Raw genomic sequence first — 72,089 nt, forward strand, 5'->3', positions numbered from 1 at the left:
GTGCATCATGACAGTGAAAAGACTAGCCTTTGGCCCTCCCAAGGGGTGAGAACATGGCAGCGCGACATGGCATGTCCACGGTGGTGAGGTACACATCGAGCAGAGGAAGCAGTGGCTCACCGTGGGCAGTGGGGTGGCAAGCTAGCGGTGTGGTGATGAGGTAGGGCTTTGGTGAGGTGGTGTAGTGCCATGCCGAGCAGCTACGCTGATGTAGTTGATCGGGGTGACGTCTCTGGCTCCGGTAGCGTCTCCGCGGTGGCAATCAGCTCCGACAGGCGATGCTCCCTTCCCACCTTGTCCTCCTCCCTTCCTCTCCTTCCCTTCTAGGCTTGGTATGGTTAGTGGGTTGCCACTGAGTGGTAGCGGGGTGGATGAGAGAGGGGCTAAGGCATTGGAGGGGGTTTTATAGTCTGACCTCACCCATGGCGGGTGGCGGAACGGTGGGGAAGCAGTGCGGGGACACGTGTAGGGTGATCGAGTGGCCTAGGTTAGGGTTCTAGGGTTCGGTGGGAGTGCAGGGGTGCCTTGGTGCTCCCATTTTTGTTCGGATGGCCGATCAAGGGAGCTGTACGGCAGTTGCAGGTGTGGCTGTGAGAGGCATGGGCCATGGCACTTGCGTCAGTCATCTTGTTGCAGGCATGAGCTAGGGCAAGCCAGGGTGGCATGGATTAGTGATGTGGTGGGCATCCATCGGAGTATGAGTAAGGGGCAGGGGCATGGACTGGCGAGCACAATGAGTGGCGGTGCGTGTGCTCTGCTTTGCCTAAAGCAGAGAGGGGAGCAAGGGTAGGGTCAGCGGTGGGGCGAAAGTGATGGGCGGTGTTGGCGCGACGCAGGCAGGGACTCGAGGGGATTTGGGTAGTTTCTATAAATGCAAGCGTGGTGCTTGGGTATTGAGAGATAGGTGAATGCATTGTCCTTCTCTTCGGTTGAGGGATAGGTAGCAGGTGGTGACAGCCATGTCCATCCTTCGTAATCCCCCATGTTCATTTAGGGTGTAGGAGTCTAAATTGTCACATGAGGTTGTTGGCAGACCCGTACTCGGTGGCCTCCCGACCTGCTTCACACTTAGCCCTAAAACTAATTATGTAATTTGTATGATTATCAAGTAATCTTTGTATGACCACACTAGACCAATGCCTGCTCAACTTAGGATTACTCTTTTATCCTTTCTTTTCAATTTTATCCTTTGAGGAATGCCAAGTGTGTTTCCACTATCTTGGAATTACTATTCTTACCCCTATTATAAGCATTGGTGTACTTGCAAGCATTATTATTCAAGTTCATATCCATACTAGACTCTTAATCAAATGCGTTCCTTTGGGAAAATATAAATAATGATACCCTGAATACTTCCAGATGAAATGCTACAATGATAGCTTCCGTGCGCTTGCGGATAAATATCTAAAATTATTAAGGAACTATCAAGGCTATTTCTTAGTAGCATGGCTATACATTAGTTATGTTGCTAAGAAGTACCAACAAGGTATTTCTGGTGCCATTGCAGAGGATGGATTCAAACACCATACTTAGTAGTGATGTTAAGAAATACCAATAGGTGATAGAACCTATGCTAGATGAGGGGTAGCCCGAAGAGAAGCTCTAGGGGCCCTACTGCTATGGATGGAATAGTAGAGGATGAAGAATGTGAAGATGTCCCTAGATGGGTGCCCTGGCTACCCTTATATAGAGTTTAGGGGCCAGGGCTCATTACAAAGAGAAGGTTCCCCTGACCAAAGGGTCGAAAAGCCTGAGGAAGGTCCTAGCTAACTTGGCTTAAAAGCTACACCATCTTTGGGTGTCCGTTCAGGCATGGCCATCATCATGGTCCTGTGGCCATGCTGCAGTGGAGAGAGATATGGGGCTACTGTGCTAACCGTGGTGGGCACTATAGGCACATCGGTGGTTCGTTAGCTATCCTATGCAATGCAGTGTCCGTCATGGTCTTCGATGCTGCTTCTAGGTTCCAAGGGGTGTCGTACTAGTATTAGGTAGCTACCATGGGTCATTGTTCATCTGGTCGTTTCTTGGGACTAACGGCCATGACCCCGATCATTGGGGTTAGGGCTTTCAACCAGCCTAGTCGGCCTCTACGCTGAGACCCTTGTTGCAGCTTCCATTCCACAATGGGTAAGACCATATACCTGCCTGGTTGGACCGTACCCAGTCGACGGTCATCATACCGATCATTACCGCCTCGAGGTGGTGTTGTCTTGTCCATGCAGCGTGGCGCAAGGTCGGCGTCTGACCGGGCTGAGGTGACTACTGTCACCTTGGTCCTTACGAGGTCAGTACGGTGTGCTTACCCTTGTTAGTGTAGGCTCGCTTGGCAAGGCGTGGCCTCTTTCTATCTCTTCCAGATGTCATGACGGAGAGAGATCGTATGCCTTGCGAGCGTGGTGAGACCAAGGTAGGTGGAAGGGGTCATGGATGACCCCTACCTCAGCGCCTAGCCTAACCTATTTGGCTTTTGCTAGGCCTCGGACATTTGGGCCTTTGTCTGTTGTTGCGCTTGTGAGCTATGCGGCCCGCCATATAGTCGATGACTTGAGATACCCCGGGGTTATAACCCCGACAATGCCCAACTTGCTTGCATCTATTACAAAATCGACCATTGCCCTTCACAAAACTAGTCTTGTGAGTTGCAAAGGCTACCTTGCCTTTCTTTGGGGTATAGCCTAATCCCTCTTTGTTGAGAGAAAATCTTTGGCTACCCTAAGCTAACATGGCTGAGCTTACCAGTCTTCTGCTTATGGACCCTATCGACGGCCATGACGAACTTGCTGTCACAGCACCTCCAACTGTCCTTCTTGCCTTTTATTCGACGATTGTGGACTTTAGCCTCATCTATGGGTTTGGCTTGCGCCTTGCCCTTGTGCTTTATAGAAGATTGCATGGATGGCCTCCTCACTAGAGGCATGACTTGTCACGAGGTCGAGCAACTCCCGTGTTGTTCGTGGTTTGTAGTGCCCGAGCTCATGGATGAGTGCTTCATTGGTTGTGCCGGAGATGAACGCTCCAATCATGTCTGCATCCATGATGTCAGAAACTCATTACACTCACATAGAGTTTCTCCCACCCTCTGCTTGCAAGCCCTGAGATCCTAGGAATTCCTAGGGCGCACGTACATGCCTTGAAAGTTTCCCACGAAGATGGCGCTTGAAGTTTGTCCATGAATGGATGTTGTTTGTGGGGAGATGCTCGAGCCATGCTCGGGCACTTTCTATGAGGTAGAGTAGTAGGTATTATATGATGAAGATGTTGTTGTCCGCCCTACCTGCTCGACAGGTGAGACGGAAGTCCTCTAGCCACATGGCGGGGTTGGTGTCCTAGAAATACTTAACAATGTTTGGCGATGCACAGAAGTGCCCCAGGGAATGGAGTTTGCTAGATTCTTTTTGTGAACGCCTGTGGTCTGTAGGCATCCTGGGCTTGGGCTACGTCGAGCATCCTGCACCCTAGGTAATGGCCATGGTTATTCGGGTTGGCATGCTACGATTCTCATGATTTCATAAAGCAACTGGAGTTGATCCAAAAATAAAAGTTGGATTTAATTCCATGGAGAAGATCTTAGAGAAGTTTGGCCTGAGTTTGGCTTCATTTCGATCATCAAGTTTGAGTTTCCTTGATCACTATCAATGCGTTGACACTATCACTTTGGAGCTTAATTACCTACTAATTCATAGCTTTAATGTCATTGGACACTAAATACAAATTGAAGAGCAGCCCGAGTGGATAAACTTTGCTTCAAGGCCCATAGCCCAGTTAGGCCCGTAGCTTAGCCCAAAAATGGCCTCTAAGTCAGCACTTCTGCGCCCACCATGTGTTTGACATATTGTCCACACGTCCTCCATGCGTGAGAGCGCACCCCACCATGGCCGATGAATGCCCCTACATACCCCTCGCATTACTATGGATGTTAAGCCCTAGCTCTGTGACCCCAGCTACCAAGCGCTCATTGTCACTCATCCTCGCTCTCCCTCGCCTCTGCTCGCTCCCTTCCTCGCTCTGCGCTAGAGAGCGGATGCGCCCGCCATGGTTGGCTCCCGAGCAGAGCTCGCTGCCGCTGCTGTGAGCCTCCTCCATCCCAACTGGCCTCACCTTCATGTTCCTCGAGCCACCCCATGCGCGTCACGCCTCTCCTCTGAACACCTCCACCACCACGCGCTGCAGCCGTCGGCGCTAACCCGACCATCGCCGCCAGCACATGTGGCCAGGCCGCGTCAGGCCACCGTGGTGCGAACTATGGCTACTCGCAGGCGTGCGCATGCCAGGGCACATCGTGTCCCCGAACCACCATTAGCTGGCCAGCCACTAGCCGAAGCCGACTAGCCTCGAGCCAGTCACCGGCCTCTATCATGTGCTCTGCTCTACGCTCGAGGAAGAAGAGAAGGGAAGAAAATAGAAATAGAAACTCTTTGCAGGGTTTCCTGATGCAAGATTACTAGAGAGAAGGATTTTTTCAGATCTGGGCTTATCTGATTCCTAGAAAGTTCAGGATTCCAGATGCAACAGTGTTTTTCCTTTTCTTCTTTTTTATATGCATCTAAATCGGAATGAAACTTTAAAAATACCTAGTAAATCATAGAAAAATCATAAAATAGCAAATAAATATGTTTTGGAATCCTTATGAGTAGCTCTATGCAGTAGTTCCATAATATTGTATGTTTTAGTAGAAAGTTTTTACTACAAATATTTATCTTTGTAAATTAGGGTTTTCTAGAATAAATTCATATCTATAATTGTGGGGCTCCAAATGAGGTGAAATATTTATGGTATGCTACTAATGTCATATGTGTACTATGGTAAAAATTTCAGGTTTATTGGTGCATGTTTGACTGAGTTATTGACTTAACTTGCTTAGTGCTTAATAAATGGTTTTAAATCAGTTATAATTTTTATGAAGGTGTAAAAATGGAAAATAATGTTCCTCTACCTTTGTATGATGTTGTGCCACCATAATAACATATAATATGGCCATGTGTTTGCAGAAAATAGTGTGTTTTAGATTTATCTTGCTCACACATGTTTTCTTGCAATAGCAATTTGTCTTTTTTGTAATGATTAATATATAGCACCTGCGCAGGCAAGATTTGTACATTAGTCATGTCTTGTCATCATATATCATCCATAAAAATCTTAGCTCCAAATGAGGTGTTTGATACATCACTTAAAAATTAATATATAGGTTTATATAATTATGAAGGATGAATGAAAGCTTAGTGGCAAATAAACATCGGAATGTTCTTGTGATGCTTTTGTTGCATGTTGGTGTGAAATGTGGTGTGGTCATATTCATAATGGTGGGAGGTGTGTAAATAGCTTATGAGTATGCTCCCTTTAAATAAAACTAGCAATGCATACTTTGTTTGTGTGATGAACACCACCATATGAACCCTATTTATATAGGAATGTATTAGGGTGCTATCCATGCTAACCATAACCAATGTTGAGTAACCATGATAAGTAGTGGTTAAGCTTTGAATATAACTCATATGTATGCTCCCATATTAATATAACAACTAATGATTATGTTGCTTATACAAGTTCTTCATCCTTGCTTAAAGTGTTTAGGGTGTTTCATGTTACCTAGAACCAATGCTAATTAACTATGTTTATAGTAGTTGTGAGCTATGTGTTTAACTTATGCATATGTTACCTTGTTAAAGAACTAAATGAAGAACCTTGTCGCATATGTGCTGAAATGGCTGCATGTGTAGTTTATGTTAAGTGCATGTTTCCATGATACAAATGATGTTTTCTGTGAATGTGGTTAATACAAAAGTTGTTGCTCACTTCCTTATCTTACTTGTCCTAAAATTTTATGATTTTAGGCCTGCCAGTTTAGGAGTTATAGATTTTAGAAGTTTGCTGTTTGGTTTTGTTGGTCCTCTGAACAGATCTGAATGATTGTATTGTTTGGCTTATTTAAACATGGAATCATGTATTGATGATAATAGAAGAGTTGTAGTGCTTTTGTTAATATTTCCAAAATGTCTAAGAGCAAACTTTTGCTAGTTTAGAACTTCGGTTATAGCTGCTCAAAGTGGAATGGCAGGTTCTGTCCAAATCTAGACAGAGATGTCTTCATTGGGTTGTTTAACCTTGCTATCTGTATAATCATCTTAAGATGATAATAATAAAGTAATAGATAACTTAATAAGCTTCCCATAAAGTTAAGAATCATGTTTGTTCGATGACTAGAACTCTAGTTATGTATTTTTTAAGTTCATGTTAGTTTTCTATCCTAGTTTATGCAGATCTGCTTGTTAGTGTTTTTCAACCTTGTTAACCTTTGAATCAGCTTAGGTGTAAATAACAAAGTTGTAGACAATTTCTTTAGCTTTTCAGAAAGTCTCAGATCGCCCTTGTTGGATGCTTATAACTCTATTTATAGTTAAATTAAGTGACTGTTATGTTGTTGTCCAGATTTTGTGCATGTGCTTGAAGATTGATTGCTTATGCTTGATCTTGTTTGTATGATTCCTAGGATCAGCTTGTGCTAGATGATTGCTTAAAGTAGATTAACTTGAGTGCCTCATTGGTGAATGCCTGATGTAACTGAACTTGAATTGACTAGCATGCCCTGCTTGATGTGCTTGCTATCTCTATGTTAGACTTGATGTAAATAACTTGCTCTCTAGGTGCTCATGTCATGTGGCGTAACCTTGTGCTTGTTTTAAATGTTGTTACATGATACATCTCATGCTACCATTCTTCGCATTCATGCACTTGCATCTCATTTAGATACACTAGATGTACTGCTCATGGACGTGAAGCACGGGATGTTGGAGCTAAACCCTGAAGTTGGTGTTTGGTGGACCTATCCCAAAGATGGAAGGACCCCTGGAGTGCATGCCTAGAGTGGACATGTTCCCCAAGACGGTGCAAGCTAACTGAACTGACTTTGTGTTGAATCCTAGACAAGCCCCGGAGCATTCTAAGTCGCTTACCCTCTCTTTTTACAAATGCACATAAGTATAACTTTTGTATGCTGCATTAGGTGATAGGAGTTGAATAAAACCGTTGGTGCATATTTCCTACCATGTCCACTATATATGAATACCTAAACCCTTACTAGTATGAGTAGGACGTTCTATGCTTAGCCATGCTTAGACCGATAGAAGTGGGTGATTTTCTATCACCTGCAATATAGGTAGATACCTAGTCACGGTTGGCTATATTTGCTATCATAAAAAGTAACCATGTGATCATGAAGAAATGGAGATTGGATGGGATCTGGTGATTGAGAGACAGCAGGACATGGAGGTCTTGTGTGCATGTTTTATCCCATCTATGTCAGTTAAGGACCGCATTGTTGTGGGCCCTCATGTCATTTTGAATGTAGCCTCTCACTTAGCTGGACGGATAACTCATTCTGATCGCAAAGCCGAGTAGCTCAACTCAGGGTGGGCCCTATTCTATAAAAGTGCGCACTTTGGATGGTAATAAGGATGTGTGGGGAGCCAGATGTGAGCCCAAGGGCAGGCTGGACCTGACCGTCCTGACAGCTAGTTGTCCCTAGTTGTGTAGCGCTGATCAAACCTGTGACATGTGTACCTGAGTTGTACCAAAGGTGACCTAAGACTACCTTGACGCGGGTATGTCTGGGTTTGTATTAGGAATACTATCTAGCTAGTTGCAATCGATTTGAATTGTCATCTCTCTCGAATAGTGAGAAACTAGACTGAGCCCCCTCATCGTAGTAACACTAGATGGAACATGATGGCTATGATGATTATATGATAATCGGATATGGTTACTATTGTGGTGCTTATTAAACAAGTGATTGCTCTAGAATAGGTGCAAAGTTAGCCATAATAAGCTTCACTAAACTTGATGCTAAAATATTGACTAAAAGATTGAAAGTAAGGACTCATGATAGTAATGCTCTTTTTGCAAAGTTATGCTATCCAACCAGCTCCACTAAATAAGCCTTGCATATCCTTGAGAGTCTTTTTATTTCTCTCCTGTCGGGTAAGTCTAGCTGAGTACATTCGAGTACTCTAGGTTTACCCCACCATGTTGCAGGTCAAGTAATCGGCTTGCTGAAGATAGTGGCTAACCGCCGGTGGGCTTACCGACTCTATATTTATTTTTCATCTATATGTTATTGTTGGAGGATGTTACTTATGCTAGTAGTGTATTTGAAACTTATGTTATTGTAATCATTTTAAAGCTATGTTGTTTTAGCCATCATAACTGTAAACTTGGCAACATATTATTATTTGTGAACTCAATTGTAATATTATTCCACTATAACTCCATGTATGTGATGTGTATTTGCTTAATCGTGCGATCTTAATTGTGATGTTGATTTACCGAGGTTATTCGTGACACTCGACGGACTACCGGGTTTATATAAGTGCAAGTGTGTGCGTGCCAACATGTTAAGCGAGGGGCAGCCGTGCTTGAGCTTCTATAAATTGGATGGTTTTGTTGCACCTTATGTGCCATCTCAATGTTCTTGATCTGCTCAAATGTTCTCTCATCCACGGCATCATGAATGATACTAAGAGCAATGTCATTGTTTTAGAGCAATCCTTCTTCGGCCATGGAAGGAGCTTCTGGATTTGCTACCTCAATCTTGGTCTCTACCACCATCCACACCTTTCTATTGGTTGACTTGATATAGGTGGTCATCTTTGTCTTACAATAAGGATAATTTGAGTTATCAAATTGGGGTGGCTTCTTGGTGTTGTTGATTTGAGCCATATTGACACCGAAGGTTGTTAAGCCTCAAATCACAGTACCCACGGCTCTGATACCACTTGAAAGGTCCTAATGGCTAGAGAAGGGTGAATAGCCTATAAAAATTTCTACAAACAACACATAAAGACAAGTGGTTAGATAAATATGAGGCGAAGCAAGTTTTGCACTAGTCAACTAAAAATGCAAGCCACCTATCTACAACTCTAGTTTCTATAGTCTCTATGTCACACATAATGCTAGGTCACTACTAATAAGTTAGTGAGCTCTCAAAGACTAACTAAAGAGCCTCACTAACCAAACTAGACAAGACACAAGTTAGCTCTCAAAACTAGTTAAACAAAAGAGCTTAGCTACACTAGGAAAGTAAATACATAAGAGAGGTAGTGAGTTATACCACAGTGGCAAGAGAAGATCGATCAATCAATCATAATGAATACCAAATGAATTTCTTAGAAACAAGATGACAAAATGATTTTTAACCGAGGTTCACTTGCTTGCCAGCAAGCTAGTCCTCATTGTAGCAATACACCCACTTAGAGGTTCATGCATTAATAGGCATCACATGTCTAACCCGCAATCGGGTGCCGCACAACCAAAATAAGATAGGGATCCACAAGCTACGAGCAATCTACTAGAGTACCTTTTAGCTCTCCGATGGGGAAAATTCAAGAACCCCTCACAATCACCATGATCGGAGCTAAGACAATCACCTTCCTCTGCTCGATGATCCTCGCTACACCAAGCCATCTAGGTGGCAGCAACCACCAAGAGTAACAAGCGAAATCTGCAGCGAAACACAATCACCAAGTGCCTCTAGATACAATCACTCAAAGCAATGCACTTGGATGCTCTCCAATCTCACCAAATGATGAACCAATCAAGTAGGATGAATGAGAGAGGAATGGCTAGGCTCACAAGGTTGTATTCTCAATAGAAATGGCCAAGGGAGTGAGCCCAAGCCGGCCAAGGGGTTTAAATAAAAGCCCCCACAAAATAGAGCTGTTAGGCTCGACATAGAGCCTTCCTCCTATTGACAGGACACACCGGTCGCATTGACCGGACGCAGCTAGGCCAGCATCTGGTCGTATGATCCTCGTCGTGTGTCACTGCTTTGAACGTGCGCCACCCGATCCCAACGGCTAACTTAGTCGTGCTCAAGAGTTAAGTGATGACCGAACGCAGCACGTAGAGACCAGACATGCCATCACGGCGGCCGTTGACACGCTTGCTCGAGCCATCGTGCAGTCAACCTGATGCACTACCCTATGACCAGACGCACCAACACCTAGAGTCCGGTCAGGGGCAAAAACTACACTGAGAGGTTCTAGAGGTGACCGGACGCGTTAGTTCACCCAAGACCGGATGCATGGTAGAGTCTGGTCCTCCATTGCCTCAGTAGCCAGCCCATGTCAACATACATCATCATGGATTGGACTCAGCTCCTGCGCGTCTGATCCTACAAGCCACCGGCGTCTGGTCCTATGTCAGGTCACTGGAACCAGAGTCTCCTCTTCACCAACTTCACCACCCTTTCTCAAATGTGCTAACCACTAAGTGTATTACTTTATGCACATGTGTTAGCATATTTTCACAAACATTTTAAGGGTGTTAGCACTCACTAGAATCTAAATACATATGCAATGAGTTAGAACATCTAGTGGCACTTTGATAACCGCATTGCATGATGACTTTCACCCCTCTTAATAGTATGGCTATCTATCCTAAATATGATCACACCCACTAAGTGTCTTGATCACCAAAACAAAGAGCTTCTATCAATTATACCTTTGCCTTAAGCTTTTTGTTTTTGTTTTTCTTCTTTTCCAAGCCCGAGCACTTGATCATCACCATGACCATCACCAACATTGTTGAAGGTAGTTAACAACCATTATAAACCGTCAATATAACATGCATAAGGGCAAAAATATAATCCCCAACGAAGGTCTAGGGGTTTAAACTAATAAATTCTATGAGTTTTTGGTGAGTCTGTATTTTCTGCAGGGTTTATCCAGAAAACCGTCAAGGTGGACCTACATGTCAGATTTAGTCACGCTTATCCACAGCGAAACGGACACTAGAAGACTTAAGAGGACTCCAAACCGAGGCAGAGCCCGAGTGGCTGCCACCTGTCAGCCTTCGTGTCATAATGTCGGTTCTTCATCGCCTCCTAGGTTGCATCTACACTATCCTTTATTTCGGTTTGATTCAAGGGCTCACATTGGACGCTCTAGACTATATACAAGCCCCTGTCACCCCCTAAGGCATGAGATAAGTCATTTTGAGAAGACAGAAACCCTAATCATCCTCAGAGCTCCATCAATTCTAAGGCATAACTAGTTAGGCTAGGTCTAGAGGGAGGCAAGCAGGCTTTGCTTGGATTCCTGATCGTATCAAGAGCGTGGTTTGGTATAATCTTTGTATCCCTCTCTTTTGTATCTCCATTACTTTTATACGCTTGCTACAATTGTTATAACAATATTAATATTCATCTCATTTATGTTCTTCATTATAATGTTCATCATCTACTTTGATTATATGCTTAGTATAGTTAGATTATCATCATGTTCATGCATAAGTTCATATAGAGCTCACTCTAAGGATCCATGGGTGGGTGGTCAACATTGTGTAAGCGTGGTGCTTATACGTTGTTTACCTACGAATACACCCTATATTTCGGGTCATGTGGTAGATCGCGTAAGTGACACTTCCATTGAGTATTGAAATGAGGGAGTATTTAGGAAAGACTCTTGTACTCAATAAAAGGACTTTCCCATTTTTAGTTACAGTTCATTTTTAATTTTATCTTAAGTCAAACTGTTTTGATTTTGATTAATCTTATAGAAAAGTACTACACCAAAATCTACTATCATATTAGTTTCAATAAATCTACCATGACATATATATGTCCTGATAGTACATTCATTTAGTATAGTAGATGTTAAGATATATTCTTAAAAATTTGGTCAAAGCTAGAGTAGTTAACTTAGGAGTTATTGCCTCCATTCTAAATTTTATTTCACTCTTACTTTGTTTTAACCCAACCTTTTTTAGTTCGATCAAATAACTTTAACTCTATTATTTGAAAATTATTTTCGAATAATAAAATTGAACTTTTTTTTCTGATAATAGAGTTGAAGTTAAATTTCATTTCGATTAGTGTCAAGACATCTGACGCACAGATTAGTCCGAAATCGAACTACTCGTTGTGATCTCCGGCGTCCGGCATCGTCACGACGGCACCTGGGTCCAGCCATCACGTGGGCCCGCTCTGGCACTGCCCAGCATAACTTCCAAGTCCCAAATCCCGAACTCCTCGGTGACTCGCCCCAACCGCAAACAGTAAACGACGCCACCCCTCCGCCGCCGTCAGATCGGAGCTCGACTCCGAGCCCCGCCTCTCCGCCGCGATGGCGGCGCCACCGCGCCGCTCCCTGCTTGTCCTCCTCGCCGGGCTACTGGTCTTCGCCTCCCTGGCCACCCTCGCCACAGCCATCTACGAGGACCAAGTCGGCCTCGCGGACTGGTACGTCTACTCGCTCGCCTAGATCCGATCCGCCCTTAGCTTAGGCCGGCGCGACGCAACGGAACTTCGAGCTCCTAGTTCAGATCACGATTAGGATTGTGTTTTGAGGAGCTGTGCGCGGTGTCAGTACAGATTTGCTAGGTTTCGGCGAATCAGGGAGTGGTTTTGCGAGCTTCCAACTGAATTCTGTAGTAGTAGTAGCGGTGGGTGTTGCGGATTAGTCCTGTCGGGCTAGTAGAGAAGTTTTTTTTAGCTATTTAGCGATTATACAGTGATTGCATCGTAGTTCGAAATTCTCTGGTTTTTAGCTATTTAGCGAGTATACAGAGAATTTGTTCTTGGGCTAGATTCATGGATGGGCATGGGCTTCATCATTCGAATAAAGAGCAGTTTGTGTGAGCCTGAGTTGGTTTGTGTTTTGTGGATGAGGTCTGCTTTTTTTTTGAATGCTTGATGTTCCCTGGTGCATGCTTTGCATGGTTTCCACAGAAGGTTAGGTTTTGTACCATGGATATTAGTGAACTGCATCCATGTATTCATTGTGAAGTCCCTTTTGGCAAATCTAGTTTCTCATTGGTCCAGTCTGAGTATCGCAACATGGTTCACCTATGTATGCATGCAGTGCAGGCAGTTAATTCTTGGTTACTGCATTGCATAATTAAGATTAAATTAGGATTTAAGCTTAACCTTTAGTTACTGTATTACTTTTGTATATTTTCTTTTAAATACATTTAGTGTATCGGATTTATGTTTCTTACTTTAGAGATAAAGTTTGAAGGGCGGGCCTGGTGCAAGCGGTAGAGTCTTACCGCCTGTGACTGGAACGTCCCGGGTTCGAGTCGTGGTCTCCTTGCATTGCACAGGCGAGGGTAAGGCTTGCCACTAACACCCTTCCCCAGACCCCGCACAGAGCGGGAGCTCTCTGCACTGGGTACGCCCTTTACTTTAGAGATAAAGTTTCTTAATAATTATCACGATGGAAGTATGATTTTTTCTTTCCCCCTAAATGTTCTTCCTCTCAGTTCATGGTCTCCCTCATCCTTCCTCGAGTCTTCGAACTCCTTAAAGCCTCTAGTATTTAGCCTGTGCCATCCTGTCCCTCGTCATACAGTAGTTATCCTGTTATTATCCACCTGATGTCCGAGCATATATCACAAGATGTCATTATCAGATTTGCTGAATTGCTTCAGTGTCCATGATTCCTCCTTTCTCTTAATCAGGTTTATGGGGGCCATGACATCTAGTACTTCTCTTCAATTGCTAACAGGCTGTGCTAACCCATCGAGAAGCCTATGTTTGTTTCATGATGTGTCCTGCGGTGTTGTCTTAGTTCTGTATATGAGAAACTCATTCTTTGCTAAACTGCTGTAGTGTTCACTATTTTGATATGGAATCAGACAATCAGTTATTGCTAGCTGCTGCACCCCTTAACATCATTTGATTTTTAGCTACCTACATGCAGTCTTTTGGAGTAATCCAACAGAATCATTTTAATATGTATGTTCTTCACAGGCATCAGAAGTACATTGGCAAAGTAAAGCAAGCAGTTTACCACAGCCAGAAGAGTGGGAGGAGGCGTGTTGTGGTCATGACAGAGGAAAATGTGATCTCGTCTCTTGATCTACGTTCTGGAGATATATGTGAGCCTTCATGTTCACAGATTAGCAAATCAAAAGTGCAGTTTCTTATATTTTCTTCACACTTTTCTGTCCTTAATATCTGTGGATTTTTTGTGGTGCAGTCTGGCGACATGTCATTGACAACAATGACCCCTTGGATCAGCTTAGTCTATCACATGGAAAATGTGAGTCAAATCTTTGTTTCCCTTGGAGATTTGTCCTTGAGAAAATTGCTCTATTACAGCTGTCTGTTTATTTCATTCTATTATGTTTCTTCCACTCATGGGATTCCTTGTTTGCTTGGCATCCAGTCTTGCTAACTTTATCCTCCAAATAACTCGTTTTTCTGCATTTGAAACTATAGTTTTTTGTACTCATTTCTTACCTGGAAGTAAGGCCAATGATTCGAGAACCAGGATTTCTTGGGAAATAAAAACTCGATGAGGGGGGCAGAGTTAGGACTGGTACTACCTAAACTGCTAAACATTTCAACATTAATAAATAACTAGCATTGGAGAACATGCAAAGTTGTTCTGGGTAACATCCTGAAAATCCATTTCATGTGTAGCCACATGTGCATGCTTTCAAAACTCAAATCTAAAACAAAATGACTCGTTTAGTTCAAGAAAAAAATGACTCGTGCAACTATAGAAAAAAATGTATTTCTTAAGGTAAAAAGCTTAGTCTTTCAGTGTGTATGAAATCTCTTCTGATTAGACTTTGGTAAACATTTCAGTATTTGATCCTGGATTAAGACCTCATAGGTCTGATTGATTACTGTCAGTTGCTCCTCAAATTAATTTTAAACCTTGGTACTACAGAATGAAATGAGATATCACTAGTATAAGCACGCAACAATGTTAGTTGCGTAGTGATAGGAAACTGAAATGGCAAATTTGTGGTCTTGGTATCAATTACCCACACAAGATATGTGAGAGACACTTGCAAGTTTGATCTGTACAGGATATCACTCTAGTATCCATGGACCATGGTTATTATTAACTTACGAAGCAATAGCTACAATTTAGACCTTAGTGGTTCAAGGTTATTCTTTTCCTTTCTTTTTTGGTATGTGAGAATAACATTTATTTATGGACATATATATTACTAAACATGATTGATATGGAGTAATGAAAACTAAAACTCTATTCGTCCACTATTGGGTACTGGCTGATTACTTAACTGTTGGTATGAACAACCAATATGTCATCAATATATACACGGGATTCTGTTACTAACTAACAACACTGATTATGAAAGGGGTTATGATTTTTAAGATTTGCTTATGGGAGATAGTTCATCTAACCTATTGGGTGCTGGCTGATTACTTAACTGTTGGTATGAACAACCATTATGTCATCAACATATACACATGATTCTGTTACTAACTAACAACACCGATTATGAAAGGAGTTATGATTTTTAAGATTTGCTTATGGGAGATAGCGGCACCTTTTTGTTGATTTTTCTTTTTTATTTTTCCGCATATGTTTACGACAATCTAATTTTTGGCATGTCTTCTCTCAGATGTTCTAACTCTTTCTTCGGGAGGAACTATATTAAGGGCATGGAATCTTCCAGATGGACAGATGATCTGGGAAACTAACCTTCGAACTTCCGCAGCATCAGATCCGCAGTTGCATGTTATGGTCTGTGCGCACAGTGCATTTTCTATTTTCTGAGAAATCATATGTTGATAATGCAATTGTGATGTTTCCTATAGTACTTTTCTTGAGTGATGGGCCTTTATTCTTTGCAGTCAAACAATAAAGTGGCCAAGGACAACTTGGTTTTAGTTTCAGCCGGACGATGGATTTATGCTGTATCAAGCATTGATGGGGCAATTTCATGGGAAAAGGAGTTTTCTATTGATGGGTATGTATTATTCTGCTCTGTTGTCTTGTTCAGGGCATTGGGAATATGATACGAACCTAACTTTAACAACCTTGCAGCTTGGAAATCAAGCGGATTCTCCAATCACCTGAAAATGATGTTGTATATGCTTTAGGACTTGCTGGTTCCTCGAAGCTAGCTTTGTATCACTTGAGTGCTAAAACTGGAGAGATACTAAAGGATATCCAAGAGTCACTCCCTGGTGGATTATGTGGTGAAACAGTACTTGGTTCTGATAATGTGTTGGTAGCATTAGATAAGGCCAGATCAAGTCTGTTACTTATTGAATTCAAGGGTGAGAGAATTAGCTATAACAAGGTGCATGTTTCAGATCTTGTTCAAGACTTATCAGGATCATTCAAGATTCAATCTTTGTCCAATGGCGTCATATCTTTGCAAACATCATCTTCTATTTCCCTTCTGAAGCTCAAAGGTATTGATGGATTGGAAGTACTTCAGAGATTTGACCAGCCAGCTGCAGTGAGTGATTCCCTGACTATTACAGAAAAAGACGAAGCTTTTGCCGTTGTGCAACATTTGGGTTCCGAAATTGAGTTTATCGTAAAATTTACGAGTGATCTAAGCAGTGAAATTATTAGAGAAAAGGTTAATATAGACCAAAACAGGGGCAATGTTGAGAAGGTCTTCTTGAATAGTTATATTCGAACTGACAAATCTCATGGTTTTCGAGCTTTGGTTGTAATGGAGGATCATTCACTCTTGTTAATTCAACAAGGTGAGGTTGTTTGGAGCAGAGAGGATGGGCTGGCTTCAATTGTTGATGTAACAACATCAGAATTGCCTGTTGAGAAGGATGGTGTATCAGTTGCCGATGTGGAACACAATCTCTTTGAGTGGCTTAAGGTAACCTACAGAAACTGCTGTTTATTTAGTTATTCATTATTCGGAAATGCTTTAGATAAATGTTATTTTGGAAAATTTATTAGAGAATCTGAAGGCTCCAACATTATGGTGAATTTAAGATCTTTCTCAAATTCCCTACAATTTAATGGCTTGCTTGTATGTTTGGTGCACAAGTTACTTGTAGCTAATGTGTTAGAATGTGCTAAGAAATTTGTCAGTGTCGATCTAAGATTTTTTATTGTTATCATGAGGTGATACAATGGTATTCAATTATTCATTCATGTTTTCTTGCGTGTGGCCCGTCATTTTATTGGATGTTCTTCTCAGAATTAGCTTATGATACTCGTGATTCTTACATAGGGACACATGCTGAAACTCAAAGGAACTCTAATGCTTGCTAATGCTGATGAAGTTGCTGCAATCCAAGCATTGAGACTAAAAAGCTCTGAGAAAAACAAGATGACAAGAGACCATAATGGATTTCGCAAACTCCTTGTTGTATTGACAAAGGCTGGCAAAGTGATGGCTCTGCACACTGGAGATGGACGCGTTATCTGGTCAAACTTGCTGCCATCTCTTCGTGCCTCCAGATTTGGTGGAATGCCTTCTGCATTAAGGATATACCAATGGCAGGTCCCGCATCACAGTGTGATGCGTGAAAACCCATCTGTACTTGTTGTTGGCAAATCTGGAGCAGAATCTTCAACTCCTGGTGTATTCTCTATTCTTGATTCATACTCTGGAGAAGAACTGAACTCTATGAAACTTGACCATTCTGTTGTCCAAATTATCCCCTTGACACTGAAGGATTCATCAGAGCAGCGACTTCATCTGATTGTTGATTCCAATTCCAATGCTCATTTATATCCGAAATCTCCAGACGCCCTCAATGTATTTCTTCATGAAATGTCAAACCTGTATTTCTACTCTGTAGATATTCAGGCAAATGTTATTAAAGGGTATTCATTACAGAAGTCATGTGGTCTCAATTTGGGTGACGAGTACTGCTTCAGTATGAAGGAGTTATGGTCCATCATCTTTCCTTCTGATTCTGAAAGGATTGCTATCTCTGAAACGCGAAAGATGAATGAGGTCTGTTCATTATCTACTTCTTTATTCATGGAATATCTTGTAACTTAAAACTAACTACAAAATAATATTTTATCTGTCTCATTTTCTTATTTGAAGGTTGTTCATACCCAAGCTAAGATAATTGGTGATCATGATGTGATGTACAAGTACTTGTCAAAGAATTTAGTTTTTGTTGCTACTTTGTCTCCTAAAGCTGCTGGTGATATTGGATCTGCGCTACCTGAAGAAGCTTCACTTGTTGCATATCTTATTGATGCAGTCACTGGACGCATACTCCATCGTGTGACTCATCATGGTGCACAAGGCCCTGTACATGCAGTAAGTATATCTGTATCTACTAGTCTTTTGCCACTTGCACTTGCAGTCCCTGTTTCCAGTGATGGCCCATTTGGCTCTTAATATATGCATACCAAACTTGCTTGCATGGCACAATGGAGTTTTGAAACACGCACAATCATATGCTGTTAATATGTTGGTTCAGAATAAATTTATCTCAACAAAGCTATGGATCCAGAATGATTTTGTGCATTTCATCACTTCTGATTGTAAAAGGTTCTCTGCTTATAACATGATTAATGCTTCTTCTAGGTTTTGAGCGAGAACTGGGTTGTCTATCATTATTTTAATCTGCGAGCTCACAGATTTGAAATGGCGGTGATTGAGATATATGATGAATCTAGGGCGGTATGACTTATGCTGTCTTAATTATGTACACTTATTTTTTGTTATGATGGTGGTAGTAATATTAAGTGCACTAAGTATTTTATGCAGGACAATAAAGATGTCATGAAGCTCATACTTGGGAAGCATAATCTTTCGGCACCAATTACATCTTATGCGCGCCCTGAGGTGGCAGTAAAATCCCAGTCATTCTTTTTCACCCATTCAGTAAATGCAATGGCAGTTACACAAACGGCTAAGGGGATCACTTCCAAGCAGCTTCTGATTGGTACTATTGGTGACCAGGTCTGTTGTCTCTATTTCTTACTTTTCCAGTGTACAATAGAGCAGTATAATGTGTGCTACTATTTCTATTTTTATTTGTTTATTAGCCACTATTCTGTGCTGCCTTTCTTTTTTTTTAAAAAAATGTGTAAGGTAAACTGACAGCTTTTGAGGATAAACTTTGGGCATTCGAGTTACCGATGCAAGCAGGTTCAATTTTGTTTGAAAATTGTTTTATTAATATCTATTACTGTAGGCTTGAAATGCATAGGAATTTCCTAGTCTACTGCTCCATAGCAATTCAATCAGCATTTTAACATGTCTATACAGCTCGACCTCAAGTGCTCATTCAGTGGCACTGGAATAGAATTTATTCTTCCGAGTTCTGTAAGGTGGAGCCTTTTCCCATATACTGCTGCTGCTTAGCTGGATTAGATCAACCTATCTGAGCTCATACGGATGCATTAGTGAAATGAATATTTTGCTGTTAACTCCTTGCTTGGTGATTATGTACTAATTACCATTCGTACAACATGGAGGTAGCACTGACATGGGCATCAGGATTGGTTCCAACATAGCTCCACTTGTCTGCTCAAGCTTAATATCAGTTGACCATAGATTTCAACTGTAAGGAGACCTATGCATCATAGGTCAAGCCATTTAAAATTAGTGGGGCCTATTTGTTTGGTCAACATTATATTGTATATAAATGGGTTGCACTGTTTTTAGATTAATTAATTAATGTGGAGGGTTAATTGTCATTTATATGGGTAAATAATGCTAGATTGACATTCTTCTCAATCATATGGCAGGTTTTGGCACTTGATAAGCGCTATCTTGATCCGCGTCGTTCAGTGAACCCGACACAACAAGAAAAAGAAGAGGGCATTATACCATTAACAGATTCTTTGCCTATAATACCCCAGGTATTTGTTTCGGTCTTGATGTTCCATACATCTTCCCTGTACAATATTTAATTGTGGATATTTTGCCATGATCTTGTATTGCAAAAAGGAGAAATCGTAAATAGGTGTTACATTTGGATTCTTTTCGTTATTATTCATATGATTAAAATGGCGGCATATGTTTTTAATAGTCAAGGACCTATGATGCAAGTTGCAAATCTGAGTTATGGTACTTGTTTCAAGTACAGGATTAATTTCTTAGTACATTCAAACTATATTGCTTCAAGTACAGGAATGCTTAACATGTGTATACTGCGGTGTTTTCATCATTCTGTAATTTGACTGGGATACTGTAACTAGCTTCAACAGAACATTTAAGTTGTTTATGCATTCTTTGGTGATGGATCTGGCTTTTAGTAAAATTAGAAACATATTGTTTCTGAAAAGTTCCATAACTTCTTGCATTTTTTTCTAACAACGACTCAGATATCTAGCATTAGTAGCGGATGGTTCGAAAAATGCTTATATTCATAAAATGCAGCACATGTATTTTATTTTTGTGAAACATAACTAACAATGGTTATCCGAAGATTTGGACATTGGTAGGAGAGAGCAAGAAAAAGGTTGGGATGAGATATTTTTAGAGGGGGGATATAGTAATTGTTTGTGTGACTCCTGATGGATACAATGCTGCCACTTTCAATTGGGATGACACAGACCATCATCAATGAAATAATTTCCGAACTACAAATACCTCAAATACACCGAAGGGAAAGTAATGAACCCTTGCCATGTCAAATTCAACTAATAGTTAGATGTCTATGAAAGGTATAAAATGGAATAATAGACAACTTTTGGTTTGATTTGTGTGATGGATACAAGGCTGCCCCTTTCAATAGGGATGACAGAGTAACTTGGCAACGGGGCGGGTCCCCGCGGGTTTTGGACCCGGTGGGGGTGGAGGCGGGGGCGGGGGCGGGGTCAGGTCTGTGATTTCTCCCACGGGTGCTTCACGGGGACCCAAAATTTTAACAGCCATGTAATAAGGCCCAGCCCAAGAGTAACCCTAGGTATATAAACAGCAGCTACTGTGACGCCGCACGGGAGTACAGGACGCGCCAGCACCTCCGTTCGGCATGCGCTCGCGACCTCACGTACTCCCCTGCTCGTCGCCGCTCGATCCTGCATGGGCGCAGCACCGCTGCCTGCTGCTGCGCTGCCGCATAGGTGAACAGGAATCCTGTGCAGGCATAGCTGCACAGGTGCAGCACACTGCCTGCTGCATGTGTCTCTGTGCTACTCCTTTCATGTTCTAGCACTATCCCTTCAATCTATCTATTCATCTGCTTCCTTGCGACCTTGCATGTCTCTGTGCTACTCCTTGCTCGTGCTTCAATTTTTATCTGGGAGCACTACTAGTTGGTTGTAACTCTTCTTTTTTATTTGGTAGCAAATCCCTTGTAATAATATCAAGCTTTCCTGTCGGGTTTTGGGGGTGGGTCTGTGGATGCTGTTACGAATAATAAAGGAGGACTCAACTGAAGGTGGGACAATACATAGAGTACATGGGAGACACAAGACGTAACCCTAGACTAGAGAGATTGCACTAATGTCCTTTGACTATTATACCTTAACAGATGCTTCACCCGGCCCGTTGCCATCAGACCATTATCAATGAAATAGTTTCTGAACTACAAATACCTCATATACACCTAAGGGAACTAAGTAATGAAACCTTGCTATGTCAAATTCAACTAATAGTTAGATGTCTATTAAAGGTATAAAATGGAATAATAAATAACTTTGGTTTGATTTGTGTGGTGGTTTGCTGATACCGGCAATATTTATGAGACATTCATTTTATTTTCGTTTGTTTAATTTAGCTTCTGCTAATGGGTGATTCACACTTTTCTCATTGTTTCCCCTTCAGTCCTTTGTGACGCACTCTCATCAAGTGGAGGCCCTGCGAGGAATTGTTTCTATTCCTGCAAAGTTGGAGTCCACTACTCTTGTTTTCACATATGGTGTTGATCTATTCTACACCCAGCTTGCTCCGTCAAGAACCTATGATTCCCTCACCGATGAATTCAGCTATGCGCTGCTTCTAATCACAATTGCAGTCTTGGTTGGTGCCATTATTGTTACTTGGATTTGGTCTGAGAAAAAGGAGTTGAGAGACAAATGGAGGTGAATGAGGCCTCAATGTTCTGATGCGGACGAAATTTTGGGCCCTAGTCAGCTTCCTTGTCCTTCCCCCTTTTCATTTTAGTGCTAGAGTTTGTTTCACTTTTGATTAGGCCTTTATTCATGTAACCGTTTGACAACAAAGCCTATCTGCTGTGAATTGACACACTGCCGAAGCCTTATAGAAAGCCACTTGTGCAATTAAAAGTTCTGGAAATGACATGAAAGGATTATCAGAGCGCAGGTGGCATGAATGGATTGCTTATAATGTGTAAGCTGTAACCAAACTATTTAGCAAATTGTTGTTGATAGAGGGTTTCCGCTTCTCTTGTAACTTAATGAGCTCGTCTTGTTTCAATCATTATACTTTTCTTGACAGAAACTGTATTTCTCTTCCTCTGTACTGTCATTACTTCTGTTGTTAGCCTGTGATAGGCTGGGCTACACAAGATGCTCTTTGCTGTGGTTGTTCTGAAGGTGATGTAGCAACCTCATCATTGAACCAACGATGCGTATTGCTACTTCCTGATAGATCGATTTTGTGTGTACGTTAACGATATCAGTGATCAAGTCAGGTACCGTTTAAAGATTTATAGTATTCTGTAAACAAGGTTATCTTTCTTTTGAAATCTGGATGCTACACCATTGCTCAGATCTTAAACTTCAATAAAGTGTTGATATAGTACTTTGGGCCCCTGGGTCTGTCAGTGTGACATGCAAGCCTGTCTAGTCTGTCTCAGGTTCTTTCATGTCAAGCCCCATCGCCCACTTGCAACCAACCTAAGGTGGAAGTGAGCTTTCAGGTCGCCCATGCAAAATCACAGGTATGGGTTCTCTTTTCTGTGGTGGTAAACTGGTAGAAGTCGTGAGCTTCAATCATGGTAATATGGTATGCTCGCAACGGTGGAGCGCTCTCACCGGTTTAGCCCCAGCCCTGGCACATGGCGGCAGGGATGAGATGTGAGATGTCTGCCATGATCGGGAGAGATCAGGTAAAGCGGTGGCTTTTCTGGCCGAAGCAATTGCGAGTAGTAGATGATGGAAGTCGAGTTCTCAGGCTAAGGCAGCAGGAGGGGTCATGTCCATCCATTGAGGCCTTTGCTTTTCTGTGCCTTTTTTTCCTTCCGGTGCTTGGTTCTTTGCCCCTCCCATGCTAAACTTCTGAGCAATGCTTGCTTTGTGGCGAGGTCGTATGGCTCAAACCCAAACCCAACTTCGCTTTCATCAGGTTATTGTGGGCAATAGTCAAATAATCGACCCCCCAGAATCAACGGTTTTTGCTAGACCGATTTGCGCTTTGCACCGGTAAATCTGTCAAATCCTCAGCATCTTTTGCAGCTAGCTAGACCTTAGGGCCTGAAGCGTTGCGCATCAGCTAGCTCTAGCTGTGGTGCCGCTTTACCGGGGTTCCCTTTCGCAGTTGCAAGTACCCCAGGTGCTGCTGGGGTGCACTAGCCAAAGTGGTGATGGTGTACGATGTGAGGCCTCCTTTTTACCTGATGGAACGGGGGGCTATGGACCAGCACTGCACTGTGGTGTGGCGAACGCACCGCGGCGGCTTGCCTGAGCCCGAAATGTGTCAACCGCCGGCACAAGGAGACGGCCGGGCCTAGCAGCTAAACCGACCGTGGCGAGAGCCATTTCCCTTTCCTGTGTGAGCTGGGAATGTGACACGGCGAAAGTGCGTGCTCATCGTGCCGTGACACGGCGCACGAGGTTGGCCGGTGAGTCCACGGCGGTGGTTTCCCTGAACGTGCCAGGCCGGAGTGAGCCGCTCCGAAATCGTGCTGTGCCCGGGCACTGGTAAGGGATGGAGGCGATGACGGCAGACGGGCGCGACGGCGACGGCGACTGGCGTGGGTGGTGGCCAGCCAGCTCGCGTCGGGTTATGATGGCCAGGTTTTCTCCGGGAACAGGTTTTCGCCGGAGGGTCCATGACCTCGCTCTCTGCCTTTGTCGGCGGTCACTGCATTCCCATGGGCCATGGATCGAGTACGTGCGCTTGTTGCGTGACTAGCAGTGCTGTTTTGGCCAGAGCACGAGCACCGTCACCAGGGGCACAACAGCGCCAGACAGATGACGCTTTGCCCTTCTTCCGAAAGTCCAGTTGTCTAAACACCCGGCCCCTAGAACTAGATGCACACTGGCTACAAAACGTCCCAGTTAGTTGCCTCTTTCAGTCTATTAACCACGTAATTTGCAAGGGGCTTGAGCTCGACAAATAGGTTTAACAAGCTTGTTTGTGTACTTACGTTGCTTGATGTTAATCTAACTTGGCCCCGGCGCATGTAATTGATCTCTGGCGACAAACCACGAGAAAGGATCGGAGTAAATAGGTACTTTTGACGAATGAAAAGACAAGAGAAACACGTACGTGGTTTGAATTGGTCTTCATGTTTTTATCTAACTATCTAGTAGCACGTCTACTACATATTTTCCCAATTAAGCATTAATATCTACTCCCGCCATTTAAATTCCTTCGGGCTATTTTAGGGACATAGCTTTTGCTACACACCTAAATATATATTGTGTCTCGATGCATAGTAAAAACTATGTAGCTAGAAAAGCCACAACAATTTACAATTTGCAATGGAGTATTAGTATAGGGGCACAAAACGTAAAGCATATAACAACCACTAAAAATTCCATATAAGTTTCATTATCAGTACAGATATGTCATCATCGTCGCCTCTAAAGAAGCCATCACCATCGGTTTCGCCCTCGGTGGTGAAAGTCACTGGTGTTAATATCGATTATTAGCGCCGGTTTTGGACTAGCGGTGAAATCATTATCATCGTCGGTTGGTTATACAAACCGGTAGTAAAAATAAAAAAAACAAAAAAGCCCCAAGCTTGTCAAGCCCGCCAAGGCCCATCGAGTCCATCGAGCATCAGCCGCTAGTGGATTTGGATACATCTATTTTAGCATCCCATATCATAAACAAATGCAAATATGGATATCCATATTCAAATTTTATCAGATACAAATTTGAACAAAATGGATAACTGGACATCCATTTCCACCCCCTAGTTAATCTTTCTGATTATATGCTCTGGACACTTTGACATGTATAGTATATCGAAGAATTAAGACTAGTACAATAACTGAAATATCTGTGATGTGGCTGATTTCTAAACTTTGACCACTATTTTACAAAAAGTATTTGTATTATGAAATTACATTCCGTCATAAATCTAATAACATCACTTTGAACTAATGTATATAATCTTACACATATTACTGATCATCTTTTGGGAAGTTCCATTGCATGAATCCCAACGCTAACTACAACAACATAAATTAAGATTTGACTTCTCCATTAACTCTGCGTTAATTATTTTAAATGCAAATCTCAATATCTACATTTTGCACTCACATCCCATCAAATAATTCCGCTCTAGATTACTCTTAGTCTACATAGCAGATTGCTTCACCACTTGTTCATATTTAAACGGTGATGACCCGAGCTTGTTGGAACCTAGCTAGGTCATAGGGTGGGGGCACGCCATTGGGGTGCAAATGTTTTTGCTTGTCAATCGAAGTACATGTGCAAATCAGATCTTCTCCTTATCTCTCTGTTTTTTTTTTTCCTACATAGCTCTCAGCTTTTCCTCTCTTGTTCAGTGTTTTTCTGGTTTCAGCAAAAAGTGCTCTAATACCTGTAACACACTAGCTAGCTCATCTCCTAGATGAGTTGATGGTCTACAAATATTCCAGTCCCATTACAATAACTTTCTCCCAGCATTTGTAGCTCGAATATTTCATCTCGATTGCATCTACTCATTTCTGGTTGCATTGAGGTAGATATAGGCCGAGTTTATCTGAAAGTTCAGTCAGATTCCATGGCAAATAATGTAGCCGGAGACTTGATCAAATGCGCTTTAATCTTTTGAAGGAACCTCAGCTTTTTACCGTCTCTAAGCTAGAGGTCGAGCTAAGCTGACCATTGTGATTTGTGAACATGTGTCCATTGTGAACGCTGAATATAAAGTAGATTTTTCCTATTAATAGATGCCCCTCACCGACATTTCGCTGCTGATGAAAGTGGATTAGACATGCTGAAAAGGCAGGTCTTTTCCTTTCCTACAGAACAAGCTACTATCGATTCCTATATATATTGTTGTGGCTGAAAACATATATATTTTTAATCGCGTCTCCCGTAAAATTTGTTCTCTCTAATAGATCATGATAACATGTCATGTTTATATGTTGTAGCATCAGCAATCACGTCCTATTCCATTTATCATCAGCATCGAGCCATTTGTTTCTTCAACCTCTGAATCGAAAATGGTCGTGTAATTATGATCATGGATGCAAGAGGTGAACCTGTGAACCGAAGACTGAAATATATAAATAGGAATATGCGATTGAATCACGGAAGCTGTCGATGTTAATTTACGCCACAAACTCTGGAGCAACCTGAGCAGCTAGATGGATCTCTCAATCAACCAAGACGTTCTCCAATAAGTAAGGGGTGGTTTTGTTCCAATAGAAAACCTATTTCATATGCAATCTACGTGACATTTCAATGCTAGAGGTCAGGAGAGAATCACTTTATTGTAATCAACAGCTGAAAGCAATAATTGGCAAAAAATCATATTCATCCCATTGTTGATTCAAACTCAATCTCCTTTCAAAAAACTAATAATTGACTAACAAAATAATTCCAAATCTAGGTCTAGTGACAGACCCAAACTTAATCCCTATTAAAAAAATGATACCATAAAAATCAAGACATGACCACTAAAAGGGTAAGATCTTGTTCGCCTACTAAATTCAACATAGGACGTTCAAAGATTTGATCTAATTTCATTTATAATTGACTCAACCATGCAAAGAGAGAGATAATGAAGAACCTAATTAATCAGTTAATCTTGTACTAAACCTTCAAAAAGATGTTAATAGGAATGACATGTACTTATTTCTAGATACTTATCTTGTAGAGTCTCATCTTTTAAAGAAATTAGAAGATACCCCGCGTGTTGTGAGGGGATTATGAAGAAGTTAGAATGAAATTGAGTAGAGATGATGCATATGGATAGCTTGCAATTAGAGTTGAAAATTAGTAGGATTACATGGTTATTTGTGGGAGATGATTTGAATATAGTTAGTTGGGGGTGATGTGTATGAATTGCATGTTAAGATATATTTGTAGTGGGGATTAGCTTTATAAGAGATATAGATCAATAGCAAAACCTCCTCATTTAGATTTGTAATTTTTGAGAAGTTGTAGGAGCTCCCACTTCCTTCTTTCTCGAGCTACAGTTCTATCCCGAGTAGAAAGCAGGAGATCTGCTACATATACTGCAGATATTTTTCCAGAAGCTACTCTAATTAGTTTTCAGCCGTCTTTAATTCAACAATAACCTTTATTCGCCTCAGAAAATATATTTGGATATATGGCGGCAGATTTAGAGGGATAGGTTCATTAAAGCGGTTTGACATTGAGCTACTTTTGCCCCCAAAAAAAACCATTTGGCGTTGCTAGGAGTCCACAGGGTTGGTGTGAATCGTGTTGGGCTGGCCCAAAACATCCATGCGGACAGTCGCGTTGAGGAAAAAAAACATCCATGCGGCATGCGTGTGTTGCTTTTGTAGTGGAGTACGAGTATACCTACTCCAGTGAGTACTGTAGTGGAGTTCTAGCAGCACACGCACGTACGGTAGCTGTGCAGCAGCAGGCGTCTGTCCTGTCAGTCCGTGCGGAGGAGGGATCGGCTTCCCATGCGGCCGTCGGAAACCGATACGTGCGCGTGGGGGCGGTGTCGACATCCGGCGGATCCCGCGGTCGGGGCCGTGTCGCCGGCGGCGGCCCGACACCCCACGCCCGCGCGTCCTTGTCCGCCGCTCCGATCCGCCTCCCTCTTTAATCGCTGGGTGCGAGACGAGACGACGGCCGGCGGCCGATAGAGGGCAACGGCACGGACAGTACGCATGCAGTACGCGTCACATCGACCACGCCGGGTCGCCGGCCGGCACTGCGCGTGCTCGGTGCTGGGATGCCTAGCGACTTCCGTTCTTCACGAGGCGTGTAGTATAGGGGCCTCATCCCAGCACAGTTGAGTGTATTTGGTTGTGTTTGGATGTCTGTCTCGTATTTTTTTTATTCTGTCTCATTCATCTTCACCCCTCGATTCCTACTTTTCTCGCGATGCAGTACGACGCGATGCACCCATAATACAGAGGCCCATGTGTCGTACATTCAATACCTTTATCCATGCATGCACCCAAACAAAATCTCATTTCGTATTGGATCAACAACAGAGACAACCCAACATAATTGAACGTACGATTTAAGCATGCATCGACGGACTTTCCATCCGGACTCCCTATCAGCGAAGCAACCAATCACCCCCTATGCGCATGGCAGGGTGTGTGTCCAAGCAAGTGCACTCGATCGTCGTCCTCGATTCATGTCACCACGGAGTGCCTGCTGCGCTTATATACTCTACCGTACGGACCATAGACTATCATGTACACCAGTGAGCCGACACATTGCAGAGAGCACACGCGGATACATTGGTGTTTTTAGTAGTGTAGCATCAACCTCCACTGGCTCCGTTTGGCTTCGAATGGGACCATTATATATTGCACTTGTGAAAGGGCGATGCACGCAACTCTCCGGCCAGTTCTGCTAACACACGAATATTCTCCGGCCAGTTCTGCTTCTAGGCTTCTCTTTTATTTTTCCTCCCTTTGTTTTTTCTCCTTTTTTGGAACGCACGACTGCAGTTTTCAAGTTCAAGGCTGGACACTGGCAGCTTTTTCTGCGCGTTCACACACGGAGACGGACAGCCTCTTCGTAAACGATCGAACAGTATTTTTCTCTCACATTAAACCAGCCAACGGTAAATAATCCACGATATGATACGGCCTCCCAAACAGGCTGGGAATCCTTCCATTCCATGCTATGCTATACATGAATGCATGCAAGGGTGGTGCCGTGCGTGCAACACCATATGATCCAACTGCCTCTCGTCTGCCTTAGCTATCCATCTGGCTCTCGCTAGAGAGATTCTTGTTCTTGACGTGCGCAACCACCCCGAGATCGATGTGTCACCGGCGTCTCACATTATTTGCATCTTTGGTAAATGTTGTCATGTGAGACGCAAATAAAGCATTCGCATGCTGCCTGGGTCAGTTTTAGGCTTTGGGGTAACTTACATACCAAAGCGTAAGCGTTACTAATACTAGTAATTAGAACATATCAATGCAAAGCACTCATAATGGAAATCGTATGTGGCCGGGCAGATGCATGGTGTATGCACAAAAATTTCTCTATCATTACCCCTTGAAAAAGGCTCGGCCGCCTAAGCGACAACTGATGACATCTACTACTTGTATATCACCTACTACGTAGTATGCAGTACTAGCTGTTTGATTTTTTTGGTAACATTGCCTTTGCAGAGGATGGAGCAACCTACGACGAGAGCATATAGCATGCAAAGTGCAACTTCGTCGCACGTTATTTCAGCACCGCGTGCAGTTCATTACTACAAAGGGGCACAGAACAGAATCTTCCCTTTGCATTGTTTACCCTGAAAAGAATGCAAATATGAGTTACATGCTACGAAAAATTATTCATGTTTGTTCAAGTTTCTAGTAGATAGTATTCATATTTATAACTTTAAATTAATTTATTCTGAAAATATACTTCGTAATTAATCTAATGGTATTTATTTGCTATTATAAACATATTTTTCTATTTATAATTAGTTAAACTTAAGAGACTAAAACGTGACAATGTACTTAGAATTACATTCTACGTGGGAGTGAGGCACTAGGATAGGAAGCAGGGCAGACACGCACGCGTGGGGAGACGAGGAAACATACGGAGAAGGGGAGACGCAACAAAGTACTGAAAAGTGCACGCCCTTGTGCTTCAAGCTCTGTCGCCACCCGTTCTTTGCTTCTTCTCCCAAATGTTTGTGCTGTCTCGTTCGGTGTACTAGTTTACTCTAGGCAACAAAAAGCACCAGCAGCGCTCCTTATTACCCCCTAGCTATACTCGTTTCAATTTGGCAAGGGGGTAATTAGCCATGAAGCAAGGATTATATAGTGAGAATGAGGGTGTGTTTGGTTGATGACTAGCTTGCCACAGAGCTCAATGTGTCCCTCAATGTGTCTAAAGGTAGCAGAGTTTGCTTCATCATCAAACTTGGGGCATGCCATAGGTGGCTAGGTACTTAGGTATGCTGCTGTTTATTTTCTATGCTAAAGATAGCCATGTCAAACTTTTGGCCAGGCTAAGGTTTGGCTACAACATGTTTTGATTGCAAATCAAACACACCCTAAAACTAAAAAACAATCAAATAGCAACACCATTTGGGATTTTTAGGAAATTAAATGAACAAATCATCAGGACATAAAAGGGCGTATTTGGTTAAGCCCCTGCCAGGCAACAATCTCAACCCCATGCGTCCAAAATCAGACACCTGGGGACACTGCCTGCGCCAGGAGCCAACCAAACAGACCCAAAATTTGTTTCCTCAGTCCTTTCCGGCCACAAATGAGCATCTGTTTCATAATAATGTATAGTCAACATATGTGCAAAGACTTCTTTAAAGAAGTGTAAGACATCCAACATCATGCCCTCTTTGAATATGGTGTTAAAAAAGTTCCCATGTTTAGAATGCAGTTTTGCACTATTGATTACTGATAAAAGCAATGAAATATAGATTATTATGAAAAGATTGATGTTAGAAAAACATTAACACAAACAGGCCTATATTAACTTGGTTAACGTAGTATTAAGTAAAATATTAGTGAAAAAATAACTCGAAAAAACGAAGGAACGAAACAAAATTGTTAAAGAAGAACAATGTGGTTTAGGTCAACTCAATCTTAAGTAGTGACCATTAAAAACCCTAACTCCAAGTTGACAACATTCATTCTACCAAAGAAACGTGAAGACTTTCATAAATCAAGAAAACTAATCACAAACAGAAACCATGTGCCAAACATATATAAGTCATGAACTAGAGGAGATGGGCACACTTTAATGAAGCACTCGCACCTGCTTTGGTTTAGGATGATACTTTAGCTTATATAGTCCTATAAATCATTCACATAAATAACTTTCCATAAGCTAGTGCAAGTCGACAATGGTCACAACCAGCAAATCTATTTAGATTTTCTAAACCATGAGAGGTAAGTAGGAATAATCACCTAACTTAAGCCACTAAAAGTTAAGCTTGTTTTAACTAAAAGTTAAGCTTATTTTAACTAAAGATAAACATGTCCTAACTCTGGTTCATGGGCTGAGTACCAGCTTGACAATCGAAACTCTGAGCTTAATTACCCGCTAAACAATGCCACTAATGACTTTCCACCCTTAAGTAAAGTTGCGGATCATACTACGGTGAAGATATTTTGTATTGGGTTTCGAAACCAAAAGCCTGTTCGGCTCGACTTGTTTCGCTTGTTTTTAGCTTAGCTTATTTTCTTTCACAGAATACTATTGAATCAATTGAAACCAGTCGGTACACGGTAGTTTTGTGTACCAGTCGAACGGGCTGCAAATCTACTCAGAATATGCCGAGATCAGGGTCAAAACTGGTAACATGCTGCTGTTTCGGACCGAGAGCACGGACGCGTGTTCGCTCAAATAGTGCTACTATTCACTGACCCATTGATTTGATTAATTTCTAAACTACTGTTCACACTATTCACATGAGTCAAATAAAAATCGTAAACACCAAATCTACTTTTGTTGAACTCATCATGACTAAACCTACACGGTGAACATATAAAATCACATGCTTTTATGCAGAGTTTTGTTGTAATAGTAACTCTAGGGTTTATTGTGTTTAACTGATAAGATAGTTTCTGTGATCAAAATGCCCCTGTTATGGCACAACCCTTCTTATCTAAAAATCATAACTTTTGCATATAAAGTCAGGTGAAAACAAATTTTATATCAACAACTATAGAGCTCAATCAGACCTACAACTTTATAATTGACAAGTTTTTTTAATTTCAAATTAGTGTCAAAACTTATTTTAAATTCGCAGATTTTGAGTTTCAAACTTTAAAATTATTGAGCCTTGGATGTTGACGTTATACAAAGTTGCAGTTATCAATACGATCTATAACTTTGTAGTTGATAAATATTTTATCTATGGGAGATAGCGGCACCTTTTTGTTGATTTTTCTTTTTTATTTTTCCGCATATGTTTACGACAATCTAATTTTTGGCATGTCTTCTCTCAGATGTTCTAACTCTTTCTTCGGGAGGAACTATATTAAGGGCATGGAATCTTCCAGATGGACAGATGATCTGGGAAACTAACCTTCGAACTTCCGCAGCATCAGATCCGCAGTTGCATGTTATGGTCTGTGCGCACAGTGCATTTTCTATTTTCTGAGAAATCATATGTTGATAATGCAATTGTGATGTTTCCTATAGTACTTTTCTTGAGTGATGGGCCTTTATTCTTTGCAGTCAAACAATAAAGTGGCCAAGGACAACTTGGTTTTAGTTTCAGCCGGACGATGGATTTATGCTGTATCAAGCATTGATGGGGCAATTTCATGGGAAAAGGAGTTTTCTATTGATGGGTATGTATTATTCTGCTCTGTTGTCTTGTTCAGGGCATTGGGAATATGATACGAACCTAACTTTAACAACCTTGCAGCTTGGAAATCAAGCGGATTCTCCAATCACCTGAAAATGATGTTGTATATGCTTTAGGACTTGCTGGTTCCTCGAAGCTAGCTTTGTATCACTTGAGTGCTAAAACTGGAGAGATACTAAAGGATATCCAAGAGTCACTCCCTGGTGGATTATGTGGTGAAACAGTACTTGGTTCTGATAATGTGTTGGTAGCATTAGATAAGGCCAGATCAAGTCTGTTACTTATTGAATTCAAGGGTGAGAGAATTAGCTATAACAAGGTGCATGTTTCAGATCTTGTTCAAGACTTATCAGGATCATTCAAGATTCAATCTTTGTCCAATGGCGTCATATCTTTGCAAACATCATCTTCTATTTCCCTTCTGAAGCTCAAAGGTATTGATGGATTGGAAGTACTTCAGAGATTTGACCAGCCAGCTGCAGTGAGTGATTCCCTGACTATTACAGAAAAAGACGAAGCTTTTGCCGTTGTGCAACATTTGGGTTCCGAAATTGAGTTTATCGTAAAATTTACGAGTGATCTAAGCAGTGAAATTATTAGAGAAAAGGTTAATATAGACCAAAACAGGGGCAATGTTGAGAAGGTCTTCTTGAATAGTTATATTCGAACTGACAAATCTCATGGTTTTCGAGCTTTGGTTGTAATGGAGGATCATTCACTCTTGTTAATTCAACAAGGTGAGGTTGTTTGGAGCAGAGAGGATGGGCTGGCTTCAATTGTTGATGTAACAACATCAGAATTGCCTGTTGAGAAGGATGGTGTATCAGTTGCCGATGTGGAACACAATCTCTTTGAGTGGCTTAAGGTAACCTACAGAAACTGCTGTTTATTTAGTTATTCATTATTCGGAAATGCTTTAGATAAATGTTATTTTGGAAAATTTATTAGAGAATCTGAAGGCTCCAACATTATGGTGAATTTAAGATCTTTCTCAAATTCCCTACAATTTAATGGCTTGCTTGTATGTTTGGTGCACAAGTTACTTGTAGCTAATGTGTTAGAATGTGCTAAGAAATTTGTCAGTGTCGATCTAAGATTTTTTATTGTTATCATGAGGTGATACAATGGTATTCAATTATTCATTCATGTTTTCTTGCGTGTGGCCCGTCATTTTATTGGATGTTCTTCTCAGAATTAGCTTATGATACTCGTGATTCTTACATAGGGACACATGCTGAAACTCAAAGGAACTCTAATGCTTGCTAATGCTGATGAAGTTGCTGCAATCCAAGCATTGAGACTAAAAAGCTCTGAGAAAAACAAGATGACAAGAGACCATAATGGATTTCGCAAACTCCTTGTTGTATTGACAAAGGCTGGCAAAGTGATGGCTCTGCACACTGGAGATGGACGCGTTATCTGGTCAAACTTGCTGCCATCTCTTCGTGCCTCCAGATTTGGTGGAATGCCTTCTGCATTAAGGATATACCAATGGCAGGTCCCGCATCACAGTGTGATGCGTGAAAACCCATCTGTACTTGTTGTTGGCAAATCTGGAGCAGAATCTTCAACTCCTGGTGTATTCTCTATTCTTGATTCATACTCTGGAGAAGAACTGAACTCTATGAAACTTGACCATTCTGTTGTCCAAATTATCCCCTTGACACTGAAGGATTCATCAGAGCAGCGACTTCATCTGATTGTTGATTCCAATTCCAATGCTCATTTATATCCGAAATCTCCAGACGCCCTCAATGTATTTCTTCATGAAATGTCAAACCTGTATTTCTACTCTGTAGATATTCAGGCAAATGTTATTAAAGGGTATTCATTACAGAAGTCATGTGGTCTCAATTTGGGTGACGAGTACTGCTTCAGTATGAAGGAGTTATGGTCCATCATCTTTCCTTCTGATTCTGAAAGGATTGCTATCTCTGAAACGCGAAAGATGAATGAGGTCTGTTCATTATCTACTTCTTTATTCATGGAATATCTTGTAACTTAAAACTAACTACAAAATAATATTTTATCTGTCTCATTTTCTTATTTGAAGGTTGTTCATACCCAAGCTAAGATAATTGGTGATCATGATGTGATGTACAAGTACTTGTCAAAGAATTTAGTTTTTGTTGCTACTTTGTCTCCTAAAGCTGCTGGTGATATTGGATCTGCGCTACCTGAAGAAGCTTCACTTGTTGCATATCTTATTGATGCAGTCACTGGACGCATACTCCATCGTGTGACTCATCATGGTGCACAAGGCCCTGTACATGCAGTAAGTATATCTGTATCTACTAGTCTTTTGCCACTTGCACTTGCAGTCCCTGTTTCCAGTGATGGCCCATTTGGCTCTTAATATATGCATACCAAACTTGCTTGCATGGCACAATGGAGTTTTGAAACACGCACAATCATATGCTGTTAATATGTTGGTTCAGAATAAATTTATCTCAACAAAGCTATGGATCCAGAATGATTTTGTGCATTTCATCACTTCTGATTGTAAAAGGTTCTCTGCTTATAACATGATTAATGCTTCTTCTAGGTTTTGAGCGAGAACTGGGTTGTCTATCATTATTTTAATCTGCGAGCTCACAGATTTGAAATGGCGGTGATTGAGATATATGATGAATCTAGGGCGGTATGACTTATGCTGTCTTAATTATGTACACTTATTTTTTGTTATGATGGTGGTAGTAATATTAAGTGCACTAAGTATTTTATGCAGGACAATAAAGATGTCATGAAGCTCATACTTGGGAAGCATAATCTTTCGGCACCAATTACATCTTATGCGCGCCCTGAGGTGGCAGTAAAATCCCAGTCATTCTTTTTCACCCATTCAGTAAATGCAATGGCAGTTACACAAACGGCTAAGGGGATCACTTCCAAGCAGCTTCTGATTGGTACTATTGGTGACCAGGTCTGTTGTCTCTATTTCTTACTTTTCCAGTGTACAATAGAGCAGTATAATGTGTGCTACTATTTCTATTTTTATTTGTTTATTAGCCACTATTCTGTGCTGCCTTTCTTTTTTTTTAAAAAAATGTGTAAGGTAAACTGACAGCTTTTGAGGATAAACTTTGGGCATTCGAGTTACCGATGCAAGCAGGTTCAATTTTGTTTGAAAATTGTTTTATTAATATCTATTACTGTAGGCTTGAAATGCATAGGAATTTCCTAGTCTACTGCTCCATAGCAATTCAATCAGCATTTTAACATGTCTATACAGCTCGACCTCAAGTGCTCATTCAGTGGCACTGGAATAGAATTTATTCTTCCGAGTTCTGTAAGGTGGAGCCTTTTCCCATATACTGCTGCTGCTTAGCTGGATTAGATCAACCTATCTGAGCTCATACGGATGCATTAGTGAAATGAATATTTTGCTGTTAACTCCTTGCTTGGTGATTATGTACTAATTACCATTCGTACAACATGGAGGTAGCACTGACATGGGCATCAGGATTGGTTCCAACATAGCTCCACTTGTCTGCTCAAGCTTAATATCAGTTGACCATAGATTTCAACTGTAAGGAGACCTATGCATCATAGGTCAAGCCATTTAAAATTAGTGGGGCCTATTTGTTTGGTCAACATTATATTGTATATAAATGGGTTGCACTGTTTTTAGATTAATTAATTAATGTGGAGGGTTAATTGTCATTTATATGGGTAAATAATGCTAGATTGACATTCTTCTCAATCATATGGCAGGTTTTGGCACTTGATAAGCGCTATCTTGATCCGCGTCGTTCAGTGAACCCGACACAACAAGAAAAAGAAGAGGGCATTATACCATTAACAGATTCTTTGCCTATAATACCCCAGGTATTTGTTTCGGTCTTGATGTTCCATACATCTTCCCTGTACAATATTTAATTGTGGATATTTTGCCATGATCTTGTATTGCAAAAAGGAGAAATCGTAAATAGGTGTTACATTTGGATTCTTTTCGTTATTATTCATATGATTAAAATGGCGGCATATGTTTTTAATAGTCAAGGACCTATGATGCAAGTTGCAAATCTGAGTTATGGTACTTGTTTCAAGTACAGGATTAATTTCTTAGTACATTCAAACTATATTGCTTCAAGTACAGGAATGCTTAACATGTGTATACTGCGGTGTTTTCATCATTCTGTAATTTGACTGGGATACTGTAACTAGCTTCAACAGAACATTTAAGTTGTTTATGCATTCTTTGGTGATGGATCTGGCTTTTAGTAAAATTAGAAACATATTGTTTCTGAAAAGTTCCATAACTTCTTGCATTTTTTTCTAACAACGACTCAGATATCTAGCATTAGTAGCGGATGGTTCGAAAAATGCTTATATTCATAAAATGCAGCACATGTATTTTATTTTTGTGAAACATAACTAACAATGGTTATCCGAAGATTTGGACATTGGTAGGAGAGAGCAAGAAAAAGGTTGGGATGAGATATTTTTAGAGGGGGGATATAGTAATTGTTTGTGTGACTCCTGATGGATACAATGCTGCCACTTTCAATTGGGATGACACAGACCATCATCAATGAAATAATTTCCGAACTACAAATACCTCAAATACACCGAAGGGAAAGTAATGAACCCTTGCCATGTCAAATTCAACTAATAGTTAGATGTCTATGAAAGGTATAAAATGGAATAATAGACAACTTTTGGTTTGATTTGTGTGATGGATACAAGGCTGCCCCTTTCAATAGGGATGACAGAGTAACTTGGCAACGGGGCGGGTCCCCGCGGGTTTTGGACCCGGTGGGGGTGGAGGCGGGGGCGGGGGCGGGGTCAGGTCTGTGATTTCTCCCACGGGTGCTTCACGGGGACCCAAAATTTTAACAGCCATGTAATAAGGCCCAGCCCAAGAGTAACCCTAGGTATATAAACAGCAGCTACTGTGACGCCGCACGGGAGTACAGGACGCGCCAGCACCTCCGTTCGGCATGCGCTCGCGACCTCACGTACTCCCCTGCTCGTCGCCGCTCGATCCTGCATGGGCGCAGCACCGCTGCCTGCTGCTGCGCTGCCGCATAGGTGAACAGGAATCCTGTGCAGGCATAGCTGCACAGGTGCAGCACACTGCCTGCTGCATGTGTCTCTGTGCTACTCCTTTCATGTTCTAGCACTATCCCTTCAATCTATCTATTCATCTGCTTCCTTGCGACCTTGCATGTCTCTGTGCTACTCCTTGCTCGTGCTTCAATTTTTATCTGGGAGCACTACTAGTTGGTTGTAACTCTTCTTTTTTATTTGGTAGCAAATCCCTTGTAATAATATCAAGCTTTCCTGTCGGGTTTTGGGGGTGGGTCTGTGGATGCTGTTACGAATAATAAAGGAGGACTCAACTGAAGGTGGGACAATACATAGAGTACATGGGAGACACAAGACGTAACCCTAGACTAGAGAGATTGCACTAATGTCCTTTGACTATTATACCTTAACAGATGCTTCACCCGGCCCGTTGCCATCAGACCATTATCAATGAAATAGTTTCTGAACTACAAATACCTCATATACACCTAAGGGAACTAAGTAATGAAACCTTGCTATGTCAAATTCAACTAATAGTTAGATGTCTATTAAAGGTATAAAATGGAATAATAAATAACTTTGGTTTGATTTGTGTGGTGGTTTGCTGATACCGGCAATATTTATGAGACATTCATTTTATTTTCGTTTGTTTAATTTAGCTTCTGCTAATGGGTGATTCACACTTTTCTCATTGTTTCCCCTTCAGTCCTTTGTGACGCACTCTCATCAAGTGGAGGCCCTGCGAGGAATTGTTTCTATTCCTGCAAAGTTGGAGTCCACTACTCTTGTTTTCACATATGGTGTTGATCTATTCTACACCCAGCTTGCTCCGTCAAGAACCTATGATTCCCTCACCGATGAATTCAGCTATGCGCTGCTTCTAATCACAATTGCAGTCTTGGTTGGTGCCATTATTGTTACTTGGATTTGGTCTGAGAAAAAGGAGTTGAGAGACAAATGGAGGTGAATGAGGCCTCAATGTTCTGATGCGGACGAAATTTTGGGCCCTAGTCAGCTTCCTTGTCCTTCCCCCTTTTCATTTTAGTGCTAGAGTTTGTTTCACTTTTGATTAGGCCTTTATTCATGTAACCGTTTGACAACAAAGCCTATCTGCTGTGAATTGACACACTGCCGAAGCCTTATAGAAAGCCACTTGTGCAATTAAAAGTTCTGGAAATGACATGAAAGGATTATCAGAGCGCAGGTGGCATGAATGGATTGCTTATAATGTGTAAGCTGTAACCAAACTATTTAGCAAATTGTTGTTGATAGAGGGTTTCCGCTTCTCTTGTAACTTAATGAGCTCGTCTTGTTTCAATCATTATACTTTTCTTGACAGAAACTGTATTTCTCTTCCTCTGTACTGTCATTACTTCTGTTGTTAGCCTGTGATAGGCTGGGCTACACAAGATGCTCTTTGCTGTGGTTGTTCTGAAGGTGATGTAGCAACCTCATCATTGAACCAACGATGCGTATTGCTACTTCCTGATAGATCGATTTTGTGTGTACGTTAACGATATCAGTGATCAAGTCAGGTACCGTTTAAAGATTTATAGTATTCTGTAAACAAGGTTATCTTTCTTTTGAAATCTGGATGCTACACCATTGCTCAGATCTTAAACTTCAATAAAGTGTTGATATAGTACTTTGGGCCCCTGGGTCTGTCAGTGTGACATGCAAGCCTGTCTAGTCTGTCTCAGGTTCTTTCATGTCAAGCCCCATCGCCCACTTGCAACCAACCTAAGGTGGAAGTGAGCTTTCAGGTCGCCCATGCAAAAATCACAGGTATGGGTTCTCTTTTCTGTGGTGGTAAACTGGTAGAAGTCGTGAGCTTCAATCATGGTAATATGGTATGCTCGCAACGGTGGAGCGCTCTCACCGGTTTAGCCCCAGCCCTGGCACATGGCGGCAGGGATGAGATGTGAGATGTCTGCCATGATCGGGAGAGATCAGGTAAAGCGGTGGCTTTTCTGGCCGAAGCAATTGCGAGTAGTAGATGATGGAAGTCGAGTTCTCAGGCTAAGGCAGCAGGAGGGGTCATGTCCATCCATTGAGGCCTTTGCTTTTCTGTGCCTTTTTTTCCTTCCGGTGCTTGGTTCTTTGCCCCTCCCATGCTAAACTTCTGAGCAATGCTTGCTTTGTGGCGAGGTCGTATGGCTCAAACCCAAACCCAACTTCGCTTTCATCAGGTTATTGTGGGCAATAGTCAAATAATCGACCCCCCAGAATCAACGGTTTTTGCTAGACCGATTTGCGCTTTGCACCGGTAAATCTGTCAAATCCTCAGCATCTTTTGCAGCTAGCTAGACCTTAGGGCCTGAAGCGTTGCGCATCAGCTAGCTCTAGCTGTGGTGCCGCTTTACCGGGGTTCCCTTTCGCAGTTGCAAGTACCCCAGGTGCTGCTGGGGTGCACTAGCCAAAGTGGTGATGGTGTACGATGTGAGGCCTCCTTTTTACCTGATGGAACGGGGGGCTATGGACCAGCACTGCACTGTGGTGTGGCGAACGCACCGCGGCGGCTTGCCTGAGCCCGAAATGTGTCAACCGCCGGCACAAGGAGACGGCCGGGCCTAGCAGCTAAACCGACCGTGGCGAGAGCCATTTCCCTTTCCTGTGTGAGCTGGGAATGTGACACGGCGAAAGTGCGTGCTCATCGTGCCGTGACACGGCGCACGAGGTTGGCCGGTGAGTCCACGGCGGTGGTTTCCCTGAACGTGCCAGGCCGGAGTGAGCCGCTCCGAAATCGTGCTGTGCCCGGGCACTGGTAAGGGATGGAGGCGATGACGGCAGACGGGCGCGACGGCGACGGCGACTGGCGTGGGTGGTGGCCAGCCAGCTCGCGTCGGGTTATGATGGCCAGGTTTTCTCCGGGAACAGGTTTTCGCCGGAGGGTCCATGACCTCGCTCTCTGCCTTTGTCGGCGGTCACTGCATTCCCATGGGCCATGGATCGAGTACGTGCGCTTGTTGCGTGACTAGCAGTGCTGTTTTGGCCAGAGCACGAGCACCGTCACCAGGGGCACAACAGCGCCAGACAGATGACGCTTTGCCCTTCTTCCGAAAGTCCAGTTGTCTAAACACCCGGCCCCTAGAACTAGATGCACACTGGCTACAAAACGTCCCAGTTAGTTGCCTCTTTCAGTCTATTAACCACGTAATTTGCAAGGGGCTTGAGCTCGACAAATAGGTTTAACAAGCTTGTTTGTGTACTTACGTTGCTTGATGTTAATCTAACTTGGCCCCGGCGCATGTAATTGATCTCTGGCGACAAACCACGAGAAAGGATCGGAGTAAATAGGTACTTTTGACGAATGAAAAGACAAGAGAAACACGTACGTGGTTTGAATTGGTCTTCATGTTTTTATCTAACTATCTAGTAGCACGTCTACTACATATTTTCCCAATTAAGCATTAATATCTACTCCCGCCATTTAAATTCCTTCGGGCTATTTTAGGGACATAGCTTTTGCTACACACCTAAATATATATTGTGTCTCGATGCATAGTAAAAACTATGTAGCTAGAAAAGCCACAACAATTTACAATTTGCAATGGAGTATTAGTATAGGGGCACAAAACGTAAAGCATATAACACCACTAAAAATTCCATATAAGTTTTCATTATCAGTACAGATATGTCATCATCGTCGCCTCTAAAGAAGCCATCACCATCGGTTTCGCCCTCGGTGGTGAAAGTCACTGGTGTTAATATCGATTATTAGCGCCGGTTTTGGACTAGCGGTGAAAATCATTATCATCGTCGGTTGGTTATACAAACCGGTAGTAAAAATAAAAAAAACAAAAAAGCCCCCAAGCTTGTCAAGCCCGCCAAGCCCATCGAGTCCATCGAGCATCAGCCGCTAGTGGATTTGGATACATCTATTTTAGCATCCATATCATAAACAAATGCAAATATGGATATCCATATTCAAATTTTATCAGATACAAATTTGAACAAAATGGATAACTGGACATCCATTTCCACCCCCTAGTTAATCTTTCTGATTATATGCTCTGGACACTTTGACATGTATAGTATATCGAAGAATTAAGACTAGTACAATAACTGAAATATCTGTGATGTGGCTGATTTCTAAACTTTGACCACTATTTTACAAAAAGTATTTGTATTATGAAATTACATTCCGTCATAAATCTAATAACATCACTTTGAACTAATGTATATAATCTTACACATATTACTGATCATCTTTTGGGAAGTTCCATTGCATGAATCCCAACGCTAACTACAACAACATAAATTAAGATTTGACTTCTCCATTAACTCTGCGTTAATTATTTTAAATGCAAATCTCATATCTACATTTTGCACTCACATCCCATCAAATAATTCCGCTCTAGATTACTCTTAGTCTACATAGCAGATGCTTCACCACTTGTTCATATTTAACGGTGATGACCCGAGCTTGTTGGAACCTAGCTAGGTCATAGGGTGGGGGCACGCCATTGGGGTGCAAATGTTTTTGCTTGTCAATCGAAGTACATGTGCAAATCAGATCTTCTCCTTATCTCTCTGTTTTTTTTTTCCTACATAGCTCTCAGCTTTTCCTCTTTGTTCAGTGTTTTTCTGGTTTCAGCAAAAAGTGCTCTAATACCTGTAACACACTAGCTAGCTCATCTCCTAGATGAGTTGATGGTCTACAAATATTCCAGTCCCATTACAATAACTTTCTCCCAGCATTTGTAGCTCGAATATTTCATCTCGATTGCATCTACTCATTTCTGGTTGCATTGAGGTAGATATAGGCCGAGTTTATCTGAAAGTTCAGTCAGATTCCATGGCAAATAATGTAGCCGGAGACTTGATCAAATGCGCTTTAATCTTTTGAAGGAACCTCAGCTTTTTACCGTCTCTAAGCTAGAGGTCGAGCTAAGCTGACCATTGTGATTTGTGAACATGTGTCCATTGTGAACGCTGAATATAAAGTAGATTTTTCCTATTAATAGATGCCCTCACCGACATTTCGCTGCTGATGAAAGTGGATTAGACATGCTGAAAAGGCAGGTCTTTTCCTTTCCTACAGAACAAGCTACTATCGATTCCTATATATATTGTTGTGGCTGAAAACATATATATTTTTTAATCGCGTCTCCCGTAAAATTTGTTCTCTCTAATAGATCATGATAACATGTCATGTTTATATGTTGTAGCATCAGCAATCACGTCCTATTCCATTTATCATCAGCATCGAGCCATTTGTTTCTTCAACCTCTGAATCGAAAATGGTCGTGTAATTATGATCATGGATGCAAGAGGTGAACCTGTGAACCGAAGACTGAAATATATAAATAGGAATATGCGATTGAATCACGGAAGCTGTCGATGTTAATTTACGCCACAAACTCTGGAGCAACCTGAGCAGCTAGATGGATCTCTCAATCAACCAAGACGTTCTCCAATAAGTAAGGGGTGGTTTTGTTCCAATAGAAAACCTATTTCATATGCAATCTACGTGACATTTCAATGCTAGAGGTCAGGAGAGAATCACTTTATTGTAATCAACAGACTGAAAGCAAATAATTGGCAAAAAATCATATTCATCCCATTGTTGATTCAAACTCAATCTCCTTTCAAAAACTAATAATTGACTAACAAAATAATTCCAAATCTAGGTCTAGTGACAGACCCAAACTTAATCCCTATTAAAAAAATGATACCATAAAAATCAAGACATGACCACTAAAGGGTAAGATCTTGTTCGCCTACTAAATTCAACATAGGACGTTCAAAGATTTGATCTAATTTCATTTATAATTGACTCAACCATGCAAAGAGAGAGATAATGAAGAACCTAATTAATCAGTTAATCTTGTACTAAACCTTCAAAAAGATGTTAATTAGGAATGACATGTACTTATTTCTAGATACTTATCTTGTAGAGTCTCATCTTTTAAAGAAATTAGAAGATACCCCGCGTGTTGTTGAGGGGATTATGAAGAAGTTAGAATGAAATTGAGTAGAGATGATGCATATGGATAGCTTGCAATTAGAGTTGAAAATTAGTAGGATTACATGGTTATTTGTGGGAGATGATTTGAATATAGTTAGTTGGGGGTGATGTGTATGAATTGCATGTTAAGATATATTTGTAGTGGGGATTAGCTTTATAAGAGATATAGATCAATAGCAAAACCTCCTCATTTAGATTTGTAATTTTTGAGAAGTTGTAGGAGCTCCCACTTCCTTCTTTCTCGAGCTACAGTTCTATCCCGAGTAGAAAGCAGGAGGATCTGCTACATATACTGCAGATATTTTCCAGAAGCTACTCTAATTAGTTTTCAGCCGTCTTTAATTCAACAATAACCTTTATTCGCCTCAGAAAATATATTTGGATATATGCGGCAGATTTAGAGGGATGAGGTTCATTAAAGCGGTTGACAATTGAGCTACTTTTGCCCCCAAAAAAACCATTTGGCGTTGCTAGGAGTCCACAGGGTTGGTGTGAATCGTGTTGGGCTGGCCCAAAACATCCATGCGGACAGTCGCGTTGAGGAAAAAAAACATCCATGCGGCATGCGTGTGTTGCTTTTGTAGTGGAGTACGAGTATACTACTCCAGTGAGTACTGTAGTGGAGTTCGTAGCAGCACACGCACGTACGGTAGCTGTGCAGGCAGCAGGCGTCTGTCTGTCAGTCCGTGCGAGGAGGGAGCGGCTTCCCATGCGGCCGTAGGAAACCGATACGTGCGCGTGGGGGCGTGTCGCCATCCGGCGGATCCCGCGGTCGGGGCCGTGTCGCCGGCGCGCCCGACACCCCACGCCCGCGCGTCCTTGTCCGCCGCTCCGATCCGCCTCCCTCTTTAATCGCTGGGTGCGAGACGAGACGACGGCCGGCGGCCGATAGAGGGCAACGGCACGGACAGTACGCATGCAGTACGCGTCACATCGACCACGCCGGGTCGCCGGCCGGCACTGCGCGTGCTCGGTGCTGGGATGCCTAGCGACTTCCGTTCTTCACGAGGCGTGTAGTATAGGGGCCTCATCCCAGCACAGTTGAGTGTATTTGGTTGTGTTTGGATGTCTGTCTCGTATTTTTTTTATTCTGTCTCATTCATCTTCACCCCTCGATTCCTACTTTTCTCGCGATGCAGTACGACGCGATGCACCCATAATACAGAGGCCCATGTGTCGTACATTCAATACCTTTATCCATGCATGCACCCAAACAAAATCTCATTTCGTATTGGATCAACAACAGAGACAACCCAACATAATTGAACGTACGATTTAAGCATGCATCGACGGACTTTCCATCCGGACTCCCTATCAGCGAAGCAACCAATCACCCCCTATGCGCATGGCAGGGTGTGTGTCCAAGCAAGTGCACTCGATCGTCGTCCTCGATTCATGTCACCACGGAGTGCCTGCTGCGCTTATATACTCTACCGTACGGACCATAGACTATCATGTACACCAGTGAGCCGACACATTGCAGAGAGCACACGCGGATACATTGGTGTGTTTTTAGTAGTGTAGCATCAACCTCCACTGGCTCCGTTTGGCTTCGAATGGGACCATTATATATTGCACTTGTGAAAGGGCGATGCACGCAACTCTCCGGCCAGTTCTGCTAACACACGAATATTCTCCGGCCAGTTCTGCTTCTAGGCTTCTCTTTTATTTTTCCTCCCTTTGTTTTTTCTCCTTTTTTGGAACGCACGACTGCAGTTTTCAAGTTCAAGGCTGGACACTGGCAGCTTTTTCTGCGCGTTCACACACGGAGACGGACAGCCTCTTCGTAAACGATCGAACAGTATTTTTCTCTCACATTAAACCAGCCAACGGTAAATAATCCACGATATGATACGGCCTCCCAAACAGGCTGGGAATCCTTCCATTCCATGCTATGCTATACATGAATGCATGCAAGGGTGGTGCCGTGCGTGCAACACCATATGATCCAACTGCCTCTCGTCTGCCTTAGCTATCCATCTGGCTCTCGCTAGAGAGATTCTTGTTCTTGACGTGCGCAACCACCCCGAGATCGATGTGTCACCGGCGTCTCACATTATTTGCATCTTTGGTAAATGTTGTCATGTGAGACGCAAATAAAGCATTCGCATGCTGCCTGGGTCAGTTTTAGGCTTTGGGGTAACTTACATACCAAAGCGTAAGCGTTACTAATACTAGTAATTAGAACATATCAATGCAAAGCACTCATAATGGAAATCGTATGTGGCCGGGCAGATGCATGGTGTATGCACAAAAATTTCTCTATCATTACCCCTTGAAAAAGGCTCGGCCGCCTAAGCGACAACTGATGACATCTACTACTTGTATATCACCTACTACGTAGTATGCAGTACTAGCTGTTTGATTTTTTTGGTAACATTGCCTTTGCAGAGGATGGAGCAACCTACGACGAGAGCATATAGCATGCAAAGTGCAACTTCGTCGCACGTTATTTCAGCACCGCGTGCAGTTCATTACTACAAAGGGGCACAGAACAGAATCTTCCCTTTGCATTGTTTACCCTGAAAAGAATGCAAATATGAGTTACATGCTACGAAAAATTATTCATGTTTGTTCAAGTTTCTAGTAGATAGTATTCATATTTATAACTTTAAATTAATTTATTCTGAAAATATACTTCGTAATTAATCTAATGGTATTTATTTGCTATTATAAACATATTTTTCTATTTATAATTAGTTAAACTTAAGAGACTAAAACGTGACAATGTACTTAGAATTACATTCTACGTGGGAGTGAGGCACTAGGATAGGAAGCAGGGCAGACACGCACGCGTGGGGAGACGAGGAAACATACGGAGAAGGGGAGACGCAACAAAGTACTGAAAAGTGCACGCCCTTGTGCTTCAAGCTCTGTCGCCACCCGTTCTTTGCTTCTTCTCCCAAATGTTTGTGCTGTCTCGTTCGGTGTACTAGTTTACTCTAGGCAACAAAAAGCACCAGCAGCGCTCCTTATTACCCCCTAGCTATACTCGTTTCAATTTGGCAAGGGGGTAATTAGCCATGAAGCAAGGATTATATAGTGAGAATGAGGGTGTGTTTGGTTGATGACTAGCTTGCCACAGAGCTCAATGTGTCCCTCAATGTGTCTAAAGGTAGCAGAGTTTGCTTCATCATCAAACTTGGGGCATGCCATAGGTGGCTAGGTACTTAGGTATGCTGCTGTTTATTTTCTATGCTAAAGATAGCCATGTCAAACTTTTGGCCAGGCTAAGGTTTGGCTACAACATGTTTTGATTGCAAATCAAACACACCCTAAAACTAAAAAACAATCAAATAGCAACACCATTTGGGATTTTTAGGAAATTAAATGAACAAATCATCAGGACATAAAAGGGCGTATTTGGTTAAGCCCCTGCCAGGCAACAATCTCAACCCCATGCGTCCAAAATCAGACACCTGGGGACACTGCCTGCGCCAGGAGCCAACCAAACAGACCCAAAATTTGTTTCCTCAGTCCTTTCCGGCCACAAATGAGCATCTGTTTCATAATAATGTATAGTCAACATATGTGCAAAGACTTCTTTAAAGAAGTGTAAGACATCCAACATCATGCCCTCTTTGAATATGGTGTTAAAAAAGTTCCCATGTTTAGAATGCAGTTTTGCACTATTGATTACTGATAAAAGCAATGAAATATAGATTATTATGAAAAGATTAGTGTTAGAAAAAACATTAACACAAAACAGGCCTATATTAACTTGGTTAACGTAGTATTAAGTAAATATTAGTGTAAAAAGATAACTCAAAAAAATACGAAGGAACGAAAACAAAATTGTTAAAGAAGAACAATGTGGTTTAGGTCAACTCAATCTTAAGTAGTGACCATTAAAAACCCTAACTCCAAGTTGACAACATTCATTCTACCAAAGAAACGTGAAGACTTTCATAAATCAAGAAAACTAATCACAAACAGAAACCATGTGCCAAACATATATAAGTCATGAACTAGAGGAGATGGGCACACTTTAATGAAGCACTCGCACCTGCTTTGGTTTAGGATGATACTTTAGCTTATATAGTCCTATAAATCATTCACATAAATAACTTTCCATAAGCTAGTGCAAGTCGACAATGGTCACAACCAGCAAATCTATTTAGATTTTCTAAACCATGAGAGGTAAGTAGGAATAATCACCTAACTTAAGCCACTAAAAGTTAAGCTTGTTTTAACTAAAAGTTAAGCTTATTTTAACTAAAGATAAACATGTCCTAACTCTGGTTCATGGGCTGAGTACCAGCTTGACAATCGAAACTCTGAGCTTAATTACCCGCTAAACAATGCCACTAATGACTTTCCACCCTTAAGTAAAGTTGCGGATCATACTACGGTGAAGATATTTTGTATTGGGTTTCGAAACCAAAAGCCTGTTCGGCTCGACTTGTTTCGCTTGTTTTAGCTTATTTTAGCTTATTTTCTTTCACAGAATACTATTGAATCAATTGAAACCAGTCGGTACACGGTAGTTTTGTGTACCAGTCGAACGGGCTGCAAATCTACTCAGAATATGCCGAGATCAGGGTCAAAACTGGTAACATGCTGCTGTTTCGGACCGAGAGCACGGACGCGTGTTCGCTCAAATAGTGCTACTATTCACTGACCCATTGATTTGATTAATTTCTAAACTACTGTTCACACTATTCACATGAGTCAAATAAAAATCGTAAAACACCAAATCTACTTTTGTTGAACTCATCATGACTAAACCTACACGGTGAACATATAAAATCACATGCTTTTATGCAGAGTTTTGTTGTAATAGTAACTCTAGGGTTTATTGTGTTTAACTGATAAAGATAGTTTCTGTGATCAAAATGCCCCTGTTATGGCACAACCCTTCTTATCTAAAAATCATAACTTTTGCATATAAAGTCAGGTGAAAACAAATTTTATATCAACAACTATAGAGCTCAATCAGACCTACAACTTTATAATTGACAAGTTTTTTTAATTTCAAATTAGTGTCAAAACTTATTTTTAAATTCGCAGATTTTGAGTTTCAAACTTTAAAATTATTGAGCGACCTTGGATGTTGACGTGTTATACAAAGTTGCAGTTATCAATACGATCTATAACTTTGTAGTTGATAAATATTTTATCTAAAGTCATTTAACGTCTGAAATATCCATTTTATTTTACATTTCGGAATTCAAAATTTAGAATTTTCAAATGACTTTGGACATTGACACGATATATACCAGTCAGTGAAAATTTTAATTTTGAATTTAAAAATAAAAGGTCAAATGAATATTTAGGATTCTAACCTGAGAATCTAAAAATAATTTTTCACACTCTAAATAAATTTAAATAAAAACTTGTCAACTAAAAAGTTTTAGATCTCACTGAGCACTATAATTTTGATATGAAATTCGACATCTTCTGACTTCATATACAACTTTTATGATTTTTTAGATAAATATTAAGAGTTGTAGTATAATGGTTAGGGGCATAATGGTTGATTTTCAACTTCTCTCTCCCATGCACCTCTAGAAAATATTATTTTAACAATCATAGTGTCTAGAAGCAAACCACAAGAATTGAAGAGTGTTTTCTAGCAAAGACAACATTGAGTAATGCTTATCAGCAAATTCCAACACTGAAGAGTGTCCTACACCAAATTTACCCTTACAAGATTGTCGGTTTGAAGCCTCAGCATAGGCATCAATCCCAAGTGGGAGAAAAAGTTGCATGGTGGTAGTGGTAACCGTGGCAGTTGAGAAAACGATGGCTGGCTCGGTGTAGCAGAAGGGAGTGGCATCGTTGTGGCCCAAGGTTGGGGAAGGAGATGACACTGAGCTCGTGGAGGAAAATGACGGATCTCCTCGTTGATGCTCCTCCTTTGGCAGCAATGACTTTGGGATCATCCTCAGTGGTTGTGGCTTTAGGTTGCTCCCTCGAAGGTGGTGCGATGATTGTTGACGGTCCTTACACACTAAATCTTAAGCATCAACAAAGTTAATATTTGAATGAATAAAACATACATAATTCACAATTACAACATCTAGAATGGCAAAAACATGTTTTTGAAAGATACGACCTATAGGGTCCCACCACACTAAGATGGACCAAAATGGGCTTGAGGAGGGTCGCTTGAAGGCCCTTTAGGTTGGCCAACCTAGGCTTTGGCCCTCCAGCTTGGGCCATGATGAGAAACCACAATTTCAAGCACATGCAACCATTGGCTATACGTTTGTTGATTGATCAATGGCTCGTTATGGGGTCACAATGATTCATTGTCACCATTCAATGACCAAAAATTATTTGCACACTAAACCAATTGAGCCACACTCCAAAGCACCTGAAGGTCCACCAAGTAGAAGGCAAAAATATTCTCTAGAGATAGGGTCAGTCGACCCTGGTCCATGTTGTCTGATGCCTCATTTCCACTAAACTGCCTCAAGTTTTGTCACATGCAAGAAAGCACAAATTAGGGCAATCCTAGACGGTGGTGGGAGGTCAGTATGATCCAAGGGGCCTTGCGATGCTTGCACATTGAAGCGCCCACTTGGCCACTCCCCCTCCATTATAACTAGAGGGAATCTCTTCACTTGTAATCACAACTTAGAGGATTCCACACTTCAGTATCAAGGCAAAACTCTAACTCTCTAGTAGTGTTACAAAATACCTTGGTGGATGCTGTCTCTATTTGAGTAAGCATTTGAGTTTCTTTTGGTCTATGGTAAGGCATGAGTAAGTATTAATTTCTGTTGTTTGTGGGAACACCGCTCGTATTGAGTGCTCTAGTTTTCTATAAGATCTAAACTAGAGTAGTAATCTTCAGTGTAAATGTGGTGCTTATATTATAGTGTACTTGTGTTTGTGGCTTGCCTCATGGATGATTGTGGTAGTCAGTAAGTTGTGATAGCACTACCTACCTTCGTAGTCCACCACATTCGAGCAAGTTCTTAAATCGTAGGTCCACATGTTGGAACAGTTTAGCACCCTTCTCATCCCTTTCCATTGCTAGCTAGGTCAATGTCCCAAAGTAAACAGCTGAAGTGTATCCTTGATTGATCATCCATCATAATCATAGGATGATCTTGTTTGTTAGGAGTGGAAAAAGCATGAAAGAGCATACTTGCAATACATATATTGTATAGTCAAACCTCGAATCCAAAGAGAGTTAACTCATACAATCAAATCAAGATGTGCATGTATGTGAATATATGGTGGCTAACCTAATTCTACTATGCTCCTTGAAGACATATCTCTCTTTTAAAATTGAAATCAACTTTGCAAGAAAACATGGGCTATCTTATTCATCTCTTTTTTTAGTTGGGCATCTGAGTACCCATTGTTTTAGATATGTCGGACACTTGTCCATTTTTTCTTATCTCTTTTTTTCTTTATTTTTATGAATAACTTTTGTATAGCCCTATGCTTCTTTTCTGCAACAAAACTTTTGAGAGATAGCAACAAGAACTTGAAGCATTTATTTGGTGGATATCCTATCAAGAATTTTTTTGGTGTTTACTCCCAGTGCAGGAGTAAAATATTTTTGGGTGGATCTAGATGGAATGGCATATTTTTGCGCCTACCCCTAGTGTAGGAGTAGTGCATATGTGGGTGGTGTGTACATGATCTTGATTTTAAGAGCATGAAAAACCTTTCATAAGGCTCAACAAAGCTTGACTAAACTCATTGCAAAATAAGAAGCATATAAGTAGAAGTTTTATTATTCTAAATATCATATATGGCTCTGGTAGAAATTAAAGCTTTGTCATAGAGAAACTCATCATGTAGCATTTTTATGTTTTCAAAAGATAAATCTCCAGAATTTTAGTATCACTTAGAACAAGATAAACAACAGCTCAGACCTTCTCGTAATATATCCGTCAATTACCTAGTGTTTGCACCAAAATTTAGGAAGAAGAACGCGAGAACTCGAAGCTTTCAGGATTGTGTCATCAAGGAATCGATTAGATATGAATCGGTATCAGCTAGTTTAGATGTGATGTTAGAATCAACTATTTTATGGATGACATCAGCAGACGACGTCAATAGGCTATACTTGAGTGGCGCCAGGAAGATGTGTTGGACTCTACAGATAAGAAAAATTGGTGTCTAGGTCATTATTAAGTTAGGAAGTTTTCTTTTATTCTAAGAATTATAATGAGTTATATTTGAGTAGGATTCATATTTAGGTTCTGAGTATAAATATTAGACCCTGATTATTATGAAGAAAGGACGAACACTCATTCAATACAATCTTTCTGGCTTTTGTCATTGCATTAGGAGTAGGAGTACTATAGATCTCGACGAGTTCTTCAGCAAACAGGGCTACATTGACTGATCGACCTTCAGCTTGCTTGTGAGTACCGTCATAACTTGTATTGTGCTTGTAAAGTTGCATCAGCTGATTAATCTTTTATGAGCCATAATATAAGTTAGTTATCGATATGTATCACAGTTTGTAAGGCTGCATCAGCTGATTGATCTCTGACGAATCGTAATATAGATCAAAGTTATCGATCTTGTGTTAAATAACTTGTTGTTTAATACAATATCACCAGTTATTGAATCTACTAAGATTAGTAAGATTTTTCTTGCTATTTTTTGTTGATTCACCAGTTATTGATCTTGCTATAATTAATGTTTTATTAATTATAACAAAATCACCCAATTGAGGTAGAGATAGATAGGCATCATATTATCTTAATTGGTCGTCCTTTGATCTGGTCACGCTTCAAATCTTATAATTGATGGCTTAATTCTGCTAGATCAGCTGTTTTATCTCTATTCCAGTCAAACATAGTATGCATCCAAAGACATGTTTCAATCTTAAATAAACTCACTAGTTAATGAGATCTAATCTAATGACACTATCATAGCTGTATCGATTCGGTCAAACCTTACTAGTAAGACTTTAGATTAGAAATTATCGATTAGTGGTCTTGTTCATGATCAAGATATGTACTCTGTTTGTTTGATATGACTGTATCGGCTATTTTAGCCGATTTGCCTATACTCTCATGCATATAGCATGTTTTAATAAATCTGTCAATATATAGATGGTTTTATAGATTCTTTGGCTTTAGTTTATTATCATTATCATAGTTGCATCGATCCGATCGAACCTCACTGTTGATGATAATAGATTAGACTCAAAACTATTTGTAGATTCATTTATATTAGACAGTTGATTTGTTCGTATGTTATACTCTTTTCATCAGACTTATCGGCTCAACGCTTTATATCAATCATGTTCCATTTAGCCGATGATGCTTTCTGATGTTCCATGAGCATCGGTTATTTTGATTCGTATCATTATCGTTTAATATTATCTAATAATCGTTGTTTTAAAGATATTCATTTCATGGATACACTGGATATCGACTATTTAGTTGATAGCCTCATTGAATCGGCTATCTAGCCGTACATTTAGAACTATTTGGTGTAACAACGACATGTTCCACCTTAAATTACTGATAAGATTTTCTCTCCTTGTCAATTGCAGGTCAAATTGACTGACACGTCATTGGGTTTTTAGAATCGGTAGGTTCTGTGTTGAAGCCAAGCAGATCTTTGATCTTATTCCACTTAGATCTTTTGGCTTGCTATATGTTGATCACATCGCCACATTTTTGTGTCAACACACTTTTTGGCACGCCCAATGCGACCACAATCATCATGGCGGTTCACAACAATAAGGACATTCTTATGGTGCTTTATGAAGACTTACCTGATGAGGATAAAGATGTCATTGGTAAGGCTATAAAGGAGTTTCAGAACAAGTGTTTGTTGTCATACACCAAAACACGTGACAATAAAGTTATTCAGAAATATCCACTGCCGATAGTTTTGATGCATGGACAGTCAGATACAGACGAAGCTGATGATAGGTGTTTCTTTGTAGAAGCTGTCAACAAATCTGTTCATAATGTAATGCTGAATCATAATACAACTTTCTTGAATACATTCCACAATACCATGAAGGAGGTGTTTCATGGATTTCCACTTGATCTGGTTGGACCCGCTTATTACAATATTCCACATCTGTCGACTCAGGGGACTAATCAAGCCGGTACTAGCCATCAAGAAGTAGCACTAGCTAAGAGTAATGATGCCTAGGCAATTCAGAATTTGTTTGAACAAATTCAGGGTGCTACTATTAATCAAATGCAATATAATCCTAGATCATCAGTGCAGCATGTGCAATAGCCAACAGGGCAAGTTCAGAATCAGATGGTTAATTTTGGTCCATGAGGCCAAATACCACCGCCGGCTCAAAAAATAGCACCATCAGTTCAAAGGATTCATAGAGATACAGATCCTAATATTTTTAATAAGAGATTTCAAGTAGTAAATCAGCAAGGGGCTTGATAGATAGATATTCTACAAGGATATCATTATGATTTAGATTATAATACTCTCAATATGATTCCAAATCCAGGATATCAAGGCACTCAAAATTTTAATTTACAGATGGGTCAGCAATTGCCAAGAAATTCAAACTCAAATGCTGATGAATTATTGCTCAGAGTAACCAAAATGATGAAAAATCAATTTGGGTTAAAACTAAAATGGCAGACCTTTTTGTACAAATGTCTATATCTAGAGTGGTATAATTTAGTGGCCCTTCCTATGAATTAAAGTCTTCTAGAATTTGCTAAGTTCACTGGTCAAGATAGCACAAGTACAATAGAATATGTCAGTCGATATCTTACTTAGTTGGATGAAGCCTCTATTGAGGAAGCGCATCGAGTTCGTTTCTTCTCTTTGTCCCTATCAGGACTAGCTTTCACTTAGTTTTCATCACTAGCGGTTAATTCTATTGCTAATTGGAGTGATCTTAAAAAGAAATTTAATATATATTTCTACACTAGGATAGGGGAAAGAAAGATCACAGATTTGACAACTATAAAGCAAAGAGCTAATGAATCGGGTGCTGAATTCCTTCAGAGGTTCTGAGAAATAAGAAACTTATGCTTTTTGTTGAATTTGATTGATGATCAGCTAGCTGAGTTAGCCGTTCAAGAAATGTTGCCGACATAGAGAGAAAAGTTGCTCGGGCAAGAGTTTGACAATTTAGGTTAATTAGCTCAACGGGTGACAACACTTAATAGCCAATTCCAAAATATGCGCAGAGATACCCAATTCCAGAAGAATGTTGCAATCGTTGAAGCTTATAATCCATATTTAGTCGATGATGATGAAGAAGAAGAGGAAATTGCTATAGTTGAATGGAATTGGGGTAAAAAGATAGTAATGGTTCTAAATCCTTAGGGAAAAGAAGTTGAAGAAAGTTATGATTTTGATGTTACAAAAGCAGACAAACTTTTTGATTTCTTGCTTGAGAAGAGATAGATTAAACTGCCTGCCAATCATGTTATGTTACCTCCCGATCAGCTGAAGAATAAGAAGTTCTACAAGTATCATAACACTACTTCTCATACTACTAATGATTACAAGATTTTTTGGTAGCATATTCAGAGGGCTATTCAATAAGGGAAGCTTAAATTTGATACAACTCGGAAAATGAAAGTTGATGACAATTCTTTTCCAAAGGATCAGAACATGGTTGATGCTAAGTTATTCAAAGGGAAAGCTAAAGTTTAAATATCAGCCAAGGTAATGGGAACGGGAATCCCGATCTTCCGTTAGGTAGTGGTAACTATCGTTGTGGCGGAGAATGACACACCGATCTGGCTTCAGATCGAAAGATCGAACCCTACAATCTTAGCACCACAACTCCTCTAGTTATCAACCAAGACACGGATCCAGTTGACCTTGCCAAGAAGTCTAATCCTTGCCTGCGCAACGAAGAACACAAGCAAGAACAAGAAAGAAAACAACCAAATTGCAGATGAATGATTAATCTCACAAAGTTAGGGTCTCACAAACCGATGAACGATGAAACTGTTCTTGACAGATTAATCTAAACAAAACCCCAAAACCTAATGACAGCAGCGGTGTATGATTATAAAGGTCTTAGGGTCGTTGCCTACCCTGGACACGCCCCTAATGGGCCCAGACACGATACACGGTCCAATGGACCAAAAGACGGTGTCGCAGCACCCCGGCAGATTCTGGATGCTAACTTATTTCAACAATTCCCATTGATTATAGAGGGTTTTTGATGTGAGACCACTTGAATTGGCTTTCTTATCAAATTAGGTTTCCAGCCATATGTGGATCGTCGAAAATAGAGTCCGGATACGTCCTGGGTGACCAGTTTAAGGCAGACTGGTCCTAGAGTCCAAGGCAGACTCGAAATCATGTTGGACCGGGCCTCCGGTTTTTGTTGAACGTCCTTGCTAGTCATCAACACCTCCACCTCTTCCTCTAAGTCCCTCATGACCCTCTCCAATGTTCCTAAGCAAGATAACATCATTAGGTAGTAGTCTATTCTCAAAAGTATGAAAAGGATTGTAACACCCAAAATTTTTCATTCTTTTAAAATAAGTAAATTTGATTTAATTATGTGATTAAGTGTGCATTCAATTATAGGAAATTAATAATTTTTGGGGAATTAAAATAAATTATAAGATTTGAAACTTTTGACGCATACATGCTGCTGCAATATTTATTCATGGGATGATTGTTTTTGAATTAGAGTTCAAATGAATTCAAAAAATTATTTGAAAATACTTTTGGGAAAAATTGTTTGGAAAATAAAAAGGAAAAATGATCATCTCCTCCTTGTTTTCGGCCCAGCTTCCCTCTCCCCTTTTCCCCGCTCGGCCCGCCAACCGCCGGCCCAGCCGCGCGCCTTGGCCGCTCGGCCCAGCAGCCGCGCCAGGCAACCGCCCACGCCCCCCGCACCCAGCCACTGACCGCCCGGGCCCGCTTGTCGGCGCCATCTTCACCCCCGCGCGACTCGGCAACCGCCCGCGCGTGCACCTGGGCAACCGCCGCCGCGCCTGGCCTTCTCGCATCGTGGGAGCGCCCTTCCTCGCGCCTGGCTTCTTTAAATCGAAGCCCGCACCCGAGCCGCCCCCCTGCTGCCCCTATCCACTCCGTTTTTACCCATGCCTCTGAGTTCGTAGTTGCCGCACGGAGGAGCTTCGCCGACGCCGTCTGCCATCTTCTCCCTCGCACGGACCGTCGCCGCCGTGCATCGCCATCCCCCTTCTTCCCCACGGTGAGCACCCCCGACCTCCCTCTATCTCCCGGTATCTCTTTTTCTCATTTTTTTTGCTTCCCGAGCCTTGGCCGCGAGCTCCGCGAGCCATGGTCGCCGGCCATGGCGGCCACCGTGCTAGCCGTCGTTCCCGGCCGCCGTAACGGCATGGCCGCGACCCCCCTTCTTCCCCCGCGCTCACCGGTGCCCTTGGACGTCCGTTTAGTGAACCGTAGGCCCCTAACCGCGCGCTCCGGCGAGTCCACAGCCACCGGCCATGGCGCCTGGCCGCCGGTGACCCTGTTCCGGCCGGCCGTCCCTCCCCAGGCCGATCCTAGCCACCCATCGCGAGATCAACGGCCAGGATTAGAAGTTACCCCTTCGCAGGTAATTTTGCTAAAGAGTCCCTGGACTTTTCTAAGTCCTAACCCGCAGTCCAAAACGTATTTCCCTGAATGCGCAATCTCGATTGGAAAGCGTAAACTCCATGGCTTAAGCCAAAAATACGTTTTCAGTATTTACAGAAATGCCATTTGAACTGTTTCGCTTATAAAATTGTCGTTTTAGCTCCGAATTGATCCATTCAATCACGTTAGCTTCATAATTTCATAAGCTACATGTTGGAGCTACTGTTAGTCAAGTTTGGAACATTTTAATTTCATGATTAGATTTAATTAAATATAGGGCTATAGGAAAACCCGTTTTAATCATAACTTTCGTAATTTAGCTCCGTTTTTCATGAACTTCGCGTTGACATGATTGTAGCGAGACGTAGGTTAGTTTTACAAACATTTTATCTTGATTTCAATACTGTTGGTGTACTGTTCTAATGATAGGAATGTTTGCTTTGCATGAATGCTTTTGGAATGTTGTATGTTGCTATGTTGATCACGTTCAGACGGTGAGGAAAACGTGGGAGACCAAGAACTCTTCGACGACCAGTAGGACCAGCACGAGTTGGTGAACCAAGGCAAGTATAACATGGGCCTTCCTTGATGTCCTATTTCACTTTAATCAATTACTCATTTACATGTGTCTAATTTTGATACCCGTAAGGACATCCTAGTGATTGTTTATCCTATTCCTTGTCTCCTATGGGTTAAATGCATATGGGTAGATTGCTAGTGCTCTAACTGAACTTGACATACATGTTGATGAATGATACTATGGAACAAAGTGAGTAACATGATTTATAACAACTGTTCCATAGGGCGAAAGTGCAAATGACCTTTGTTCATGTTGCTCCCGGCCCTCCATAAGGACTTATCTGTCGGCAAAAGCTGGGACTGACAGTGCAACCGGGAGAGTCATATGGCTCTGACTTTAGCTTAGTAATAGGACCTTTCCTAGCTGGTTAGAGGTTACCTTTTTGGCGCAAATGGGGCTTGCCACTTTGGGTATAGGGCTGCCTCTGTTCCTATGAGTATAGCCACGATGGATATGTGCCATAGGAAAGGGGTTCCCTACATCTGCCTACCAAGGAAACCTAGCGGCCCTAACTTGTTAGGGAAACCTATGGAATGGCTTCATAGTGTACCCTGCCCGCTCACCTTGGTAGTGACATGGGAGTAATTAACCCGGGCATATGGGGATCATGACTTGCGGTGAATGTGCACCACCTCTGCAGAGGGTAACAAACTGTTATAACAGCCGTGCTCACGGTTACGAGCGGCCTGGAAAACTTACAGAATAACTGGTTAATTGTTGATGATCATTTAAAGTTGTTCAATGATGATATATGGTACACCTGACCCCGATATTTGTTCTTATGGGAATTAAATGAGAGCTTAAGCATAACTTGATAATAATTGAGAATAAAAGCTTGACCTATTAAAAATGCTAACTGCAGTAAACCAGAGTCTACCCTTTTTGAGCTTCATAACCCCATGTTAGCTTGCTAAGTATGGAATGTACTTACACTTGTTTATTTTCTTTACTTGGATAAAAATCCCGGATGGGTAACAGATGACAACGGGTATGAGGATTTCTCGGAGGATTATTAGGCTTGTGGTCAACCAGTTGACCTTCCCTGTGATGATGGCCATGAGAGTTTTATTATCTTTTTATTATTCCGCTGTGATGTATAAGACTAAGTTTTATTATAACTCTGATGTATGAGATACCATGATGATACTTTATGTAATTTGTCAGCTTGTGTGTGTGATTGATTCCTGGGCACACACGAGTTTTGTGCATTCAATTTTATCCTTAAAATTGGGTGTGATAAATTGGTATCAGAGCCGTGTTGACTGTAGGACACAAGCCTAGTTAGAAAATGGTCGTTTTAGCATCTTTGCTCCTCTGGTTTCTTGCTTACTGACTTATTCTTGTTATTTTATTAAAACATTTATGCTTTTCATACCTTAATCTATTATTTAAAATTGTTGATTCTAATTCTATCTCACTTTAAATCTATAGATGTCTCATAATCCGAAGACTGCTCGACTCAGCACCGCCAGCTATCATGCCATGTTCACCCCGCGTGCCCCACCGGCGGAGAGGGAGATTGTGATTATCTCCGATGATGAGGAGATTGGCTGGAAGTGCAAGTACTACTTCAAGCCAGCTCTAGAGACAGCCTACTACCACACTCTCCTCACCCACATGCTAGACGACTACTTCCCCGACTTGCATGCCTCCATCAGCTACCACTGCGCCGAGTACAAGCACCCACTGGAGGCTACCTTCTGGAAGGTAGAGCTGGTGGTCACCGCATGGAACGATATCATTAATGAACATGAGGTGGAGACTGTCCACTGTGCCCCTGCCAGGAGAGCCCATGCTTTGGATGGCATGGAGGATGCAGCATAGAATGCCTACATCCACTACCATGGTCGTCACTTTGAGGCCATGAGGGAGGATCGCTTTAGGTTCCTTCCTCGAAATGATCATGAGGGTGTTTGGCAGGTTTTGGCTCCACCAGAGAATAACCCAACTCTGGAGGCAACGGTGCAGCATGTCCACGCTATGTAGGGAGTGGATGATGAAGTCAAAGAAGAACTGCGTGCATCTCAGAGGGCGTAGAGATGTCTTCAGAAACAAGTGGATGAACTTCGAGCACAACTTGGACAGCCTTCCATCTACAAGAAGAAGCGCCATTCCTTCACCATGATTGACACCGCTCCATAGGTGTTAGGTGCCTTGATCTAGATTACCACGTCGATAGATTCATGTTCTTAATTAGTCTTGTTGGTCTTGTGAACTTGGTTGATTAGATGTTTGATTTGTGAACTTGGTTGATTTGGTATTTTGCTTGATTGCTGGAAGTTTGTGGGCATGTCCACAACTTCCTTAGATGGGAACTTTAAATTTAGAATGAAATCTTAATGCAGATGTTTCATTTTATCTTATCTCTGCTGTGCTGATTTCTGGAGCAGCCTGTATTCTTTATCTGGTATCTCAAAATCTGGGATGATAAAAATTCTGAAATTTTTGTGGAGATAACTAGACCTCTGTATCTTTCAAGTGTCTTTGGAATCACGTCAATATCTGTTCAGGTTTGGGAGATCTAGCTGTCACAAGTTGATGTTCCTGCACTGTCTAGAACTCAGAACAGTTTCGGTTTAGCTCTACTTTTGCCTATGTGTGAGTTCGAATCTGTAAAAGTGGTCTAAATGAAAGTTGTAGCTGATGTCCTAATCTTTCTAACGAATCTTGGTGCACTTCTGTTGGATCTCTGAAACTCGAGTTATAAAAGTTTTACTGAACTGCTGAATTTGAATCTTGTCCAGAAAATTCTCAGCATTGTGTCTTATCTTTTATAAGCTCTCTATAACTGGAAAAATCTCTAAAAGTTTGCACATTTGTTGGAAAACAGATGGCCGCAAGAGGAGGAAGAGGCAGAGGCCGTGGTCGTGGGCGTGATGCTCTTATAAATCCACCACCGCCACCTATGACCATGGAACAGATATTGGGAATGCAAGCGCAGCTGATGCAAGCTATGATGCAGCGCTTGGACAATGAACCTGCAAGAGGGCCACCGCCTGTCTAGGTTAGAGATAAGCGTGGAGAGTTTATGAAAGGTCGTCCACCGGTGTTCACCCATGCCTCAGACCCTATGGAGGCCGATGATTGGTTGCGTGCTGTGGAGAAACAACTGAACATAGCACAATGCAACGACCTTTAGAAGGTGTTGTACGCTTCCGGGCAACTCCAAGGAGCTGCTCAGGATTGGTGGGAATCATTCCAATTTGGACGTCCCAATAATGCTCCTGCTATCACTTGGTAGGAATTCAAGGATAGTTTCCGGTCATACCATATTCCTGATGGACTAGTGGAACTGAAGCAGGAAGAATTCAGATCTCTCAAGCAAGGATCAATGACTGTGGCGGAGTATCGGGACAAGTTCGCACAACTATCACGCTACGCTCCTAATGATGTAGCGGATGACAAGGATAAGCAACGCCATTTCCTCAAGGGACTCTATGATGGACTGTAGCTCCAGCTGATGTCTAATACTTATCCTAACTTCTAGTCTTTGGTGAATCGCGTAATCGTGATTGATGATAAGCGCAAGGAGATGGAAGCTAAGAAGAGAAGGCTCCAAGGGCAAGCTTCTAGAAGCAACACTCACCCACATGCTTATCCCCAGCAAGGTTTCCAGCAGAGGAATCAAGGACCAACTCACTAGGGAAACCGTGGTCAGTATCCTCAGCGGAACCAGTTCCAGCAACGCCCTCAGTACCAGCAACAGTTTAGAAATCAGCGTCCCCCGCAACAGATCGGCAATCCTACAACACGCCAGGGAGTGCCTAACAATGCTCTAGTGAAGAGTGGTGCACCCAACAATCCCAATGCCTGTTACCGATGTGGAGAAGTAGGTCACTATGCTCATCAGTGTCCTAAGAAGTAGAACCAACAAGCACCTCAGAACCAGACCAACAATCAGAAGTTCAACGCCCGACCACCTCTCACAGTGAAGGTGAACTATGTGTCATCTGATGCAGCTTAGGAGACGCCTGAGGTCATGTTGGGTACGTTCAGCGTCAACTCTATTTCTGCTACCGTACTTTTTGATTCTGGTGCTTCGCATTCTTTTATCTCGCAAGCTTTTGTTAGAATGCATAACATACCTTTATGTGCCATGAAAAACCCCATACTAGTGAATTCCCTAGGAGGTAGTTTGCCCGCTTCTTATTGGAGCCCCTCAACTAGGATTTCCTTAAGGGGGGTAGATTTCAAGGTGAAGCCTATCATGTTGAGAACAGCGGGAATCGATCTTATTCTGGGAATGGATTGGATGAAACAACACCGGGCAGTGATTCAGTGTTAGGAGAAATCTATGGTTGTGACATCACTCAATGGGGATAGAATCTGTGTAGAAGTAGTAGTGCAAGCTCAGCCTACAGCCATAGTGAACCAGCTAGATGGTGAAGTCAATGAACAAGATCGTGTCGTAGAGGAGTTCCCGGATGTCTTCCCCGATGACTTGCTAGGTATGCCACCTGACCGAGACATTGAATTCATTATTGAATTATTACCTGGAACTGCACCAATAGCTAAACGTCCATATAGAATGGGAGTTAATGAATTAGAAGATCTTAAGAAACAACTAAAAGAGTTGCAAGAAAAAGGTTTCATACGCCCTAGTTCTTCCCCATGGGGGGCACCTGTGATCTTTGTGGATAAGAAGGATGGTAGTCAATGGATGTGTGTGGATTACCGCTCACTTAATGAGGTTACCATCAAGAATAAATACCCTTTGCCTAGGATTAATGATTTGTTTGATCAGTTGAGAGGAGCCCATGTGTTCTCCAAGATTGATCTCCGATCTGGGTATCATCAGCTTAAGATTCGGAACTCAGACATACCCAAGACCGCATTCACTACACGGTATGGACTATATGAGTACACCGTTATGTCTTTTGGATTGACCAATGCACCTGCATACTTCATGTATCTGATGAATAAGGTGTTCATGGAGTTTCTAGATAAATTTGTGGTAGTATTCATAGATGACATACTAATATTCTCCAAGACTGAAGAAGAACATGTGGAACACATAAGGATGGTCTTGCAAAAGCTTAGAGAACATAAGTTGTATGCTAAGCGGAGCAAGTGTGAGTTTTGGTTAAAGGAAGTCTCTTTTCTAGGTCATGTTGTCTCCAATGGTGGAATAGCAGTGGATCCAGGCAAAGTGCAAGATGTATTGAATTGGAAACCACCAACAACTGTAAGTGAGATTCGTAGCTTTTTTGGATTAGCTGGTTATTACCGAAGGTTCATTGAAGGCTTTTCCAAGCTAGCCAAGCCCATGACAGCTCTGTTGGAAAAGAGTGCTAAGTATGTATGGTCGAATAAATGCTAGGCAAACTTTGAAGAGTTAAATAAGAGATTGACTACAGCTCCAGTATTAATCTTGCCCGATTTAAGCAAGAACTTCTTTATATATTGTGATGCATCCCGTTTGGGTCTTGGATGTGTGCTTATGCAAGAAGGAAGAGTGGTTGCATATGCATCTAGACAACTAAGGAAGCATGAGTTGAATTATCCTACTCATGACTTGGAATTGGCAGCTGTGGTTCATGCTTTAAAGATCTGAAGACATTATCTGATTGGACATAAGAGTGATATCTATACTGATCATAAGAGTTTGAAGTATATCTTTACCTAATCAAATCTGAATTTAAGACAACGTCATTGGTTGGAATTGATCAAAGACTATGATTTGGAAGTGCATTATCACCCGAGAAAGGCAAACGTCGTAGCTGATGCACTTAGCAGAAAGAGCTATGCCAATGGAATTCAGATAACATCTATGTCAGCAGAGTTGTGTGCTGAAATGGAGTATCTTAACTTGAATCTGGTCACTGATGCAATGGAATTGGTGATAGAGCCTACATTGGAGCAGGAGATACGCAAAGGACAATTGGAGGATGAAAAACTTAAGGGGATAGCAGAGAATGTAGTGCTTGAAAAGGCACTCGGATTCAGAATGGATGAGAATGGAACTCTTTGGTTCGGGAAAAGGATATGTGTACCAGAAGTGAAAGCTATCCGAGATGCAATTCTGCAAGAGTCCCATGAGTCTGCTTATTCTATACATCCTGGAAGTACCAAGATGTACTTGGATCTCAAAGAAAAGTACTGGTGGTATGGTTTGAAGAGAGATGTGGCAGAATATGTGGCTTTGTGTGACACTTGTCAAAGAGTGAAAGCTGAGCATCAAAGACCTATAGGGTTACTACAACCAATGAAGATTCCTGAATGAAAATGGGAAGAAGTTGGTATGGATTTTATTGTAGGATTACCCCGCACTCAAAGAGGTTATGATTCAATATGGGTAATAGTGGATCGACTCACCAAGGTCGCTCACTTTTTACTAGTCAAGACTACTTATAATGGTGCAAGATTAGCAGAGTTGTACATGGAAAGAATAGTGTGCTTACATGGTGTTCCTAAGAAAATTGTGTCGGATAGAGGCACCCAATTTACATCGCAATTCTGGCATAAAGTGCATAGATCCTTGGGGACAAAGTTGAATTTTAGTTCTACGTACCACCCGCAAACCAATGGACAGACTAAAAGGATCAACTAGATTTTGGAAGATATGTTGAGAGCTTGTGCACTTCAGTATGGTGATAGTTGGGATAAGAGTCTGCCTTACGCAGAGTTCTCATATAACAACAGTTATCAAAAGAGCCTCAAGACGGCACCTTTCGAGGCGTTGTATGGACGTAAGTGTAGAACGCCTTTGTTCTGGAATTAGACTGGAGAAACTCAAGTGTTTGGACCCGATGTCCTTAGAGATGTGGAAGAACAAGTGAGAATGATTAGAGACAATTTGAGAGTAGCTCAGTCCCGACAGAAGAGTTACGCTGATACCTGTAGAAGAGAGCTGACTTTCGAGATTGGTGATTATGTGTACTTGAAAGTGTCACCAATGAGAAGTGTGAGAAGATTCAATATGAAGGGAAAGTTAGCACCAAGGTATATAGGACCTTTTAAGATCCTAGAGAGACGTGGAGAAGTAGCTTATCAGTTAGAACTGCCTGAGAGCTTGTCCGGTGTGCATGACGTGTTCCATGTTTCCCATTTAAAAAAGTGTCTAAGGGTACCAGAAGAACAAATTCCTTTGGAAGAACTTGCTATCAAGGAAGATCTTACTTATGAAGAGTATCCGATAAAGATCTTGGAAACTGCCGAAAGAGTTATGAGAAGCCAAACAGTAAAGATATGCAAGGTGCAGTGGAATCGTTATACAGAGGATGAGGCTACTTGGGAAAGAGAAGAGGATCTGAGAAAGACTTATCCCCAACTGTTTGAGTAAGCAATCACCCGAATCTCGAGGACGAGATTCATCTTAAGGGGGGTAGAATTGTAACACCCAAAATTTTTCATTCTTTTAAAATAAGTAAATTTGATTTAATTATGTGATTAAGTGTGCATTCAATTATAGGAAATTAATAATTTTTGGGGAATTAAAATCAATTATAAGATTTGAAACTTTTGACGCATACATGCTGCTGCAATATTTATTCATGGGATGATTGTTCTTGAATTAGAGTTCAAATGAATTCAAAAAATTATTTGAAAATGCTTTTGGGAAAAATTGTTTGGAAAATAAAAAGGAAAAATGATCATCTCCTCCTTTCCTTGTTTTTGGCCTAGCTTCCCTCTCCCCTTTTCCCCGCTCGGCCCGCCAACCGCCGGCCCAGCCGCGCGCCTTGGCCGCTCGGCCCAACAGCCGCGCCAGGCAACCGCCCACGCCCCCCGCGCCCAGCCGTCTTCACCCCCGCGTGACTCGGCAACCGCCCGCGCGTGCGCCTAGGCAACCGCCGCCGCGCCTGGCCTTCTCGCGTCATAGGAGCGCCCTTCCTCGCGCCTAGCTTCTTTAAATCGAAGCCCACACCCGAGCCGCCCCCTGCTGCCCCTCTCCACTCCGTTTTTGCCCATGCCTCTGAGTTCGTAGTTGCCGCACGGAGGAGCTTCACCGATGCCATCCGCCGTCTTCTCCCTCGCACAGACCGTCGCCGCCGTGCATCGCCGTCCCCCTTCTTCCCCGCGGTTAGCACCCCCCGGCCTCCCTCTATCTCCCGGTATCTCTTTTTCTTGTTTTTTGGCTTCCCAAGCCTTGGCCGCGAGCTCCGCGAGCCATGGTCGCCGGCCATGGCGGCCACCGTGCTAGCCGCTGTTCCCGGCCACCGTAACGGCATGGCCGTGACCCCCTTCTTCCCCCACGCTCACCGGTGCCCTTGGACGTCCGTTTGGTGAACCGTAGGCCCCTAACCGCGCGCTCCGACGAGTCCACTGCCGCCGGCCATGGCGCCTAGCCACCGGTGACCCTGTTCCGGCCGGCCGTCCCTCCCCAGGCCGATCCTACCCACCCATCGCGAGATCAACGGCCAGGATTAGAAGTTACCCCTTCGCGGGTAATTTTGCTAAAGAGTCCCTGGACTTTTCTAAGTCCTAACCTGCAGTCCAAAACGTATTTCCCCGAATGCGCAATCTCGATTGGAAAGCGTAAACTCCACGGCTTAAGCCAAAAATACATTTTCAGTATTTATAGAAATGCCATTTGAACTGTTTCGCTTAGAAAATTGTCGTTTTAGCTCCGAATTGATCCATGCAATCGCGTTAGCTTCGTAATTTCATAAGCTACATGTTGGAGCTACTGTTAGTCAAGTTTGGAACTTTTTAATTTCATGATTAGATTTAATTAAATATAGGGCTATAGGAAAACCCATTTTAATCATAACTTTCGCAATTTAGCTCCGTTTTTCGTGAACTTCGCGTTGACGTGATCGTAGTGAGACGTAGGTTAGTTTTACAAACATTTTATCTTGATTTCAATACTGTTGGGGTACTGTTCTAATGATAGGAATGTTTGCTTTGCATGAATGCTTTTGGAATGTTGTATGTTGCTGTGTTGATCGCATTCAGACGGTGAGGAAAATGTGGGAGACCAAGAACTCTTCGATGACCAGTAGGACCAGCACGAGTTTGTGAACCAAGGCAAGTATAACATGGGCCTTCCTTGATGTCCTATTTCACTTTAATCAATTACTCATTTGCATGTGTCTAATTTTGATACCCGTAAGGACATCCTAGTGATTGTTTATCCTGTTCCTTGTCTCCTATGGGTTAAATGCATATGGGTAGATTGCTAGTGCTCTAACTGAACTTGACATACATGTTGATGAATGATACTATGGAACAAAGTGAGTAACATGATTTATAACAACTGTTCCATAGGGCGAAAGTGCAAATGACCTTTGTTCATGTTGCTCCCGGCCCTCCATAAGGACTTATCTATCGGCAAAGCTGGGACTGACAGTGCAACCGGGAGAGTCATATGGCTCTGACTTTAGCTCAGTAATAGGACCTTTCCTAGCTGGTTAGAGGTTACCTTTTTGGCGCAAATGGGGCTTGCCACTTTGGGTATAGGGCTGCCTCTGTTCCTATGAGTATAGCCGCGATGGATATGTGCCATAGGAAAGGGGGTCCCTACATCTACCTGCCAAGGAAACCTATGAAATGGCTTCATAGTGTACCCTGCCCTCTCACCTTGGTAGTGACATGGGAGTAATTAACCCGGGCATATGGGGATCACGACTCACGGTGAATGTGCACCACCTCTGCAGAGGGTAACAAACTATTATAACAGCCGTGCTCACGGTTACGAGTGGCCCGGAAAACTCACAGAATAACTGGTTAATTGTAGATGATCATTTAAAGTTATTCAATGATGATATATGGTACACCTGACCCCGATATTTGTTCTTATGGGAATTAAATGGGAGCTTAAGCATAACTTGATAATAATTGAGAATAAAAGCTTGACCTATTAAAAATGCTAACTGCTGTAAGCCAGAGTCTACCCTTTTTGAGCTTCATAACCCCATGTTAGCTTGCTAAGTATGGAATGTACTTACACTTGTTTATTTTCTTTACTTGGATAAAAATCCCAGATGGGTAACAGATGACAACGGGTATGAGGATTTCCTGGAGGATTATTAGGCTTGTGGTCAACCAGTTGACCTTCCCTGTGATGACGGCCACGAGAGTTTTATTATCTTTTTATTATTCTGCTGTGATGTATAAGACTAAGTTTTATTATAACTCTGATGTATGAGACACCGTGATGATACTTTATGTAATTTGTCAGCTTGTGTGTGTGATTGATTCCTGGGCACACACGAGTTTTGTGCATTCAATTTTATCCTTAAAATTGGGTGTGACAAGGATCGCTTAAGAATGAACTCACCTCTAAATTGAGTTGACGCATTCGAGCCCGGGTCATTAGACCTTGCATGACGGTTGGAGGATCAGCGGGTACATCCAAAGGAGTGATGTCCTCATCATCCTCCCCCTCTTGAAACTGAGTCATCCTCGACTCAAGCCCATCTTCTTCTCCTAAATAAGGCTTCAAATCTACAATGTTAAAGGTGGGACTAACCTCGAACTCGGATGGCAACTCAAGTTTGTAGGCATTATCATTTATTTTCTCAATTATATTATAAGGACCAGCTGCTCTTGGCATTAATTTAGACTTACGCAGCTCAGGAAATCTATCTTTTCTAAAATGTAACCAAAACAAATCACCTGGTTCAAGTTTAATTTCTTTTTCTACCTTTACTACCAGCAATTCTATACTTTTCATTTATTCTTTCAATATTTGCTTTAGTTGTTTCGTGCAACTTACGAATGAAATCAACATGCTCTCTAGCATCATTATATGTTCTCTCAGTGGTAGGTAAAGGCAAAAGATCAATAGGAGCACGAGGATTAAAACTATACACTACCTGAAAAGGACTTACCTTGGTGGTAGAATGTTCTGCCCTGTTATATGCAAACTCCACACGTGGCAAACATTCTTCCCACATCTTCAAATTGTGCTTCAAAATTGCTCTCAACATGGTGGACAATGTTCGATTCACTACCTTAGTTTGCCCATTAGTTTGGGGATGACATGTTGTAGAAAACAACAGCTTGGTCCCCAATTTATTCCACAAAGTGCGTAAAAATGACTCAAGAATTTTGCATCGTGATCTAAAACAAAAATAGAAGGCATACCATGCAAGCGAACGATTTCTTGAAAGAAAAGGTCAGCAATATGAACAACATTGTCGCTCTTATGACAAGGAATAAAATATACCATTTTAGAAAAACGATCAACCACCACAAAAATACTATCCCTCCCCCTTTTAGTCCTTGGCAACCCCAACACAAAATCCATAGACATATCAGCCCAAGGAGTAGAAGGAACAGGAAGAGGCATATACAAACCATGTGGGTTCAACCGTGACTTAGCTTTTTGACATGTGGTGCACCAAGCCACATACCGTTCTATATCTCGCCTCATCCTAGGCCAAAAGAAATGTGTGGACAACACCTCCCCTGTCTTCTTGGCTCCAAAATGTCCCATCAATCCGCCTCCATATGCCTCCTGCAACAACAAAAGATGAATGAAACCAACTGGAATGCATAGGCAGTTAGCTCTAAACAAAAACCCATCATTGATCATAAACTTATTCCACATATGTCCCTCTCTACAATTTAGCAACACGTCCTTAAAATCAAGATCAAGCACATATTGTTCTTTTACTGATTCAAGCCCAAAAATCCGACAATCAAGTTGGGACAACAATGCATATCGTCTAGACAAAGCATCAGCAATCACATTATACTTCCCTTTCTTGTATTTGATAATATAAGGAAAAGATTCAATAAATTCAACCCATTTAGCATGCCTACGATTCAGATTATGTTGAGAGCGAAGATACTTAAGTGATTCATGATCAGAATGAATAACAAATTCTTTAGGCCATAAATAATGACACCACGTCTCTAAAGAACGGACAAGTGCATACAATTCCTTATCATACGTGGAATAATTCAGAACAGGACCATGCAATTTTTCACTAAAGTAAGTAATGGGTTTACCATCTTGCATCAAAACACCCCAATGCAATTTTTCACTAAAGTAGCAATGGTGCGTGTGTGAGCTTGTTCTTCAAAGTGTCAAAGGACTCCTCATGTGCCTTTCCCCAATGAAACACCACCTCTTTCTTCATCAACTCATGCAATGGGGCAGCAATGGTGCTGAAATCTTTGATGAAGCGGCGGTAGAATCCTGCAAGACCAAAAAAAACTCCTCACCTATGTGACGGTTTAGGGAACCGGCTAGCTCTTTATGGCTTCAATTTTCATCTCGTCCACCTCAATTCCCTGTGGAGTTACAACATAGCCAAGAAAAGAAACTCGATCCATGCAAAAGATGCACTTCTCAAGGTTACCAAATAAACGTGCATCACGTAAAGCATTAAAAACAACACGTAAGTGATCCATGTATTCATCAAAAGACTTGTTGTAAATCAATATATCATCAGAGTAAACTACCACAAAACGACCAATAAAAGCTCTCAAAACCTCATTCATTAAGTGCATGAAAGTGCTAGGTGCATTGGTCAAACCAAAAGGCATTACTAACCACTCATACAACACGAATTTGGTTTTAAACGTGATTTTCCATTCATCTCCAAGTTTCATTCTAATTTGGTGGTAGCCACTACGCAAGTCAATATTTGTGAAAATTATAGAACCACACAACTCATCAAGCATGTCGTCTAGCCTAGGAATAGGATGACAATACTGAATAGTAATATTATTGATGGCTCTACAATCAACACACATACACCAAGTTCCATCTTTCTTAGGAACCAAAAGTATAGGAACGACACAAGGACTAAGGCTTTCATGTACATACCCACGGTCCAAAAGGTCTTAGACTTGCCGTTGAATTTCCTTAGTCTCCTCGAGATTGGTTTGATAGGTAGCATGGTTGGGCAAGGTTGCTCTCGGAATCAAATCAATTTGATGCTCTATCCCTCTCATAGGTGGCAGCCCCAAGGGTATCTCCGCTAAAAAAATGTCCTCATACTCCTGCAAAAGGTTAGTGATGGTAGGAGGCACCAAGCTAACAATATCATCAAGCGAATACATAGTTCGTTTGCATACCAAAACATAGCAAATATCATCATCAGAAATTTAAGCAAAGTCACATTTTGTTGCAAGCATAACACCACCCTTCAATTTAATCCCTTTGTCCCTAGAAATAGGTGTAGACTTATCCTTTTTAGGTGGAAGAATAGAATTAGCATCTTGTTAATTTTTAGATTAAACATCATTCAAACTAGCAGCGCATTCTCTATCAGCTTATACAATTTGAGCAGGGGTCAAAGGTACCAAAGTAATTTTCTTTCCTTTATACATAAAGGTGTATTTATTACTTCTACCATGGTGTGTAGCATCATTATCATGTTACCAAGGATGACCCAATAAGAGTGAATAAGCTTGCATAGGTGTGTAGCATCATTATCACAATCAACAGAATCAGCATAAGAACCAATAGAAAATGATACTCTGCAAGTTTATGTTACCTTTGCTTTACCAGAATCATTTAGCCACTAAATATGGTATGGACGTGGGTGTGGGCGTGTGGTCAAGCCAAGCTTCTTGACCAATTTAGAACTCACCAAATTATTGCAGCTACCTCCATCAATAATGACACGTGCTCGACGGTTGTTGATGACAAAGAAAATCTAGAACAAGTTATGGCATTGTAGCTTCTTAGGTTGTTGTACTTGTGAGCTGAGCACCCGCTGTATAATGATTCTCCTATAGGACGCCGTGGCCTCGTCACCAAGGACTTCGCCATCCTCCTCATCTATATCTTGGTCTTCTCCATCCTTAATGTCAGAGGTGCTGATGTAACCATCTTCTGTAGCAATGTATGCACACTGACTTGGGTGGTCCTTCTGCACATGGCCAATGCCATGGCAACGATGGCACTGAATGCTCAAAGTGTGTCCCATCGATGCAACAGATGAGGCACTCTTGGTAGGCACCTACAAAGAACTTTTACCTGAATCTGAAGGTCGTGCGGGAGGTGCCTTAGGTGTAGCGGTAACTCTAGAGGCTACTGGTCGCTTGCTCACTGGTGGAGGTGCCCAAAAAGTGGTTGGCTTGGTCAGCCCCAAAGATGGTGCCGAGCATGGCGTGTATGTGGTGCTGACCTTGCTCTTACTCTGCTGTTCACGCCGCTGCAATTCCTTTTCTATAAGCATAGCAAACTGAAACAACTGGTTGACAGTGTTAAATTATTTATAATCAATAATGTCCTGAATCTCATGCCTCAAACCTGAATAGAAATGACAAATGGAATCTTTGTTCCCCTCCACAACACTACAACACATCAATCCCTTTTGGAGCTTATCATAGTAATCCTGTATAGATTTCTCTCCTTGTTCTAAACACATTAATTTCTTACACAAGTCTCTATGATAAGGAGGAACAAAACGATCATGCATAGCTATCTTAAGTTCTTTCCATGTACCAGGTAAAACATCTTGTGCAGCTAGCCCATTCCACCAAATAATGGCAAAGTCCTTAAACTCACTAGTAGCTTGTCGAACTCTATGATGCTCAAGCACAAGGTGGGCACTAAATTTTTGTTCTACCGTCATTTCCCAATCAAGATATCCCTTAGCATCAGAATGACCCAAAAAAGATGGTATTGTGAACTTAATCTTATCATAAGGATCATCGGGCACTCGATGATTATTACCTTGATGGTGGTGGACACCACCCATACCTGTCGTGTTGCGGCAAAGACATCATCGTAATCTTGCTTGTTGGAAGGTTGCTCGATCTATGTTCCCAGTGGCATCATGCAACGTGTCTTCTGG

General features: G+C 41.7%; 2 protein-coding genes across 2 annotated transcripts; both read left to right on the forward strand.

Annotated features, from left to right (window-relative positions):
* The first annotated feature begins 11,995 nt into the window (after window positions 1-11,995).
* On the forward strand, window positions 11,996-22,386 carry LOC136511854 (uncharacterized). Its single transcript, XM_066505884.1, has 12 exons — window positions 11,996-12,235; window positions 13,748-13,875; window positions 13,977-14,039; window positions 15,382-15,503; window positions 15,614-15,729; window positions 15,807-16,611; window positions 16,972-17,703; window positions 17,800-18,021; window positions 18,292-18,387; window positions 18,475-18,669; window positions 19,461-19,574; window positions 21,484-22,386. The coding sequence occupies exons 1-12, from the start codon at window positions 12,120-12,122 to the stop codon at window positions 21,742-21,744; spliced, it is 2,970 nt and encodes a 989-aa protein (XP_066361981.1). The 5' UTR covers window positions 11,996-12,119; the 3' UTR covers window positions 21,745-22,386.
* Window positions 22,387-31,955: 9,569 nt separating this feature from the next.
* Window positions 31,956-38,954, forward strand: LOC136512275 (uncharacterized). The gene is made up of 9 exons (XM_066506246.1): window positions 31,956-32,071; window positions 32,182-32,297; window positions 32,375-33,179; window positions 33,540-34,271; window positions 34,368-34,589; window positions 34,860-34,955; window positions 35,043-35,237; window positions 36,029-36,142; window positions 38,052-38,954. Exons 1-9 carry the CDS (start codon window positions 32,012-32,014, stop codon window positions 38,310-38,312), a joined length of 2,601 nt encoding a protein of 866 aa, XP_066362343.1. The 5' UTR covers window positions 31,956-32,011; the 3' UTR covers window positions 38,313-38,954.
* The last annotated feature ends 33,135 nt before the right edge of the window (window positions 38,955-72,089 follow it).

Source organism: Miscanthus floridulus, chromosome 16, assembly GCF_019320115.1.
Source record: "Miscanthus floridulus cultivar M001 chromosome 16, ASM1932011v1, whole genome shotgun sequence".
Lineage (NCBI taxonomy): Eukaryota > Viridiplantae > Streptophyta > Magnoliopsida > Poales > Poaceae > Miscanthus > Miscanthus floridulus.

Excerpts from the sequence above, each read along its gene's own strand:
- LOC136511854 (XM_066505884.1), top strand. The coding sequence starts at position 12,120 with ATGGCGGCGCCACCGCGCCGCTCCCTGCTTGTCCTCCTCGCCGGGCTA. Across the intron at positions 16,612-16,971 it reads ATCTCTTTGAGTGGCTTAAG|GGACACATGCTGAAACTCAA; the intron begins GTAACCTACAGA and ends ATTCTTACATAG. Across the intron at positions 18,022-18,291 it reads CACAAGGCCCTGTACATGCA|GTTTTGAGCGAGAACTGGGT; the intron begins GTAAGTATATCT and ends TGCTTCTTCTAG.
- LOC136512275 (XM_066506246.1), top strand. The coding sequence starts at position 32,012 with ATGATCTGGGAAACTAACCTTCGAACTTCCGCAGCATCAGATCCGCAG. Across the intron at positions 32,298-32,374 it reads AAGGAGTTTTCTATTGATGG|CTTGGAAATCAAGCGGATTC; the intron begins GTATGTATTATT and ends ACAACCTTGCAG. Across the intron at positions 34,272-34,367 it reads AAACGCGAAAGATGAATGAG|GTTGTTCATACCCAAGCTAA; the intron begins GTCTGTTCATTA and ends TCTTATTTGAAG.